Source organism: Protopterus annectens, chromosome 7.part0 (assembly GCF_019279795.1).
Source record: "Protopterus annectens isolate FY-2018-M chromosome 7.part0, PAN1.0, whole genome shotgun sequence".
Lineage (NCBI taxonomy): Eukaryota > Metazoa > Chordata > Ceratodontiformes > Protopteridae > Protopterus > Protopterus annectens.
Genome location: NC_056739.1, coordinates 1,456,204,168 through 1,456,276,256, shown reverse-complemented (window position 1 = coordinate 1,456,276,256; position 72,089 = coordinate 1,456,204,168).

Below are 72,089 nucleotides of genomic sequence, written 5' to 3'. Positions count from 1 at the left end.
TCACTGTTGATCAATGCAGTGTGGGTTTTGCTTTTACTATGGTATGACATAGTATGATTACAACAGTAAGTGCATTGCACCCATCAGGTATCTGCGTGGCAAATATATATGTGTACATGTCCCCTCAATCAATACATAGGTGTGAAGCCTGCATACTACATGAATACATTTGTTTCCATTGACAGGTTGTGCTGCTGCTTCTCAGATCGTAGGTCACATATGTATGTATGTGACAAGGCCATCCACTGTTGTGTTCTGTGGCCAAGGTCATCTGTGGCACACACACCCATGACAGTTACTTAAGAGTAGTGTGATTGAGGGTGTATGCCTGGGGTATATGTCAGACATGGTCATACACAACAAAGACTGCCAAGAATGGACAGTCTTTATAGGTGTACGACTGCCTTGTGGATATGCATTCAGGCCTCTAATGTCTTATGTGATACACCTTGGGACTCCACAATACCTATGGATATGTGGATACCAAGGGACACATGACATAACATGAGGCTGTATGTACACATTGATACCCAACATACATGTTGAGGGCTACCACCTGTGTGGTACTGACGGGATAGTATGTATAGTACATGGGGATGACAATGCCATAGTCGGCTTACTGCTATACAGCATGTATCAGACAACAGGTATCTGTCTGTATGATACCCTTCTGTAGGATATGCATCCCATCCAGGGAACGCATTGTAGGCCAATCCATGCATTTCCAGATTTGGATGGACATATCCCTAGTGTGCCTGCATGTACCTTTTTATGCCAAACAGGTGTGGTCTATTTATGCCAAACAGGTGTGGTCACAGGAATGGGTGACATTCATTACCACTGGTTAGTGTTATAGTGTAGCACCAGAAGGATCCAATTGTTACTGGGTTCCCTACAACTGTGTGTCATTTGTCAGGACATCATCCAGTGATTGCTTATAGTCATGCTGTTGAGGTTGTGTATACTACCAGACTGCAAATCATTGACAGAAATTAACGGTATCACCCACAGCATAGTGTCAACCCATGTCATACACACGTCTACCCATGTTAGTACATAACTGTAGTAGAATGCATACTGGTCATTGAAAGTATGAGATGTTAACAATGTGTACGACAGGGTATGCCACACGTCCCGTGTGTCCACTATGCACGCACATGCAGACAGTGCGCACCCACCATGTTCACAGATGTACACTTGCTAATCTGTACTGCACACATCACACACGTACTGTCCACTCACTAACACATGCTGGCAACACATTACACTTCAGCCAAGTGGCACATAGGCGGACAATACATACTCAGACCTAACAGTGGTATAAACAATGCTACATTGACAATCAGAGCTTTGATGCATAATGCCCACCCAGATATACCTACAAGGATGTCGTTACACTTCCTTGTTGACAAATTGCTATTATTGCTACACTGCTATAGTGCCACCTTGTGCATCAGCACCAGGTTAGCCTGTCCCTCCGTTAACGATGCAGATGACAGGAGGTGACACAGGTATCATCATATGCACAGGCCGTTATGTTGTTTGCCAGAGCCTGACATTGACCCATCCAATCGACATGTGTGTGTGTGTGTGTGTGTGTGTGTGTGTGTGTGTGTGTGTGTGTGTGTGTGTGTGTGTGTGTGTGTGTGTGTGTGTGTGTGTGTGTGTGTGTGTGTGTGTGTGAGGGACTACAGTACAGCATGGGCCAATACTGATGTAATGTGTGTGTGTATGTGTGAGCCCTAGTTGTTTGGTTAATGTGTGTGTGTCTGCATGCACACAGCTCCACTATGTGGCTGCCATATATGGTAGTTTGTGGGACAGCCACAGACTGTACCTGCTAGGCTGTACAGATCACTGTCTCCAGCCATGGACACAGTACCTGTGCCTGGCAGGGGTGCTACGGACAGTATCAGGTACCAACCCTGACTGGGTACTGTCATCAGAGGCAGAGGTATGACGACTGGACCCATGTCCCTACTGGGACTGGACAGAGCCATGTGCACGTGGTCTACTGGGACATTCAATGGACAGGCCAGCCCCAGCATTACTGGGGCTGGTACTGCCACTATGGGAGCGGCTGTGAACTGTGGGGTGTTCACAACCACTGCCAGCTGTTGCTGTTGCTGGCATGCGTCCACATTGACGTCGCAACTGTCCCGCACGGTCCTGGTTCATGGAAGACATGTTGTGGAGGGCATCTAATGTCTCCCCCCAACATCTATCAACGACCTTGGTGTAAGTCCAGATGGCACCGGCAAGGTCACGGATGCTGTCATTGATAGCAGTGCAATGTGCCCTCTGTGCCCTAAGTCCCTGCCTGGTGTACCATTCCATACGTGCCTGAGCCTGCATTACAGCCGGGAACATACTGGTTGTCGTAAGACCTGTGAGGGCATGCCTGCCAGGGACAATACAACCAGTGGTGCTCCCCTGAGAACCCCTGGTCCTCCGCCTATGTGGTACCATTCCAGGTCTACGGCTATGGCTGCTGTGAGGGGATGCAAGTGCCATGGATACCACACTCTCCTGGTCAATGCCAACTGTATGCTGTCCCTCGACTATGGCCATTGGTGGTGAGGGATGTATTGACAGTATGATTGTGCGCATAGATGGGGTTGAACGCTGTGTACTGTCAATTGGCGGACCAACGACAGACCCTGTCAAATCTTCCTGTGCCAATATACATGTGTCATCATCATCACTATTCATGGCAGTGGCTTCAGGTTGCCTGCTGCTTTCGCCAACCCCTAACTCAGTACCTGTGAGAGGAAGACAGGAAACATACGTTACGGTCTGCACATGCACGCATGCACACATGCACACATGAACACATGCACACATGCACACATGCACACATAACCACATGACCACATGCACACATGAACACATGCACACATGCATGCATGCACACATGCACACATGAACACATGCACACATGCACACATACACACATGAACACATGAACACATGCACACATGCACACATGAACACTAATACACACCTCACTACACCACATACACACACATACCAGCAATCCAACACATACTCTATAGTGGGTGAAGGTGGGTGTCAATATCACAAGGTAGAAAGTCACCACACACATGTCAGCATGCAGAATATGTGTTGCACAAGACCATGCAGTGCAAGTGTAGACTCCCCTATTAAATGGCAGTATACATTTATTTATTTATATTTATTTAAATTTGTTGACCGGGAGTGGCCCGGGGAGAAAAGCTCCACAGTAAGATAAACAGACAGTAGTTACATTGGATTACATAGCGATTAACAATTTAACATAGCAATTACTTACAATATATTTACAGATAAAGAACATAGTACATCAGTAGACAACTAGAATCATTATCTGTGAAGTACATAACAGACATTAACAAATGCTACAATGAGAAGTTCCTGCTGTATAATAAGTACTAGGCTTATGAGCATCTGAGCTTGCTATAATCAAGGTAGTTAGTGGAGTGGAAAGAAAGGTAGTGGTTGGATAGGGTGGATGATATTAGAGTGGGAGTTGCAAGGGCATAGCCAGCATGTTTTTAGGTGCGCTTTTAGTAAAGTTACATGGCTTTGATGCAACTGTGTAGTTGTTCAGTGATTGGCTACACCCTGGAACACAATGTGTACATGGACACAACATTGCTGTGCAGGTATTATCAGCTTTGCAATGCCCTGTGCACCATCACTCACAAGTATACATGCCATGGCTGCATGTGTTATCTGTGTGATACATAGATATCCATGTCTGAGTGCAGTGTCTGTGTCCATAGCAGAAAATAGTGGGCACAGGTGTATTACATGCATGCTATGTACGCACACGGATGTGTGGTGCATGTTGACGTGAAGGAATCCCAGTGCTTGACATGGCCAGTGTACAGTGGTTATGGTGAGTGTGGGACATATTGCAGATATGTGGGTGCCAGACATGGCATGGCATGCTACACGACTGCAACATTAAACACCACACATGCCCAATGTGTGTCAAGTGACCTGTACACCCAATAGCATTCCAGAACATATATGTGGCACTTTGTGTGGATGGTGACTGCTGTGCATATTGTGTATACTGGCATATGTAATCACACAGACAACATGCTATGCATATTGTGTATAGGTGCATATGTTTGCACACACACAACACTGAGGTGCAAAGCAATGACTGCTATGAGTAGTACTGTGATCACTGTAACTGGATGGGGTGTAGTACCCTGTGCCATCATCAACATGCATCTTGTGGTCATTCACAGCTACTAATGTGTGCAAGACTACCACCTAGCATGCTGTACCTGAACTGCAGTGCCATGGCTATGTTCACAATTACACAGCCACCTTATACATGGGTGCGTGAGGTGCCCAATAGGGAGCATTGCCTAACATGACTGTGTTATGTGCTGCAGAGTGTTGCACAGCCCCATGATAGGCCTCTACCCCTGAGGTACATCATGTGTGTGTGCATGACATGTGGGATACTGAAGTGTGACCTTACAGCGGGTGTGTGGTAATTCCAAATGTAGCATGTTTTCATGTACTGCGTATGATAAATGTGTTCTGTTGTGTACAGCTATAGCAACTATGCATATCCAGTGTGCAGTACAGTGTTGCCACAATTGTGTCTGCTGCACTAAGCATTGCATGTGATTGAGGCAGCCACTGACTTTACTGAGATGATTGATGTCTCACAGCAAACATGCACAGTATGCATTATGCGTAGGTGTGTTACGTGTACATGGCATACACCTCACCTATGACATGCACATTTCATTACCAATATTAAAGTGTTAACACACTCACCAGCATGTATTGTCTGCCCTGCTTTCACACCAGAGGGACCTAGAAGAATATGACACAGTTTGTCAGAGGCCACAACTGTGGCATTGCTACTGTAAGTGTGCTAAACAACAGTGGAACAACAGTCAACAGTCACAGGTGTACGGATACTATTCCAAATATCAGTATTGCACACATTAGGCAGCACAACTGCTAAACACACAGTACACATCTCACATATGCATATTCTAACAATACAGGTAACGGTAGTCTACAGCTAGGGCGTATTACCTGCATGCTCCATGTCATCCTGCTGGGTGGCTCCAGCCTCCATGATGACACATGTATGATGCTGTTCCTGCTGTAGGCCAGGAGCCACCATGCTTAGGAGCAGCTCCTCCACTCTGGTGAGGGGGGGGTGTATGGCCGACCCACCACCTGTGGCAAGCTGTTGCCTATGGATATCAGACGCACACCGCCGGACATGTCTAATTAAATCACTGCAGTGATGGTGTACCTGCTCATATGTCCAGTTATGCATGCCTATGTCATTTACCCAGTGAACAAGGTCTTGCCACAGTGCAGTACGGTCATGCTGGTGCTGGCTGGCCCTGGAAAAAAGCAGGTTATAGTGCTGCACCAGGCTGTTCAGAATTTCCTGCTCCTCCGCAGCTGAATACGATGGATTATGTTGATGAGCCATAACCTTGGAAGACAATTAAATGATATGTGTGAGCATGTCATGTGGCACACTTAACATTATGAAATACAGATATCACTTAACTGCCATATATAGAATATATCTGTCTATCAGAGGATACACACATTCAATACCACATATCAGTGCTCAGCCCACAACTGGCTGACAGTGCCTGCAACACTCCATATAACACACCAGTATACACCAGTAGTCGTCACACTGTTTGGGATACAATGCACAACCTCACCCCAGGGGTATATATTAAGCCAATGCATGAAGAAATATGTCATCCAATGCAATGAATGTCATGTACATTTACAGTATTACCTGTAAACCACCCTAGTCTTTGATGCCATACCCCTACCTAACATATGTGCACGGTTGTTAATATTGCTGGCATACTGCTGTAATAGAGTATACATGTTGCTAAGTACACACACATACACTGTAACACACATGTCATTGCGGGCATGGTACAGGCATCATTAAACACACATCAGACATACATACAACACACAGATGTATGCCGGCACAGATGAGCATTACCTGTGTACCTTATAGTACTGTGTGCCCCTACTTACAGATACCTATGCCTGTGGTATGTAATCTGTGCAGACTACAGGAAACACACAAGACAGTGTTACCAGGGACTGTGAACATATACAATACTGTGATGTTTAGGCCTACAGCTTCAGGTAGTACAACAGTTCATATGTGAGCTGGAGTCACCAGCAGTACCACTTACTGAACATACATGTATTGCTTCAGCCTGCATTGGGACACCACAGTCGTACACAAGGAACTACGTCACAACATATGCCATCCTACTATGTCTGCATCCTAATAACTGACACATCTTTCTCCGGCCTCACACCTAGGACACAAACTACCATGACAGACACAACCTCACACTAAGCTATCACACCTTTACAAACCTTGCACACAGTCACTGTCACACTCATTCTGCCTCACATAGCAGGTATTGCACTGAGTACATGTGTGTGTGCATTGTGTCATAGGTAGGTAATACGCAATTCACCCTAGGGCCTAGAGCAGCCTAGCCATATGCTACCCTGGCCTTTGACACACATGTAATGTGATTTCACTTGCTCCTGTCAACCGGATACACAGAGGTGACTCCCAGGGCATATTACCTATCTCCAAAACAATCATCAGGGGTATGTATGACATCTGCTAATGAGGAGCCTTGTTTGTTCATGCTGGGTGGTTTAGTCCAGAGGATGGCATATTTGTGGATAGGAGCCTGTACCTCCAGCATGTGCTGTTTAGTGAGGTGACAAGGATTAGGGCCCTAAGTCATGTAGCCCGGAGGGATTGTGAGGTGTTGTCATGGTGGTTGGCCGACTGCTATGGGTGAGACATACCTCTGTATGTCCGGCAGTGGTAACCTCTGGGTGGGCGGTATGCAACGCACTCTAGCTGTGGTTTGTTAGTCAGTCTGCATAGGGCATGTGTTTGAGGGCAGTATTACTCTTTATTAGGTATGTCTGTGGCCTTTCCACTTGCTGTAGTTGTCATGTGAGGTACACACCATATGGGGCATTGTGATGAGTAGAGGGGAACACCGACCTATATTTTCCTAGATGACACACCTTTTGTGATAACACATACCACGTAGACAGATTACATTACTACTGTGGCACTGTGATTATCAAAGGGGAGCCTACTGTCCACCTGTGTCCCGTGTACCCTTCTGACACCATCAGTGTTAGGCAGGCTACCACCTATGTGGCAGTTACTACGTAAGGTGTTTTGGAATGGGGTATGGCACTACAGTATCAACACTGGTGTTCAGTCCATGCCTTGGACAACAGGCACCTGTTGCAGTACATATGACCCCGTGTCTCCCTCACTCTCTCTCTCTTATTTATATATATATATATATATATATATATATATATATATATATATATATATACACACATACATACATATATACATATCTATCCATAGCTATCCGTATCTATCCATATCTATCCATATCTATACACATCTATACATATCTATACATATCTATACATATCTATACATATCCATACATATCCATACATATCTATATATATCTATATAAATCTACATATATCCATATATATCCATATACATCTATATTTATCTATATATATATATATATATATATATATATATATATATATATATATATATATATATATCTATATATATCCATATATATCCATATATATCTAAATATATTCATATATATATATATATATATATATATATATATATATATATATATATATATATATACACACACACACATATATATATACATGTATATATACACATACATGTAAACATCCATTGCTGTACATATAGCTGCACATATAGGCACATATACTACCCACCTTTCATGGTGGGGATGTCAATTATGCAACAGTTGTGAGACATACGGTTATGTAATACTATTGCACAATGTTGTGCAGAATGCATTCTGCTGTCCTCAGGCCGTATAGCTGTTGCAGGCCTCACTGCCTGTAGCTCAGTCCCACAGAGTTTAACACCACAAGACATATACCGGCACTGCTTGCTTTCTGCAATGCCACACACTACAACCTACATACATATGTGCACATAGCAGCCTTCAACAACATACTTATGTCCAGCCTTCACTAACAGTTGCAGTATGTCTTTTGCCCTATGCAAATGTGCATGTACATATAGATACGGACTGCTGCCACATATGGATGAGTCACAGTATGTAGAGTACTCTTCAGACACATTTTTCGGATGTCAGCAAATATATATCTGTTACATACCTTACCTTTGCATTCCTCACTTCCATCTGTTGTAGGTGTTGTTTTTTTATTTTTTATTTATTTATTTATTTATTTTTTTGGTTTTGTTTCCTCTGTGTGTTGCTGTTTGTTTTCAGCATCTGTCTCCTTCTGCCTATTTGTGTCTATCTGCCTCTGTATGTCTCTCTCTCTCTCTCTCTCTCTCTCTCTCCCAGTTGTTGCAATGATATTATTCCATGTGTGGACAGCAGATATAGGCTGCTTTTCTAGGTATCTGCACATGTGCATGTGATGGCCTCTGCACCAATTGGTGCCCACCATTTAGTAATTGCAGTTCTCACTGTGATTTCAGGACACTGCTATAAAATGATAGGTTAAGTAGGCGTAGCCCTTTCAGTTTTGCAAGGTGGGGACCATGCTTGTTTGCTGTGGGCACTGTTGTCTCAGTCAGAAGGTTGGTATATGTCTCATATCTGAAGCTGGGTTGTAGCCAGTGAAATTCATGTTGTACTGAAACCTGACTGTTGCTTCTTCCAGTACACTCTTCTCAGTGTGTAGGTTTACTCACACCTCCTAATGCTAACACTGGATACATGGGAGTATGTACTTTCTTTTCGAATTAGAGATATAAATGGCATACAACAGTAGTTATTGCAATGTATTCCTATGGCTTTCCTATTTTACCTTTACATTCACTCATTGTAATGCATGTTATATTTCTTTCAGCACCAAGTTATTGTATATCTGCTGTGGTGTAGTGGTATTTCATGCAGACTAGAGAGTCCAAGGTCCCGGGTTTGAGACTGACAAGATTTTGTATTTTGCTGCTGAGCAGTACAAGGGCCTTGTCATACAGAGTGACTAAAGGCACTTTTAAGCAGTTGTAAGCGGGTTTGTGTGGGTTTGCATGACGCTTAGCGATGCTAAGCTAAGCTTTGCTTAGCTTATTTTATTTTAGCAATACTAAGCCAAGCTTGGCTTAGCTTATCATATCTTAGCAATGCTAAGCTAAGCGCACACATGTGCACACTGGTGCAAACCCGCTTACTACTGTTTACAAGTGCTCACTCCTGCTAACCCCTGCGCTCATTTCTTTGACAGAAAAGTAAATGGGGAGATAGGAATGTGGTGATAAAGGGTGCACAAAGAGGGGAAGACAGTAGGGAAACCAGCTCAGGATGTACAGGATGGGTGTGGAGAGGGTCCATAGCTGCCCATTTCTTTACCAGCAACAGCTGTGCATATGCAATACATTAGGGGGGATATTTGAAACCTTCCACCCCTGAGAGAGCAGTGAGGACAACTAAGTATGTTGTACTACCAATTATGAATATCAGGCACATACACTGTTTGTAAACTGCTACACTGTCATTATTACGTTACTCACTTCTGAACAGTTTGTGGTTTGTTTGTGTTGACATTAGCACAGTCTGCTCAGGACAACTGGACATATTTCACTACTGTGTATGCCTACCTACACCCTTGGTTGTGCCTGACTTCACGGGTATATAGTACCTTTGGGTAGGGGTGCAGAAGTGCAGAGTGCATTATTTATTATCGTGTGATGTTTATCTTACTGAACATGCAGAGTTGCTGTGTACCTGTAAGTCTATAAAGGCTAGTAGTCTGTCTGAGTAGCTCCCACCTGTGGACATATCCAGATGGTAGACAGAGGTCAGCCTAGTATTCTTTGACTGTGCACCACAGCAGTCTTTTCAGCACCTGAACAATGGCATTGTCACAGGTGGTTGCTAGCAGTACATGGCTACATCCTTTGATATTTCTGTGTTGTACTTCTACACAAGGGCATGCTTGTGGGATTCATTCTACAGCTATTTGCAGAGTGTGTAACAGCAGACAAGTTGATATGCCTGTGTGTTTCTGACTCTTCCAGGCCTCAGATACTCTCAGGTATATATTTGAACAGCCTCAGGGAAAGGTACATATAACTGGGATACACCTGTGATATATTTCAGACATTTTTCAGTTCAGACTTTGGGGGATTCAGAGCATATGTATTACTACACCTTTTCTGATGTGCACACAGTGTCTACTCTCACTTATTGGCATTTGTCATTAAGTGAGATTCCCCACCTTTCTGCCTACTGTTAGTACATTTCACAGGGAGTAAGAGAGGCACAGCTAACATTTGTTTACAAATCAGGGTCACCGCTGTAGATCAGTCACTGTTGGGAGGTCTGGCCTGTGACCTATGCAAATATGCCAGTGTTTATCCTGCTCTGATACTGTGTGGGGTTTGTAAGGTGCTACTGTAACATTATTCCCTACTAGCATGGCTGATTCTCGTTTCACAGTCATGTCATGCAATTCCACAACACCTGCTGGTTAAGGCCCACAGAACAAGATTTGTGTTATGCCATTCCTATTTTCCCTTTACATTCACTCATGGTAATGCATGATATATTGCTTTCAGCACTAAGCTATTGTATATCTGCTATGGTGTAGTGGTACTTCATGCAGACTGATGAGTCCAAAGTCCTGGGTTTGAGACTGACAAGGTTTTTTATTTTGCTGCTGAGCAGTACAAGGGCCTTGTCATACAGAGTGACTAAGGCACTTTTAAGTAGTTGTAAGCAGGTTTGCACGGGTTTGCACGACGCTTAGCGATGCTTACGTAAGCGCACAGAAGCTCACACTCACGCACCCCCGCTAACTACTGCTTAAAAGTGCTTACTCCCACTAACCACCGCTCTGTCTTTTAAAGAAAAGAAAATGGGGAGATAGGAAAGTGGTGAAAAAGGGGGCACAAAGAGGGGAAAGACAGTAGGGAAACTGGCTCGGGATGTGCAGGATGGGTGTAGGGAAGGTCCATAGCTGCCCATTTCTTTACCAGCAACAGCTGTGCATATGTTTGAAATTTGGTGTGAAATTTGAAACCTTTCACCCCTAAGAGAGGGGTGAGGACAACAAAATATGTTGTACTGCCAATTAGAATTATCAGTTTACATGTCCAGTGGACATGTGTGCGAATTGGGAAGCTATGTATGGGGCGTAATTTTTTTGTGGGAACAGATTGCCCTTTTTTTTAAATTTTTTTTCAGGTGAGAGTGGAATGTGAGGTAGAGGAAGTAGGTATATTTGGGGAGGTAGGTTGGGGAGGTAAACAGACAAGACAAACAAGCAAGATGCATACAGAGGCGGAGTTTGACACATGGGGTGGGTGAACACAATTGACGGGGAAGGATGTTTGGAAATCGCAAGCCCATGAGCCCACAGATGGTACCAGTGGAACTGAGATCCCCACCCATGGGCAGTCACCACTGCACCTTCACAGCCCCGAGGGTGGCTGTGCTGAGGGCTGTGTAGGATGGGCAGGCTCACCCGAGAGATGTGCCACTCTCGCCTCGAGTTGGCATAGGGAATCAGCGACTGAACACTGGATCTCCCTACGCAACACAGCCCGGACCCTAGCAAGGGTGACAGGTGGCCCTCCTCTGCCCACGCTTGTACGGGGGGATGAGCCCCATCCCCTGCAGCGTTTCCACCCGAAGGTGGCGCAGGACCAACGGAGGAGGGGAGCCCGAGCTGGGCACCAGAGCCGCTGATGCCAGGTGCACTCGCCAACTGAGGAGGGACAGGTGGGTCCGCTGGGACCGGCCTTCCCGTACATTCTGTGATTAGGTGTGTTTAATTACAACATAAACCACAGCATTCCAGATTAGTTGTAACAGCATGCAGTAATATTCCCATTAACCCAACACACCAAGGTTCCAACAGTTGAACAGCAAGCATAACACATGCATAAATTGAACGACAGTGGATATTCCAACAGCATGCAGGGATGTTTGGTAGCAACAGGCCACCATGAACGTGGTGTTTGAACAGGGCACATGCATCAACATCAATGCAAATATTTATAAAACAATAGGACATATGTCCCAACAAATATTTAAGTTTACACATACCCATTGAGGTGTGGAATTGCATGGTTTATGCACATACGGTAGGGTGTAGAAAAAACCTCGGTTAACATCTTATAATGACCTTTTAGTCTACACTACATTCCCAGTGACTGCAAGTGTATATCCCCTACCTGTATTATTACACTTGCCACCATACATTACATTGTGTCATGGGTTTGGCTAGTTCAATATATGCCTGACCTATATCTGACATACTAACTGTCCAGGATGCAGATGTTACTGCTACATATTTCTTGTTTGCATTTATATTTCTTTATCTACATATCTGGGATGTTTTCACATGACATTTTCACTTCGATTTGTACAGAACCCTGCATTATTTGACACACACTCACATTTCTGGTGAATAATTACATGCTACACTTGTGCCAGGTTTACTTATTCATGCCAGCCAGTAACTGACTATTGTGGACTGTATATATGTTTCACCGCTACTAGCACTTCCATCACCCACTTTATATGGGACTGCATAACTCTGGGTTGCCAGCACATTTTCAAACAGTACTGTTTGTATAATGCAAGGGTACAACAACATTTCAGACTCTGTGACACAGACACACTCTGGGTTTTAGACCTTTATTAATGACATTGCACACTTTTCCACAGGCTCACTCCTTTATTTGTTTTAACGGTGTTTATGGCAAACATGTTCAAGACATATTATACCTTTATTAATAGGTTAGAACAATCTTTTTTCAGGCTCACTCACTTATGTTATATGACAGTGCCTGCAGAGATATTATTCCAGACATATGTTACCTTTCTTAATGGGTTACTACACTCTTTTTCTGCCTCTCTGACGTTTTTATCTGACAGTACATACAGAGGACTTATTCAGGCAATTCTATGGCTGTTTTATTGGACTACAACACTTTCTTTCATGCTCTCTCCCATATTTTATATAACAATATATGCAGAATAATCACTAACCTGCCTGGTGGCACAGCCTTAGCAGCCTATCAGCATAGGCTTGCTGATTCGTAGCATGGTCACCTGCAGCTGTAAAGTAAATGAAGGGATATTGAGACATACCTATCCGTTATACATACTCCATTATCAATTCTTACATACTGCATTCCATGACTACATACTCAGTTGTGGGGCATTCTGCATCCCACGGGCCTCCTGTATCCACTGGTTCAAGTGGTCCTGCTTTCGTCTCTTCAGGTCTGCATGGTGGTGACGGACCTGCTCACCAGTCCAAGGAATGCCTGTGGCACTGGTGAGGTCACGAGCTAACTGGTTCCAAGCCTCTGCCTTGTATTCCATCCCTTGGAACTGGCCCTGCAGGAGTCTTGACTCATGATGGTGGACAAGGAGCCAAACCATGTATTTGGACTCCTCGATGCCCCAACATTGCACTCGGAAGCGTGAACCCTCTCCTGCACCTGCCATTCTGACTTCAAATGTGAGCTACAATCAGTTATGGTGAGTATTCCCGCCTATGGGGCTTAAATATGCCGCATTTCCCGCACTTTTATGTGATTGTACATTTTGTAAAATTCTCGGCTGACTGCAGACCTGCTTAGTAATGGTTAAACTACCATTCGTATGTTTATGAATGTTAATAGTGGCTGCTTCCCTTATGTCGTCATGGCTTAGTGGTTCTGTACTTTGATTACGATGCACAGGGTCCTGGGTTTGAACCTTGTCATTCTTTTATTTTAATACTGTCTAGACATGCTAGGGGGTGTGGCTGCGTTTAAGCAACTTAGCTCTACGTTGCTCCACGGTGCCCTACGGTGCCCTGGTTGGCGCGGCGCACACGTCCACGAAAACACATTGCACTGGGTAAAGTGCTTTTAAACTTTGGGCAACTGTATTGCGCTGAGTAAAGCACTATTAAACTATGGGCAACTCTGTTTAGCTGGGTAAAGTGCTATTAAACTATGGGCAACTCTGTTTAGCTGGGTAAAGCACTATTAAACTATGGGCACCTCTGTTTAGCTGGGTAAAGCACTATTAAACTAATGGCACCTGTGTTTAGCTGTGTAAAGTGTTGCTTATCACCAGGCTATTATATATCTGGGTCCTTTAAAAATATATATTTTGTTCACTGATACATTGGCCATGTCACTGTTTTTAATAAAATTTTAATCATATATGTCTGGTATTATTTCAAATACTGATTTAAAACATAAATAAGAAGGGGAGTGATCGGACTAGAACCGTGAATGCCTTCTCTTTGTGCATACGCTCTACCATTACGCTATTGCAATTTGGTGCGATTTGCATAAACATTCTTTCTTATGCTTCCATGTCAGAATTGCTAACTCTAGCTAAGCAATGGGCACACCCACGCACACACGCGCAAATATGGGCAGCTATATCATGGATTTAAAAAATATATATAATTATTTACTTTATATAAGTGAGATGTGTCAGGGAGTGTGGTGTTGGGTGCAAGTACATTTGAGTGAACTCGCTCTTGTGTGTTGACATTATGCTTTTTAAAACCTTGCAGGGGCGTGCACATTTAGACTGCTCGGCAGTCGGACACGCCCCCTGCTTTCCTACTCAGTCCGTGTAAGAGTTATGGTTGAGTCAGCGTGCCCTCATGAATATTCATGGCACGCTGACATCAAACCATTCAACTGCAGCCTCCGAGTAAAACTTATTAAGTCTTACATGGAGGATTAGAGAATCCGGGGGTTTATGTTTTTGACTTCTCTTTCTTGTTAATTGGTTTACACTTTTCCCCTGACTGGTTATATTGTCCCATTGCCTTCTTAGTTTTTTTTTTTTACTTCTGTTTCTCAATAATTGTTTTACACTTTTCCATGACTGTCCATGTTATATTGTCCCATTACTTTCTTCTTATTATTATTTTTTTTGGTAATGAGTCCTACAGATCTCATTTTATGTCTGTGGTTGTATGCAGTTAAAATCCTGATGTGCACTGCTGCCTAGAATTTTTCCACAGTGGTGCAACACTTTGCACTTCTGCTTGATTAATTAAATAAACATCCCTACCATACCTCTCAACCTCTTAAAGAAAGAAATCTAAACAAAGTCACAAATAATGGGGGTCAAAGGCCCAAAAATATGGACACTTTTTAAATATTGCTCTTACAAACTTAGAAAGTTGATAGAATAACAGTTTTTGCATTACCATGAATTTTCTGAAGGATATGAAGTCTGAAGCTTAGATATATGCCATTATTTTCTGACTTCATTCCTCAATGATTTGCCAGTGATTTGCCAGAAAACTGTAATTTTATGACAAGCATACAAAAAAACATGAGACAAAAATCTGGACATTCTGCGAAAATCTTGACAGTTGAGAGGTATGATCACTACTTTTTGAAGAGTCATTGCACTTTTTTCACATCATCATGTACATTGGCTTGCACTTTTTTCACATCATCATGTACAATGGCTTGCACTTTTTTCACATCATCATGTACATTGGCTTCAATGATATCAAGGTATATAGACCTTTACAAAAGCACAAAGAAAGTATTCGATGGTGCATCAATGCAAGTCTTCAGAAAACAGTTAATCCCAACTGATACTGATTATTTCAGCAAGGTTATTACTGTTCTGCAGCTACTGCTGAAGTGGTCAGCAGGTGGTCAGCAGCACAGAATGAATGAAGAGCTCACCTAATGTCTGCACTGTGTTGTCACCTCATCAGCAAATCATAGTATCCCAAATAACAGATGAACACAAAAGATCACACACTTTGCTGCTCAGATTAATCAAATAGTTAAATACAGTGCTTCCAAGCATCGACTAAAAATGCTAGCAGTGTCCTGGGTCAGGATATCTTCAGTTTCTGGCAATATAAATGGGCTTCTAAAGTCTGAGGAGAAGGCAAAGTGTATATAATAAGAATGACCATTTTCACAATTATTGTTCCATTTATTCTACTCATATAATTCTGTTGCCTCCATTATGTTATATATCTGTCTAAGACAGAGATGTGTGCTTGGGGTAGAATAAAGTAATACATAATGTACTCCTACTCATGATAGCAAACAGATTTAAAATCAAAAGAACACCCTCAGTGTTTCCCTTGGTATTTACTTTCATTACTCTGACTGTCCCATGCCATAATACACACCCACAGTATGTGTTATTCTTATAATAATCAGTCATCATGATGTCATAGGTAGTTTATTTTAATGCATTAATTAGTCTCTGCCAGCAGAGAACAGATATTTTAAAGAAAGAAGCTCTTCTGAGATTTGCAGCTGTGCAGAATTTAGGAAATAAGTATTTTATACACATTTTAACTGAGAAAACTAACATGACACAATTGTCCACTTTCAGAGGCAACCCGGCAGGATTTCTGATTAAATGACTAGCTTAGTATCACACAGTTGGCAAATGAATGTGTAAAGAATCAAACCCTGTATCCTTGGCTTACAGGAATACTTTGTTTGTTCAAAGCCTTATTCCTCTGCACTAACTGTCACAGGCCTAAGAAGATGAGAAGTGAAAAAATGTTGAAAAGCTGCTAAACAGGGCACATAGGTGCTAAGACACCTGCCTGAGGCAATGCCTCCACAAAGTGTTTCTTAGAGCAAAACAGCGAAAACTATTGCAGCTTCAGTCTGACAGCACTTCTGAACTGGAGCTATGCTGTCTGCCATAGGGTAGATATCACATTTTAAAGGCCTTAGAGCCTGATTTCTAGGAGATGCCCCTGTGTACTCTGGCTTACTGTGGATTGTTCAGCCATCGGCAGACAATCACTTGCATTTGGCCTAGATGTAAACTCTACAGTCATCAGAGATTTGAAAGTGTCAGGCTTTCTAATTTTACTAACATATGTAAGGTTTACTTTATTGTTTCTTCATATTAATATGGCGGCATCGGATTGACAGTATTTCTTGGACTGCAGCAATGCAGTCTGTGCATCCATCTGTTTTCCTAGTGTATGACATATATTCAATAAGTGTTTTTACCCTATTTTAACTCTAAGCATGCTGTCACAAAATATGACATTTAATTTTATTCTCTGAATAAATGTGACACTATTTTTTTATGTAGCACACATTAATGATTTAAATTGAACAAATCCATTTGATACATTAAGAATAGAATTTATTTTGTACGTTACCCATGTATGAACATTTATGAACATGTCAGCTATTGCCAGATTGAAAACAGCTGAAATATTCCTATAGTAAATGCACATTAAAATATATGAAGGCTGCACAGAAAATGGTTCAGTACAGCTAAGATATAATATGTATGAGCTGGAGTGCATACTGAGCATAAGAGATGAAGAATCTAGTTTGAAAAAAGTAATTTACAAAGAATGGATGCCCATATTGTCAAGGGCTATAGAGAAAAATTGAGTACTTAGCATATATAAACTGCAGTAGACATAACTACATTTTGAATCCAGATATTACTGTTTTGAATCCAGATATTACAGTGGTGAAATTGTAGAGTAACTTGAAGAAATGAAATGCTGCAGATCTGTTTTCTCCTGTCTATGGAAAAATGCTTTATAGTTTTATAAGTTATTATTAGGCATGCTGTCTAGGAGACCACTGGGATTCTCACCTTCCCTAATAGCCCCACAATCTGGTTGAGTGACTTCCTTAAGGTCACACATAGACAAATTGAGGTTGAGGGAATCAAGCCCTGGACTGCATGAAATAGCTTTTATTAGGGAACAGAGGTTTATGGAAACTAAAAAAACATAAAACATAGCTATAACAACAGTGATTAACACTGAAAATGAAAATGGTGGTTGTCAGGTATTCGTTGATTACATAAGCATAAGTATAAGATTTCTTTACCCAAACCGTATAATGAAAATACAAGGCTTAAAATGGGCAAGAAAAACGTTGGCATAAATGAAAGTAAATAAAGGATGATAATCTAAAAATTGTCCATAAGTTTGTTGGTAAAATGCATAACAAGAGCAAATTGTTTGGTGAGCAACACATTGTACACACTAATGAATACATAGAAATCCCTACATATATAAAAAAATTGTTGATCACAAAAATGCAATAATTTATAATGTATGCAAAATGATCATCACTGCAAGAAGGGAGACATTAAATAACTTTAGACAATAACTTGAAGATATCTGAAATAGATATGTCAAATAAATAGTGCAGATGACTTGATGGATGAAAAGATTCTTAGAAAAAAATGTGGAAATGGGGCTTAAATGTCTGTAGGGATAATTTATTTATTTATTTTATTTATTTTATTTATTTTACATTTGTTGACCGGGCTAGTCCAACTGGATATATATCCGTTTACAGTAGAGGCCCGGGGAGAAAAGCTCCAGTACATGCAAAAAATAACACTGGTATATCACAAAAAGTTATTTTAAAACAATATAAAAGTTTAAAAGTTTAAAAAGTTTAAAAAAAGAGAATTACAAAAAAAATCTAAAAACATATAAGATAAGTTCAACAAGTTGAAAAATAGGCATACTTTTAAGAAGTAACTCTCAACAATAGAAAGTGTAAGTTTGGAGCTCAGAAAGGGGGAAGGGTAACAAAAATTAATGTGGGGAGACATAATTTCAGTCGGGATTAGTACAAGGACATAGCCATTGAGTTTTAAGATGTTCCTTGATATGTTTTTTGAACAGTGAGGTAGAGTCTTGATTAGTTATATCTTGAGGGAGTAGATTCCAATGTTTACCTATGGAGTTTGAAATTAATGCATCTCCAGCTTTATTGTAAGATTTAGTTGAGGATACTAGGAGTTTATTAGCAGAGCGAAGTGTGGCTAGATTTTTATAAGGAGAAATCAGTCTTGTCAGGCTAGGAGTATTGTCCGGGAAGTGAAGGGTCTTGTGAATGACAAGTAATTGTTGGTAGAGTAGGTGGTTGTTAAGCTCTAGCCAGTTTAGTTGTTTGAGGTTGTGACAGTGGTGAGTTCTGAGGGGAGTAGCAGTAATGAATCTGGCTATACTATTATAACAGGTAGAGAGTTTGGTAATGTTATTTTTAGATAAGGTAGTATATATAGCTGAGGCATAGAAAAGGGTGGAAATCAGGTGGGTCTGTGCAATGTTTTTTCTGGCTGCTGGGGTAAGGAAATGTTTAATTCTGTAAAGTGTCCCAATTTTTTTATTAACAGCTTTAATAGTAGTGTTAATATGGTCATCAAAGTTGAGATGGTTGTCAATGGTTACACCTAATAGTCATGTGGTTTTATCAGGGTTAATAGATGTAGCATTATATGAGGAGATAGTGAAGAAAGGTATAGGAGATTTATTAGTAGGAGTAAAGAGAAGAAGCTTAGTTTTTTTGGGGTTAAGGAGGAGGCAGTGTTGCATAAACCATTTTTCAACGTTTTGGAAAGTTTTTTGGGTGATAGACTGTAGGGAGGAAACATTTTTAGCAGTGCAGATCAAAGTCGAGTCATCTGCTTATTGGATGCAGGTAGCTTGTGGCACATTCAAATAGAGGTCATTGATAAATAATGAGAAAATAAGGGGTCCTAGGATTGATCCTTGTGGAACACCAATATTTACTGGAAGTAAGCATGATAGATTGTTCCCCCAAAGCACTGATTGTTGCCTATTTACTAGATAACTTCTAAACCATTGTAAAGAATGTGAGTTGAGAGAGAAAAGGTTGAGTTTTTCAAGAAGTATATTATGGTTAACCATATCAAAAGCTTTTGATAGATCTATGAATAGTGCTGAGGAGAAACAATTATTATTGCGATTATTATTTATGGAGTCAGAGAAGGAAAGGAGAGCAGTGGTAGTGCTGTGGAAGGGTCTAAATCCATGTTGACAGTCAGCTAGAAGTTTGTTTTGAAGAAGGTAGTTAAGAAATTGTTTGCGTACGCATCTTTCCATTATCTTAGCTAATGGGGATAGTAAGGCAATAGGGCAAAAGTTAGAGAGCTCAGTAGATCTAATAGGTATAATGACAATTGCATATTTTATAATAAAGGGTAACAGGGAAGATACCTTACAGAGCTTTTGTCTGAGTTTCTTACTTTTTTTTTAAAAAAATGTATTTTATTTTAATAACAAACAACAATCAGAGTAAAATAAAACAAACAAATAACTATTTAAATATGGCCACAGCTATGTAATATATCAATGTAATACAAATTAACAACAGTTAATATTTTTCAAGCAATTCTTTAAGTTTTAGATGGGCATTGGCTAACCATGTTTCAACAGAAGTGAAAGATTCCTGTGTTTGAGAATGAAGAGTTGATAGAGAAGTGGCATGTTTTAGCAGTGCTTAGGTGGTTTGTGCACCACTAAGCGTTGCCAGTTTAAGCACTGCTTAGCTGAGCTTAGCAGGTTTGCATGGTGTTAAGTGATGTGTCACATATTTAAAAATAGCTCAATGGCAGTAAAGGGCAGAAAAACAGGCTTAAGTGCAACAGGCAGGAATACAGCAGAACCAGTTTGAGTTTGAACCTGGCAGGAGCTATGGCAGGTGTTGGAGAGAGTGCACATTTCTGGGCACAATGGTGGGGTATTCTGGAGTCCAGGGTCATGGTTCGACTCCTTGTAAAATATTTGTGGTAAAGATTTCTTATCCAAGTTAAATATATTATTTATCTTTGAGTTTACAAAATCCCTATATATTTGTAGTGTTAACTACTTATTAGAACCATGATTGTATCTAGACATTAAGTTTTCAACAGAATGTATTTCAGTTCCATTGAAAAATTAATGCCAATAAATTTAGATCTTCATTTTAGTGAAATTGCGAGTTTCTAAGCATTCATTTGTATATGCTATTGGAAAAGTGAAAAGATCAGTATGGGGATTTAATAAAATCTGTGTAGTCATAGTGTAAAGCCTATATGGAAGGAACCGTGGCTGTGTATGCGGAACACCCTCAGTAGTGCGACATGCATATTAATGAAGGCATGTTACTGAGGGACATTCAGGTAATACAGTTATTGAATCAGTGTAGGGAGTATGTTACTGTGTCCAGAGATGAGTAACACATCCCCTGAACTGTGAAAGTGCTGGATATCAATGTAGGCAACTGTAATAATTTGTGTGTGTGTGTGTGTGTGTGTGTGTGTGTGTGTGTGTGTGTGTGTGTGTGTGTGTGTGTCTATGTGTGTGTGTGTGTGTGTGTGTGTGTGTGTGTGCATGCGTGCTTGATTGGTCAGGAGCAGCACACAGCAATGGACACATGCCAGACATCTAAAAATAGAAACCGGATACATTTGTTTATGAATGGAAAGGTCAAGTTTAAGCATAGCTGAGCGAGCTTGAGTGGAGAGTCACAGTGCTTAAACTTAGTGGAGCGGTATATGTGAAAGTATAGCAGCAATCCATGCATCCACATAGCCAAATGGTTAGAGTGAGAGCCTTATGTGCAGTAGGTGCAGGGTTTGAATACACAGACAGGTTATTTTGCAAATATACATTTATGAGAATTATTTTAAATCCCGAGTCAATATTGTTTTATTACACAGACAGGTTATTAAATTTAATTTTCAAATACACATTTATGACAAGTACTATTAATTCCTTGATTGAATTTTGTATGAATACACAGACAAGTTATTTAGCATTTATCTTGCAAATAGACATTATGAGAAGTATTTGTAAACCCTTGACTGAATATTGTATGTATGCACAGACATGTTATTAAGCATTTATGTTGCAAATAGACATACATGATTAGTATTTTCAAATCCCGCTTTGCTGCGCTCTGCTAAGCACGGCTAAGTCTTGCAATGCACTGCTTAAACAATTAATTTATTTTTATTTTATTTATTTATTTAACATTTGTTTACTGGGAAAGTCCAACTGGACACAGGTCCTTTTTTAGCAGAGGCCCGGGGAGAAAAGCTCCATGAGTAACAGTAAAATTTCATGCACACATTACAATAATCAAAAAGTATAAAGTAAACAAAATATAGTATACATAAGAACATACAAATGTATTACATCTTGACAACAAAACCTAGGCTATGAACATAGCTAGTACTATTTGTAGGTATTACTTATGTCAAGATATAAGATTAAAAGAGGTTGGTAGGAACAAAGGATTAAACACCAGGGGAGAAGTTGGATATGTTTTGGGTATACTGTGATGTATCAGAGCACTCATGAGGGGTTAGTACAGGAACATAGCCACTTATTTTTTAGATAAGATTTAAGTGATGGCTTAAAGTGGTTAGTGGATGAGACTGAGCGAATGGAGTTACGAATGGAGTTCCATATACGAGATATATAGTTGGAAAATAAAGATGCTCCTGCAGTTTTGTTGGTCTTGGAGAAGGTGAGTAAGTTCTTGTTGTTAGAGTGAAGTGGTCTGCTGGAAATATAAGAAAGGATGAGATTTTGTAGTGCAAGGGTTCTAGTTGTTTGTGTTACAATTTTGTGAGTTAGAGAGAGTTGGTTGTAAAGGATAATGTTGGGAAGCTCAAGCCAGTCTAGTATCCTTAAAGCTGTACAATGATGTGTTCTATATGGGCAGTCAGATGCAAACTTAGCAATTTGTATTATAATATGCTTCTAGCTTAGATAAATCAGTTTCCTTAGATTAGTTAAAATTGGAGAGGCATATAGTAGAGTGGAGAGCAGATGGATTTGTGCTAATGTAATTTTGGCCATTGTGGTCAGGAACCTTTTGTGCCTATGTAGACTTCCAAGTTTTTATGGACTTTTTTATAGGTAGGGAGACATGCAAGTCAAATTTTAGGGTATTGTCCATTTCCACTCCAAGAAGCTTTGTATGGGTTGTCAGGGAGATCACAGTATTGTCATTGGCTATTATGTTAAATGATGGACATGAGATAGATGTCTTGTTAGGTTGGAAGAGTAATAATTTAGTTTTGTTTAGGTTCAGGATTAGCTGGGCATTGGCTAACTGTGTTTCAACAGAAGTGAAATATTCCTGTGTTTGAGAATGAAGAGTTGATAGAGAAGTGGCATGTTTTAGCAGTGCTTAGGTGGTTTGTGCATTGCTAAGCTGTGCAAAGCACTGCTAAGCAATGCCTGTTTAAGCATTGCCCAGCTCAGATAAGCTGGTTTATGCACCACTAAGTGGTGCCAGTTTAAGCACTGCTCAGCTGAGTTTAGCAGGTTTGCGCAGTGTTAAGTGATGTGTCACATTTTTAAAAATAGCTCAATGGCAGTAAAGGGCAGGAAAACAGGCTTAAGTGCAACAGGCAGGAATACAGCAGAACCAGTTTGAGTTTGAACCTGACAGGAGCTATGGCAGGTGTTGGAGAGAGTGCACATTTCTGGGCGCAATGATGGGGCATTCTGGAGTCCAGGGTCATGGTTCGACTCCTTGTAAAATACCATTATGTCCAGCTGCTGTAGGGCCAGTGTCAGTGATTGGAGTACAAGTCAGAAGTCTAGGACTGGCTGTCACATGATCTCTTCAGTCCTACAGGTATCTCCTGCACAGATGAGCAAGTCCGTCATCATTTTGATGATCTGAAGTGATTGAAGAGAGGACTTCTGGACACTTGGGTCCAGAATTCTCAAGATGGGAATGCCCCACAAGTTTGTAAGCACTGTTTGCATTGTTTTACCAATGCCTAATCTGAATGCGTGACAGACAGGTACTTATAATGGTGTGCTTCTCTCCCTATAGCGGGAGAGGAGAGAGCTCACAACCTAGAGGCCCATGCAGGGTGCCTGATGAGGTTGTAGCATGAGTGTGGTGTATCTTGATGTACCTTGCAATCCATAGTCATATAAGCAAGAAAGAGTAATGTATTAACTGCTATTAAGTATATACAGTTTTGATCGTACTAGAATGAATGCGGTCATACACCTGGACTGAAATAAGTTAGTAATGCCAGGTATAGTTCAATAAAGATGAAAGCATGAAACTTGATTATGTTAAGGAAATAAAGTTTCTACTTCCTTAATTGTGGAAGTACAGCTGTATTGCAACACCTAGATTATATGAACTGTTCTGTAATAAAGACTGGAAAAATATACCAGTCACTGTATGAAGTCTCCCCTAATAAAGCTTTGTTGTTCAATATGTGTATTTTGGGCTGTTGTTCATGAAATTGAGTATTACATCTGCTGTGAACTAAAAACAAAAAGAATACCACTAAGTGACTGAATGTTAGCTAATAAAGAGTGTTCTTCTAAACTGTAGATATGGAGCTGTACTACAAGATATAATTCATTATGATATTTGTTCTGCAGTATGATCTGAAGCAATGATAGGAACAGCCAAGGTATATTGTGTATATCATGATTTTCTTGTATTAACCATTGCATTTCAGCTATATGCATTCCTGCTATGAGGTACGCTGCTGCAGGCAAGTATGAAATTGTAATAGCTGTAGACTGAAAATATAGCATCTGCAACTGTATATGGGTCAGGTAGCCAACCCAGCACTCCGATATGGTTTGTGCACATCACAGATATTTCCACCCACTAGGGGTATATTGTCTACACCTAGTCTATGTATTAATGTACAGTTCACCTACTATCTCTGCCATGCATGACTCTCATGCATGCCTGCTCAGGTGTCACTGCAGTCTTGTATAACACTCTACATCTACTACCAAGTCATATTTTGTTACCAGGTGAGCTAAATATCAGTCAATCAATATACAGCAGTGGCTCAGTAGCTCAGTTTGATAAATTCTATGTTTGATGTACATTTTGTCATACACAGACCAGGGGTCAAATCCAATGACAAGTACTACTAAATATTATTGAATCAGTTATGTATTGTTAACAGATGTTCTCCATACAGGAATTACAGGTAAATAAATGGCTGCAGTAGCCATTAGAATGGGTTAATAATTTGTGTGTTCAGATGTAACAGAGTGTTAACAGCAGTGCTCAGCAATGTGATCAAGAAATAAAAGCAGCAAATGCAATACTAATAAAAGTTGATACAATAAATAAAATGTGTAATCTTGATATGGCTGTATGCCTGGTGTGTCTGTGAATGTCTGCAGATAGTCTAACCCCATGCCTGCCAAGGACGGCATGATAGTCGTAAACTCTCTGTACTGTGCACAATATATGTCTCTCAAGTGTCATGCTGTCATGGACTGTGATCACTCTTGCCTAATTCCTCTGTCACAGATCTATCATTGACATGATTTATGTCAATAGCACAGTCATACTGCATCAGTTCATATGACATGAATATTCCTCTGTAGTTGTGTACCTGTAGGTCTTACAGTTTGGCCCATACTGTCCCATGCGGATAGCTTGAGAGGTATATATATATACTACAGAAGCTATAGGGCACTTGTATACATAAAGGAAGGGCAGACCTGTAGAGTATATAAGAGTATTGTTACAATATAGCCTATACTGGTATTAATGGACTGTATTTCTCTCTCCTCCCACCCCTTACCTGCATCAGAATTTATTATTGTTATACATCAGCTGTGATTTAGTATTAACATATGTTCTTCTCAAAACGTTATGCTGGGCCTTGTGTTTTATTATTGTTAAGTATTGCAATGGTTGCATACTAACATACCTTGTTGAATTATCTATGTTGTTGGCCTTATGCCGTAAGTGTTATTGGCATGCTGTTACTATACTGACTGTTACCTCACTTATTGTTGTGTTCCATATACTATGCAATGTTATGTTACTGGGTTATTTGCAATGTTCTGGTATGCTGTTATAACTAACTAAATGTTATGTTCATTAGTATTGTACATACTTTGAAATACCTGAACACCATAGCTCGACTGGGTAGGCTGGTTCTTGGCAATCCACCTTCCCTACCTCAGCCAGCCATGGCACTGGGTCCCAGCACATCTGGAACCCAAGCCATTAGTGTTCCCTCTGCTGGCCCTGCACCACCTATGGGTGGAACCACCGGAGGAGAAAGGGCCTGCCCACCTGGGAGTGGGGGTGGAGGGGGTTGTTACCCAGGATCAGCTACTACTGATAGTACCCAGGATCATGCATTGTGACTACAAGAATCACCTGTGCTGGATTGAGGGCAGATTCATCAACCTGGAGGGGCAAGGTGGCCCTGGCATACAGCCTCCAGCACAGTCACCTTTGGGGCAGTGGAAGAGCAATATTGACTACCCATGAGTTGGCAGATCAGACTCACTACTGCCGTCTGCAGGCACATGGCTATCTGATTCCACAACACCTTCCTCGTTCAGGGTGTTCCCTTCCTCATGTGTCACACACCACCCCTGTATGCTGCTTTGTTTGTCTTGTCTGTCTGCAAATGTAACCTATCCTACCCAACTTACCACCCCAAATGTACCTATATCCTTTCCCCAACATTCCATTCTTACCTTAAAAAAAAAGGGCACCTGTCCCACAAAAAAAAATCACACCATACATAGCTCTCCACTTTGCACCCATGTCCACTGGACACACTTAATCATTACATGAATTAATCAACAATAATTATGTTGCCCTCACCCCTCTGTCTGGGTGGGGTTAGGTTCCAAATTCCCAATTCTCTACAACCTACACAGTTGTTGCTGTAGAAGAAATTGAGAGCTATGGTCCTTTCCTGCACCCATCCTGCACATCTCTAACTGCCTTTAAGTATGTTTTTCCCCTGCTTGCCCCCATTTCACCACTCTCCTATCACCCATTTTTTTCTTTTCTTTTTTTAAAATTAGTGTGGGTTTAAGCAGAGCTAAACAGCATGGCGCACCACACAAATCTGCGTAAAACTGCTTTAATCATATTTTGTGTTTCTGACACTGTAAGCCACATATGCAAAATAATCACCCCTGTCAAGTTTCAAACCCAGGCCCCTGCCAATTACAGCATAGTGCATTAGCCCACTAGGCCAGTCAGCTCTGAAGTAAAAATGTGTTTCCAATACACATATTCTGATTACCAATGACACACTGCTTGTACGTATAATGGGAAAATTGGCAGTGTACTTGAGACTGTGATGCAGACACCAAAACAGTACACAGCCAAATAGATAATGATGGATGTACGTGAGGCCTGGGATATAAGGTATACAAGTCAACTGCACAGATTGTTGCAGAATGTCCACAGTTGTGCTGCCAAATTTTGGCACTGTTTTTACAAAACATTTTCTGTGTGCTGAAGTACTGGCAAGTCGGTACAGATTGAGGTTAGAAAATAATGACAGACAGTTCAGTGTCACACACAGTGTTGTGCTAGTTACTTATAAAAGTAATAAGTTAGTATTACTAGTTACTTTTAAGTGATAGTAATACATCATTACTTATTACTTTTTCTAAAAAAGTAATATATTACTATTCTAGTTACTAACTAAAGTAACTAGTTACGTTTGAGTTACTTTTACATAAGTATAGTTTATCAGTTGTCATATTCTGATTTATTCACACTTTACTTGTGTTTAAGGAATACATGCTTCTGCACATGAATATGAGTGTATTATTAAAGCTATAAACACTATATTACAAAAAAGATTACAGTTTACAAAATCCCACAGGCCAGTCTTTATAGTCAGAGTCACAATTCAATACTTAAACCAAAGTACACACAGCCAGCAACACAAGATCTATAACAAGTTACAACCCATCAATTTTTCAACAGCATACATTAGGCTAATCCTGCTAATCTGATAAAAGTGATGCCAAGGACACAAAAATACTTACAGAATATGTTATAAATGTCTAAAAAAACTACTATCATAACAAAGTCAACCAAAATATCACTGTATATAACTATTCACATCACAATGACTAAACAATCACTACACATTTTTGTTGGCTCAAAGGAGGAGCAACTTTTCAAAGTGTTCGTCATTGAGTCTATTTCGTCTTGCAGTCAGCACCCGGAATCAACTGCTTTCCTTTTCAAACTATTTAGCTTTCCAAGTGCGATAGGATGTGATGTCTGAAGATGCTTTTTTAAATTCGACATACTGTTTGCTGAAGTTCTGTAGGTCTTCTTTGTCACTGGACATAGCTTACATTTCACATCAATTTTTTTCCATCGTTTGTAATTAGGTCAAAGAATTCTGTGTAGACAGATTGTTCAAATGAATTTTGACTTTCCATCTCTGAGTGAAAGCACTAATCAGAAAAATAAATGGATGTGCGTGGAATATATATATATTACAAATGTTTTATTTCATAACCTCTGTCAAAATGTGGCTCTGATCATTTGAAGCTTAAAATAAAGGGACTGCCAGAAATACAAAAAAAAAGTTAACTATATAGAAGTTTTTTTTAAAACATGAACCTACAGTGAATGAATTTTCTAAGTTTTCTTTAATAGCTGAATAAAACACTGATTTTGTATCTGAAACACCTCAATAGTATATAGAGCAGCATAAACAACTGAAATGCTGAAAGAAGAAGCTGTTATGTTAGAAAAAAAGTGAAGCCCTATCCTTTGCACTGGCTATGGGTATGGTTTCTCCTGCAAAAACTTTTTCTACAAACGAGTCCCTCTTTGAGTATTTGAAAAGGTGGCAAACCCATTACTTACTTAATCTGCCTGTAGCCTCAGTTTCAAAAATATGTCTACATATAACCAAATATCCAAATTAGTTTGCCCTAAGGAATGTATAATGTTTAATTAACACAATATACATTACAACAACTATATTACCAGTAAAGCAGATCAAAGATGGCCATACATAGTAAAAACCACCTTTATTGTACCATTTCAAATAATCAGTGGCCATTTCCTTCCATCAAGAATTCAACTGCCTGTCACCAGGGGGGAGTAAAAAGACAAGGCAATCACTCTTTAAATAGCTTTTCTGCTGGACTTTGTTGTTTTAAATAACTAAGTATTCCACACACAATAGAGTTTGTGCCGCCCCGCTGCAGTCTTAGAGTTTGCCGTCCCTCCCCTTCACAAAATAAAATATACCTTTTGTGGGAATTTTTCCAATCATAGTATCTGCCTGTTAATCAACAAACATTTAAAACACAAAAGAGAAAACAAGTGCTACAGATTATGCGGAATGCATTCAACCATAAATGAACCCACTGTTCTGCATTGAACAGCTTTGGCTCCGCTACACACCTTTGATTGGTTCATATACCACAATTACTGCCAATCGGTGTCAGAGTCCCCCTAGAGCAGCCCTTCCTGTGGCAACCCCCTAAACCCCCATAGCAGCTTCAGTCCCAGCCATTCCAGTGTTCCATTACTTGGCTATTTCTCCCCAGTTACCATAAACACTGTTCATACCTGTCAGTGTGCATACTGCTTTCTTACTACAATGATTATTACAGATGTTGAACTAAAATAGCACAAACACTGATAGCCATTTGCTAAACAAACAATGCAGTCTCACAATGAAAATAGACTTAGGATGACCAGTAAACTTCTCTGCCCTTGAAAGTCACATTATTTGAAACGGCATTAAAACTCACATTCAAAAAAAAATTAATCTAGCCAGTGGAGGATTACATTTACCTTTGGGCTGTTTTCAAACTATAGGCCCCTTGCATACATTTTAGGGATGTGCATACATGTATGTGTTCTTTGATTCACCTTCCTGATTGTATTAAATGATATTCCTTGTATAATACAGCACCACTTATTAGAATGTGTTTCAAATTTGTAGTTTTGAACATTCTTTCAGTAAGCAATGTATGAACCAATAATGACAAAATTACCCATTTCAGAAAATTTCAATCCTAAAAGGCCACTCAAACATCTGTCATTACAATCCACCAAATATCAGTCAACAATAAGCAGAAGTAAACATTGTCTGAATATTTCCACATTAAAGAGAACTGTAACTAATGAAGAGATTGCTACTGGCAAAGAACTTTACATCTACAAATTCAGTTCCCACTGCCCTTGAAGAATTAAATTGCTAATGTTACATTAAAAGAACTTTTTAGCAGTTGTTTTCGCATGTTCCAAGTTCAATGACTACATTTATGGTAGACCTGTTCAAACAGACACAGATCAGCAATCTTTAGTATAGTCACTATCTGGCTTACTGAGCATGTCCAATGTGTCACTTTCTATTCTTAACAAGACTGTCTGATGGCAAACTTTATCCAGTACTACAGTCTTGCAACATAAGTTGTACTATCCATTCCTTATTAATGTTGCTTACTACTTAATTTTACTTCATTCTACATTTATATATCCACAATTCTTATCTTTGCAGTGCCTCACCATGTGACTCACTTATTGTCATAAATGTTTTATTCAAAATAATTGCATCTTGCTGCCTCTAGAAGCAGTATCCACAAGTTACTGCCTACAACATACAAACACAATGCTTTATTATGACTGGGTATTGCAGTGAAGGAAATGGAAATGATAGAAATGTTATGGTTAAGGAAAAGGAAAGTCTCATTTGACCCTTATAAAGTAGATTGTGGCTGGTATTTGGAGTGAAAACAATATTGGATTTGGATTGCAAGGGATTAGTTGGAAAGTAGGTGTGAAGTAGGATGGAGAGTCTAGACACCTTTAAATGGAACTGAGATGGGGAAGTGGGGTAAATGTGTTTTCCAATAAAGCAGTGTTCTCCATTTTCTGGAAACATGTACTTCAGCACACCCAGAATCGAGAACTAACAAACCCTCCTATTTTTCTTGTATTGCCATAATCTTTGATCAACCATTAGGCATTAGTGGCAGTTGTCAATATCATAAAGAATTTCTGCTTTCCCTCAGAAAGACTTTTAGGACAATAGTCATGACAGTATAGTTAACAGGCACTGACAATATCAATGCATAATGACAGCATAGCTACACAAAAGAAGATAAGAAATCTTGACTAGGATTGTGTTATCAAGATTTTCTTTTGTGGCTGTGCTTAACTTGATAACAGGGATATGCTGGACAAGGACTAATATGGCCACAGTATCATAAACAGTTGTTATTGTAGTCTTGCATGACACCAAAACAAAAGCACAATGAAGCTGGGAGACTACTAATCACATGATAACAGTGATCTTGTCTAATTCACAATAGTTATGCAATGGAACATGAGGATACTTCTGCTGATGTCAGGAGGCCATGTCTTTGGTGTCCAGTCAGATGACTTCACTGATTCTGTGTAATCACACAACAGTTATTCAAATGAACAAGACAAGGGTATGGCAAACACCGCAAGTGGGAATTACTGCTTTTTCACATGTCATAATGGGGAGACCATTCATATGATGCAGTGCGTTTACTCATTTAACTGCAGCTATACTAAAGCATTGTAGTCAACCTACCGTTTCATCGGCTGACAACAGTGTGTTTGTGCAAGAAAGCAGAACAGTGGGCATACGGATATTTCTTCTTTTTCCCCCATTGTGTAATCTCATAGGTAGTGTGCATATATATCATATAGATGTAGAAGTTTGAGGGTTGGGGGGTCTTCCGCAAAAACACTGCATTTCTGTGTTTTTAAGGAAAGTGAACAGTGTGGTGTCAAATGAATGGGTAATCTGGGGAACAGAACTCACTGATAGTTATACTGATCATTAAACATATATCCAGCACATTAATCAAGTGATGGTAAGTAACCCTAGGCATTACACAGGTGATTCAGCAATCTTTTCTAATCGCACACAGTTATACACTGAAAGAGGGGACCTTGTCTATAATGCTTTAATCAAGGGAATTATGCAGGACTGCCTATAAATCAAATGTTATATAGTGTTGCAAAGCCTTTGGTATGGTACAGTAATCAAGAGAAAGCAATCTGCCTGTGGCATATTAGTCATATGACTTTTATGGCTGCAAACTGATGCAGCACCTTTAATGTGAAACAAGAAAGAACTGACTGTGCACTATGTCTCAGCACAAAAAAATATATACAATGAATTGAGGGAAAGCCTGCCTTCATTGTGGTAATCAGGTGATAGCAGCAAGCCTAAAAACGCAAGAAATATCTACACCATGCCAAAGCTATGCCACTAACAGTACTATACACTCAAATAATCTGATCAAAATAGGACACTGCACTCTTTCTGTAATGCTCAGCATTTTTAAGAGAAGAAATGAACAATGCACATCATAAAGTGTGACTGGGCAAAGTGATATGCAGTTAATAACCTATAAAACTTTCCACAAATTCGTACTAGACAAGTGCATTGATGTTTTTCTTAAATGTTTCCTCAAACAATAGACTTAAAACTCCTGCAATAACAGAATTACCCATCCATACTATGTCCAAGCAGCTAACCAGTGTATATGTATATATATATATATATATATATATATATATATATATATATATATATATATATATGTATACATACATATACATACACTCAACCTCTGCACACAACAAATCCGGACAAAGCCAAAAATAATGGTGGGGCAAAGGCCAAAACTAGGGATGATTTTTAAATATCGCTCTTTTAAACTTAGTAAGCTACCAAAATAAAATGTGATGTGTTAGCGTGCATTTTTTGAAAGACATGAAACAAAACGTCTGTTATTACTCAGGGACTTCCATACTCAATAATTTGCAATAAAATATTTAGAAAAAAATAAACAGAACTAACAGACAAAATTATTGACATATATACACGTACCACAAATTTCCTCATAAGAGATTACTTTTTCATTCTGTTTTTCTAGCCACATAATGTAAATGGTGAAAAATGCTGCGAACTTGCGAAGCACGAGGAAGGAGTTTGCACCCTTACCCAGTTGGTAAGAGGGGCGTGGATCATGTTATATAATTAATTAGGCTGTGTGACCAGTTTTAGTATGGAGCAGAATGGTTTAGGCTGCCCCCCAAAGGGGTTGAGGGACGTGCTTCATGCATAATTAATCAGATGGGTGACAAATTTCATCTAGAGCCATCCGTAGACTGCTGGCTGGTGGGGCGTATTTATACATAATAAATAAGGACGGTGTGATATTTAAAAAAACACAGTGTAACATGCAATCAATTAACTTGGCTCGTGGCACACGCGGGCAAAGTAACAGTTTCACATTAGCTAAATGGGAGGATGTCAACAGTCTATGTGACAAGGCTGCCTTGACATGATGTGAACTGACGGGAAAAGTAACGCAAAAAGTAATGCACATTTGCATTACTAGTTACTAAAAAAGGTAACTAATTACTATTACTGCATTACTATATTGAAAAGTAATGCTGAATATTAGTAGTTAGTGAAAAATGTAATATGTTACAGTAATGCGTTACTTTTGTAAAGCGTTACTCCCATCACTGGTCACACATCATGCCCATCCGAACACACATGCTAATGCAAATCCTGTGTAACAGGCTGTATGCATGCACATATATCTTGCAAATACACCTGCTGCTGCATTGACCCAGTAGTTCAGTTTGTTAAATTCCTGCCTGGGTTCAAATCCAGTGTGTTGCACTTCAATGATATGCTTGTGAATACAACAAATAATGACTGAGTCCTGCAATTTTAAGCAAAATATGTTGCTGCTAATGCATTCACTGCTACCCATGTTAACACATGAAAGGCCTGTAGGTAGGGACACACTGCACAAATATATATTGGCTAACTATATGTCACATATCACTTTCTAACTGGCACTGTTACATAACATCTGCACGTTAAGCACATGTCTCAACTGGACTGTCATGGGTACCTTCACCCTGGCTCTGCTGTAACAACAGAGCTGACACTGCTCCCTCATTGACACATACAGGTCGCTGTCCACCAGTGTGTTCACACTCCCCAGTATGACTCCAGAGCAAAAAGCAGCAGCTGCAGCCTGCAACATATGTACCAGTATGTTCAGCTACCTGCTACAGACCTGTCATACCTCATAACCCCCTAGAACAAGGGATCCACAGAACACCCATACATAAAGGGGTGGAGGGGGAAGGTTAAGCAACAGAGACATGTGTCACAGTCTGTTCCTACAAACATACACAGCTGATAGACCAGCAGCTACTGCAGCAGCATGCATATTCTGATGTGTATGATGTATGACACTCATGTGTCTTTCTCCTTACAGACCTCAACCCACAGTGTTTAACACTGAACTGCCAGATAATCAGAAAGTCATTTGACAATGGCCGAACATAGCATGCAAAACTGTGGCTGTACCACATAAATCCCAACAGTGGACAGTAGTTTTACCTACCCTCTGTGATGCTGTAGTCTCCACACCTCAGTAATGTCCATCTCAAAGACTAGGAAAGGGGCCAAGGCCAATATGAAGGCCTTAAATATAGTACTGTTGTGCCATGTTATTGGCTAATGAAAGTGCACCCCAGCTGTTCTGGATGCAATTAGCAAGTCTGAGCCATGAATTGGTGCACAGGCAATCACCTGTTATTGAGCATTACCTAAACAAGGCATGCAGCTGCCTATGGTAAACAGATCTGTAACTTGCTTTACCAAGACAGACTGTGATTTTGGAAGCATTTTCCTGCAGGATTTCTGCACAAAAAGGATTAGAGCACTCTACCAGGTATGTAATACAAGTCCCATTTAATGGGATGTAGATGGGAGGATGCAGTTATGGGGAACAGGGATTACAACAGTAGGCCTGTAGTACTTCTCTGGGAATGACATGTTGGTGATATTGTGCTGCCCAACAGCTACAGGCATGCCTTTCAACTTTGCCTGCTGTGACTTATATCATAGCTCTGGCCCTCTCACTCCCTTCTACAATGGTCAGCTTCTGTACGAATGCTACTAGATTGTGTGTTAGACAATAGTGACAGTAAGTAATTGTGGACACAGCTGGCATATCATGAGATGTACTGTCATTCAGCTTCTCTCAGTCTGTGATTGTCACACAGGAAAACTTCAGACATTGTACAGGTGTCCCTGACTGTCCCTGATGTACTCTGGCTAAGACACTGTTTTGTCGACATTCATATCTCATCACTTGAGAGCTATGGCTAGCATACCTGACAACTCCATACAGCAAAAATTCAGGGTATAGTCATTAGTAGGGGGCGACATAGGCCCAACCTCAGTGAGAGAGTGTACATATTGATCATACATGGTAAGGGTATGAATACAGTAACAAATATTACTGTAGCATAACTGCTTTCTCAGGGTGCTGGCATGTGACAGTCAGATTATCCACAGTCTAAGAACAACCATCAATTATTGTCCAACCATTTGCCAGACATCCACATGTGTCTGACAAAGGAACCACATATATAAGGCACATGTACGCATTCTGCAAACATCTGTGTACTGGAAAAGTAGGACACCTACATGGAAGATACACTACAGCATGTTTGCACTGCTGTCTGTCACTGTGGCACCACGGATGTTGCTGGACTGTCCCCATATACTTGTTTTTTTTTCTCAATTTTTTTTTTATTTTCAATTAAAATAACATTTATATAATATTTTTAAATATCATTTTAAACAACTATATACAATATTTATATTAGCCTGACTTTCAGTTATATACACTGTATGTTATTAAATATAGAGTTAACAGGTCAGTTATCAGAGATACAATACTGATTATTGCAGAGTGTCCAACAAAGATATAACTTTCTTCCAAGGATTATTTAACAATGGCCTGGGATAGATTCGTAGTTCTTTGATTTTTATTTCCATCAATACAGATGTCTTCAGTAAAGTGTAGAATTCTTCCAAGGTCGGGGATGTATTTGAATTCCATCTTCTGGTTACGCATTTCCTAGATATAACAAGTATTGTCCATAACAAATACATATTTGTCTTATTCAGGTAGGGACCTTCATTTACATTTAGTATTATCAATACTTTAGTATAGAATGGGTGTGCCTTCGCTGAAGGTTGGACGTCGGGCTGGCAACTCGGCACCATAAAAAAAAAATCGACTGCCAATCATTAGCAGACTGGAGTTCTGCTGTGGTGACCCCTAACCGGGAAAAGCCGAAAAGGCAAACAACAACAATATTATCAATACTTTAGTTAAGGTAAATGATTCATTAAATAAAGCTTGTAAAATATGATTTAATTTTATTACATTCATAAAAAATATGAATCCAGTCTGCTTTATTTGACTTTTCACACCTCCAACAAAAAGCATTTTTAGTAGTACTGATCTTTTTAATTCTATCTGGTGTTAAAACTGCTCTATATAAGTATTTCCAGTTAAATATTTTCCAGTGCTGTGTGTTAGAGGTGTAATTAACTGATAGTAAGATGTTACTTTTAATTTCTTCTGTTAACTGCAATGACTGACCTTTTGTTAAGAACTGCCAGTATGATGGTTTGGGAATTGTTTTCTATGTTATTAACTCTTTATATAGATTTGAAATGGAATTTTTATTTTCACAACTATTATATATAAATTCATACAGAAAACTTATTAGATTTGGAATATCTTTAAATGAGGAATTATTAATTAATCTGCATAAATCTTGAGTGTACTTTAGAATGCTTTGTAAGGTTAACCAGTACTGTGTTGGAATATTGTAAGCAGTTTTTATCATATGTATATCTAAAACATTTAATTTATTTACACAGTGAAAACAGCATAAGAATCCATTTTGTTCCCAGGAGGTTATTGTTTCTCTATATATTTTGTGAAGAAAGTTCTTAGTGATGGTAAATGGGGTTAAAAGGTCAAACCAAAGTTTTAGATCTATGTTTGCATTGGTAAGTTTCCTAAAGGAATTGATGTAATGATTAATCAGTGTTGTTTTAGAAGGTTTTGTTATATTATATTGTATACTTATGCATAGTATGTATCAGGGTTTGTTTGGTTTGTCTAACATTAAACATTTTTAACATATTAAATTCATTTGTTAATATAGCCATTGTTAATTCTTTCCAGTTAACAAAATAATTTGGGTTTATCCAGTCTATTGTAGTTTTAAGCACAGATGCTTTTATATATGTTTCTATTTCTAGGAAGTTCAATCCTCCTTGTTTCCAGGGTCTAATGTGATGAGTTAGAGCTAATCTATTCTTTTTGGGATACCATAAAAATTTTATTAAACATGAGTTTATTTCTTTAAGAATGCATCTTTCAGGAATTAACGGTATTGCTAATGCTACATATAGTATTTTTGGCAATAAGACCATTTTTATTAATTGCAATCTGTCTTTAAAAGTTAATATAATTTTGTTCCACTTTTCTATATATATTTTTATTGTTTCAATAATGGTTTTATAATTTATTAATATTGTTTCGTTTATATTTTTACAAACACTATTCCTAAATAATTTAGCATAAGTTCTTGTTTTCCTATGATGGATTTATCTGTAACTTTCAGGTCTTTTTTCTTATTTAAAAATAGAAATTTTGATTTTGATCTATTAAAGTGTAGACCTGAAATCTTATAAAATTTCTCCATTACTTCCTCTAGCTCTCCTAATGACTCTCTGGAGTTTGATAGGGTTAATAAAATATCATCAGCAAAAAACATTATTTTAGATATGTACTGGTCATAGACTTCTATTCCTTTTATTCTTGGATTATTGCGTATTATTTCTGCAAGTATTTCTATAGCCAAAGCAAATAAAATAGGAGAAAGGGGGCATCCTTGTTTAGTACCTTTCGTTATATGGATAGATTCTGAGGTGAAAGGATTAATTAAATGTAGACTAAGTTATTAATATATATGTTTTTTAGTAATAAGATGAAGGGAGGAGGAAATTCAAATAATGCTAAAGTTTTAAATAGATATGCCCAGTTGAGGGAATCAAAGACTTTTTCTATGTCTAATCTGACTACAAGTGTTTCTCTATCTTCTTTATTCACATAATCTGTAAGAGTAAGTATCCTTTTAATATTATCATGTATGTGCCTGCTATATAAAAATCCAGTTTGATCATTATTAATTGTTTTTGAAAGTTGGATTTTCATTCTGTTAGCTAAGATTGACATGAATATTTTGTAATCATTATTCAGTAATGATATAGGTCTGTATGAAGTGCAAAGGTCTGATGGTTTATTATCTTTTAGAATTGGTGTTATGATAGAATATTTCCATGAGGGTGGTATTTTTGCTTCTGACTGGACTTCTAGCAAAATTTTATGAAAATGGGAGATTACTGTTGAAGGAAAGAGTTTGTAAATTTCCGAAACTATACCATCTATCCCTGGAGCTTTGTTAGATTTACTTTCTTTTATCTTGTAAACAATTTCTTTGTAGGATATGGGTTTTTGTAGGTCTAGTTTTAAGTTTTCGGGATTTTTTTATATTGATAAGGTTTGTATCTAAGTTTATTTGGTTGGTATCTAAATCTTCTTTTTTGAAGTGTTTCATATAATGGAACCAAAATGCTTCAAGGATGTCTCCTATATCTGATACTTTTTTTCCCTTTCTTTTCATGATATATACTACTAATGTTATTTGCTTTAGATTGTATTTTAATTCTTATAGATAATTTATGTAGATATCTGGGGGAGGTGGCTAATGAGTTTATTTTTAATTTTTCCAAGGCTAGACAAGTTTTGTGTGTTACAATTTCATTATATTTTTTAGTTAATTCCTCTGTTTCTTTTTGGATTTCTGGACAATTCTGATTTTTTTTTAGATTTTGCTGTCAAGAGTCTGGTTTGCAAGTCTAATAATTCAGATTCCCACTCTCTAACTTTGTTTTTGTACAAGCTAAGGATCTTACCAAATAAATACTCTTTTAATGAGTCCCAAACCATGACTCTACTGATTTCTGTTGTATTATTAATTTCAAGAAATAATTGTAGTTCTGACAACATCCAGAGTCTGAATTTTTTAATTTTCATGATATATGATGGAATTCTAGTTGAGGGGATTAAAGGTTTAAACTCTATTTGGAACTTCATTATCAGAGAGTCATGATCTGAGAAGGGGCATGGAACTATTGAGAAGTTGAGGATTTTTGTTTGTAAATCTTGAACTACGAATAATTTGTCTATTCTGGTTTGTGTTCCAAATCTATGGTCTTTATGGGAAAATAATAAGGATTTATCATCTTTTACTTTAAAAGTGTCTAGTAAATGAAATTAATCAATCCATTTTTTAAGGATTTTGAAATAGTTGCTATGCGAAAATACTTTGTGGTTTTTTTAGAAGCTTCTAAAGTACAATTAAAGTCTCCTCCCAGTATATTTCCTTTATAATTGTTGGAAATAAAATCTAGCTGTTTTTTAACCGTTCCTGCTCCAATTCCTGGGAACCAATATAGATTAGCTAAGGTCCATATTCTGTTATTAAATTTAATTATAACAAATGCTAGTAGACCTTCTTTGTCTTCATATTTATAAATAACTTTTGGAGTGATTATGTTTTTCTTCCAGAGAATTTATACTCCTTTTGTCTTTGTTCTATAGGAGGATTGAGCTAAGACTGTATAGTCCTTAGGGTTCCAAAAAAAGCTATCATTAGTCTTAAAATATGTTTCCTGGAGAAATATTACTTGTGCCTTATTTAGATTTAAATATTTTAGTAAGTTTGATCTTTTATTTGCATTATTTAAGCCATTAGTATTTAATGATAAGAATGTTAAATCCATTTCAAGTTATTGCTGGAAGAAACTTTTTGCTTTTTTTTTTTATTTTGATTATAGTAGTTATACCATATTCTCTGATAACATTGGATGTTATTTTTATGTGTGTAAACTTGGGAGTGTAATTTAATGTTCTTTCTTCTTTAAATATAAGTAGGGTAAAATTCTGGGCAGGCTTTAAAAAAGTACTTCTATAAAACATGAATTCTAAAGTATCAAATACAAGTAAATATGAATTTTCCATTAAACATTGAATGAAAGTCATTCCTAATCCAATAGATAAAGATAGATCTATTGGATTATCAATCATACCTTTAACCAACAATATCAACTGAGCTCCATGTGTTAAATTATTATATGGAGAATTTTCTTAAAAGAGATATGAAATTATATATTATTCTGTTATTGTTCTATAGTATTTTATATATCAGGATGGAATGTTAGTAGTGTAAACAATTATTATGTTGACTTAGAAAATATCCAATATTTTGTTACCCTTAAGAGATCCCAAACATGTCAGATATGTCATTTTGGATAAATTAAATGCAACAGAGGAGTATACACTAAGTAAGCCAACAACAAATAGATTATTACTAAAATAATTTGATTAAAAGGACTCTACATGAGACAATGAGTGATTACCAATGAAATATGAAATTACTGTAGAAGTACTGTCTTCCTTTACTTTCCCACTCTTCAGCTCACCAACTTCAACTTACACTTTTGAAAAGACATGGCTTATCAGTGGTATCCTGACACTGACTAGAGGCACACTACATTCTAGTGTGCAGTGCTTTTACATATTTATAGATTTACAAAGCAGAGTCTAAGAATGAACTATGATCACCCTGACAATTCCCATCCTGTATAGGACACCTCCTGCTTCCAGAATGGGTAATCACATCAGGTCTAAAATGAATGTGAAGCTACCTATATGGTAATCAAGACTTACCTTGGGTAAGTATTAATCAAATAGTATTTAGAGCATCTTAGAGAGTTCTCAGGGCAGTTAGAATACTCTTAAGCCTCTCCCTTGACCAAAAACAGAGATTTCCCTTCCCTTTCATTCCCTTGTTTTAAATCAGTACTAATAAAAGAAATTCAGCAAACATAGGTAAACAGAAATAACATTCAGAAGTCCCTCCTGGACATGACTCGCAATCCATTAAACAAGTCAGTCACTAATATCACTTTAGTAAACATTATAAAGACAAATTAGAAATAATTTCCTAACTCTTTAAATTTTCTGATAAAGCAAAAAGTTAACAATAAGCTATTTTAACTAAAAGTATAAAGCATTTCAATTTTTCCTTGCATGTATACATTTCTACTTATATTGTAGTGTCAGTAGCTGTCTTTGAAATCTGTACAATACTTCACTTCTTCAAATCATTCCTTTTTCAATTCAGGTTTTGTTTTGTCAAAACGGCAACAATATTTCAAGGGCACAATTAATATTTAGACTGATGTTTCAAATAAATAACTTGTCAGTTGCCAATTGAGTTAGTTTAGAATGTATGGTTAGTGCAAATATAGCATGTTGCAAAAATAATATGTATTTTTTCGTGTGCTCTAGACACTGTCATATGCAAGTGACATATATAATGCAGCATATATAGAGCAGACAGCTTATGGATTCAGGTTGTCAAAGTAAATTATGCTTATTAATCAGGCAGTTTCATTTAAACTCACAAGTAATTTAGGAACATTTCAGTTGAGTTTCCAGGAATGTGTAGTCCAAATGTGAGTTATTGAGTCCACTTTTCCTCATAAACATATGTCACAATTCATTAAACTAAGCAGAGTCTAACATCTGTCTAATAATCATTATAAAGACAAATAATAGTAATTTCCTAGCTTTTCAAACTTTCTGATATCGCAAAATGTTGACAGTAAGCTATTTTAACTGGAAGACTAAAACATTTCAATACTTCCTTGTGAATATACATTTTTACTTTTACTGTAGTGTCAAGAACTGTCTTTGAAATCTATGCATTACTTCACTTCTTTCAAGTCATTCATTTTACAGTTCACATTATATTTTGTCAAAATCTCAATAGCATTTCAAGGGCACATTTAATATTTAAACTGATATTTTAAATGAATAGCTATCAGTTGCCAAGTGAGTTTGTGCAGAGTGTGAGGTAACTGCAAAAATAACATGTTACAAAAAGTAATATGTATCTTTTCATGTGCTTTAGAGACTGTCAATTTCAAGTAACATATAAAATGTAACTTTTACAGTGCAGACAGCTTGTGGAATCAGCATGTTAAAATGAGTATTATACCATGACCCCCCCAAAACGTGCACACTGATTGGCCAGCGTGCCCGTTGTAAATCGAGATATACTAATGGAAAAAGGTCCGGTTGCCCGGACTTTTTTCCATTAGTATAACTCTGTTTTTTAAAACACTGTCTCGCTATGTTAAAAGGGTTTAACATAGCGAGACAGCTTTAAAATAAGCAACGGACATCTCCGTTGCTTATTTTAAAGCTGTCTCGCTATGTTAAACCCATTTAACATAGCGAGACAGTGTTTAAAAAACGGAGAAAGCAAGATCTCCGTTGCTTTTTATGTCGCTATGTTAAATGAGTTTAACATAGCGAGACAGTTTTAAAATAAGCAACGGAGATGTCCGTTGCTTATTTTAAATCTGTCTCGCTATGTTAAACTCATTTAACATAGCGAGACACTAAGACAAAGCAACGGTGATCTTGCTTTCTCCGCTTTTGCTCAACTCTGATGTACTGCGCAGGCGCGCAGTACATCAGAACTGCCACGGATGCCAGACATCTGCGGAAGGGCAGTAAACAGGCATTATACTATGCCATTATTTAAGAAAAGTAACAGTTTCTTTTCTTAAATAATGTCATATAATAGCAATCACGCCTGGGTGTGGGTAATGCTAAATTTACCCACGGTTGGCTTTGTTTGGTCCCTCGGGCTTCGCCCTCGGGACCAAACCACGCCAACCGTGGGTAAATTTAGCATTACCCACACCCAGGCGTGGGTTATTGCTATAATACTTTTTAATCAAGCAGCTACATTTCGGTGCACATGTTGTTTGGAAACAGGTATTCCAGAGAGCTTTGATAATCCACAACTTATTCCAATAATAAAAGAAATACTAAGCTCTCTTCTGACTAATAAAGATTTCCTGGATGAGATAGCGATTGAAAGAGCCCACAGAGCTATTAAGCATACACAAACAAATGATCTTCCAAGACAAATCTACATCAGACTGCTTAATTCAGCACATGTTCAACAGATACTGTCAGCTTATAAAGTTAAAAAGAATGTTACATGGAGAGCACATAAAATTATGATTACTCAAGATCTTCCTTTAGAAATTAAAACAAATCAACAGAAACTCAGTAAATACTGCACTTACCTCATTGAAAATAAGATTTGTTTCCAAATGAAATATCCTGCAACTTTAATATTGTATTACAAAGAAGAAAATATATCTCTGGAAACACCTGACCAGGCAAAATCCACTTTTCTGCGTCTCTTCAAAGTAAATCCTGTCTGAGACAACTCTTTTCATATCTTTTGATCCAAAAACACCATTTGGAAGGCTAAACAAGTGCTACAGCTCCAAAGGACTACAGGACAGAAGAATATTGGGAGGGTGGCCTAATGGTTAAGGTATTTGCCTTACAAACACGAGGTGCTGGGTTTGAGTCTCCACAAGGGATAATTGGCTAGGCTTAAAATGGCTCACAAGGGTAGTTAGCCTAGTACTAATTTATGAACCTATATACAACTCTTATGGGAAACTTCAAGCAAATGGATGTGGAATGTGTTCTAAATAACTCTGCTTACCTTCCTGTAAAGAAAACATTTTTGCTACACTATAATACTTACAGTACTGTCTTTTAATAACTGCCTTCTACATTTAAAAGCTGGAAAGCTACCTAACACTGACTGCATAGAGAAATTACTTTAAAGTGCATTTACAGCTTACAATAAAGGAGTGTTAAACTACATTTAAATAATGGGATATAACCTTTGATATAATAGTTTAAGTAGTGTAAATACTAAACATTAGTAGTTTCAGTTAAAATGTATAATCATTATTCTACTGGCATAATCATTGAGTTGCTTTTAAGTGTATCTATGAGCAAGGTACAAAAACATTTCTCTCTTTTTTTTCTCCCTGTTTGTCTAGTAGATGGCACTGGTTAATTAATAATATATGAGTTCACAATGATGTGCTTGTATGGCTTTTACCAGTGCAGTGTTAAATTAAGTTTCCAATACATTTTAAAGAACCACAGTTAGTTGTTGTTAGCAAAAATAATGCAAATCTTGTTGAATTTTAAAGAGCTGCCTTCTTTAAATGTTTAAAATGTATAATCATTATTCTACTGGCATAACCATTGAGTTACTTTTAAATGTGTCTATGAGCAAGGTACAAAACATTTCTCTTTTTTTTCTCTCTGTTTGTCAAATAGATGGCACTGGTTAATTATTAATATATGAGTTCACAATGATGTGCTTATATGGCTTTTGCCAATGCAGTGTTAAATGAAGTTTCCAATACATTTTAAAGAACCACAGTTAGTTGCTGCTAGCAAGAATAAGGCAAATGTTGTTGAATTTTAAAGTGCTGCCTTCTCTAAATGATTAAAATGTATAATCATTATTCTACTGGCATAACCATTAATTTTAAATGTGTCTATGAGCAAGGTACAAAAACAGTTTTCTCTTTTTTTTCCACTGTTTGTCCAGTAGATGGCACTGGCTAATTAATAATATTTGAGTTCACAATGATGTGCTTGTATGGCTTTTGCCAGTGCAGTGTTAAATGAAGTTTCCAATACATTTTAAACAACCACAGTTAGTTGTTGTTAGCAAAAATAATGCAAATGTTGTTGAATTTTAAAGAGCTGCCTTCTTTAAATCTTTAAAATGTATAATCGAGTATCAACTAATGAGAAACTTCAACAATATTAATAAAAAATGATAACCATAGACTCTTGGAATGTTAAAGGGATGGTAGATAAAAAGAAAAGAAATGTAGTCATGCACCTCACATACCAAACTAAGGCTGATATAACCTTCTTGCAAGAAACTCACTTAGATGACCAACTTTGAGTTAGGGAAAGGAAAAGAAAATGGGTTAAAGCAATAGTTGCTGCAAATTATACTTCTTTGTCCAGGGGTGTGGCCATTATAGTAAATAAATCCTTCCAAGGAGAGGTTGCTTCCTATGAAGCTGACTCAAAGGGAAGATGGGTATTATTTACTACTGAATATCATACTTTGAACAAACCATTACTCTTTCTTAATATATATAGCCCCTGCTCAAATCAACAACTCTTCATTTATGAAATCTTTAATATATTAGCCAAATACCCAAATCATCTGTTTATTGTAGGTGGGGACTAGAATGCTTTACTAAATCTAGATAAGGACAGATCGCATAATAAAAACAGACAGTCACAATCTACCACTACTGCACTTGAAGAATTACAAAATACATTTGAACTAGTTGACCCTTATGTTAAATTTCAATATGATAAAACAATATCAAAATTCACTTTCTTTTCAGCCACTCATAAAACTTGATCCAGGATAGATGCTTTTCTAATTTCCCTTGCTTTCCTTTCTAACAAATTAAATTATGCTGCATCACCTAGAACTCTTCAAGATCATTCCAAAATTAGATTTTTAATAAACTTTCAAGCCCATAAACAAAATATTTCCTATCTCAGTACCTGGACGTTAAATCCTAAAATTATACAAAACCAAGAAACAACACAAGACATTCAGAATGTCCTAGCCCAACTCCAAAATGATCTTATATCCACTCAAATTCCATATGACATGCAATGGGCGGCTACCAAGGTGGTCATCAGGGGTATTATTATTCAAAAATCTGTATGGCTCAAAAAATATATATAACAATCTTAAGAATGAACTAGAGTATCAAATAAATACTGATGAACTAGAACATCAGGAAAAATATTCTAAAGAACTTGAGGAAAAATAATTGATTGGCAAAAACAATTACACAAACACTATTTAGAAAGTATCTCCTTCTTAGAATTAAGGTCAATATATCAATATTCAGATTGGGCTCAAACACCATCAAAATTCCTAGCTAGACTAATTAACATAAAAAGTGGACCTCCTAGGATGAAAGAAATAAAATATGAAGGACAGGTGAAATATAAAGACCAAGATATAGTGGACGCTTTTGAAGATATTTATAAGAAATTATACAATATACCCTTATCACCATCTATAGACAGATTTGAGGATTTTATACATAATATACACTTTCCACAAATTACAGAAGATCAAAGGAAACTCTTAAAATCACCATTACAATTAAAAGAGATAAAAGCTGCAATAAACAAACTAAAACTAGATAAATCCTCTGGGCCTGATGGATACACATCTGATTTTTATAAGTTATTCATGGAACCTATCTCCAAAGTGTTATTAAAAGTTTTCAACTATATAATACAATATGGTATTAACAGACAAATACTTAAATAACTCCAAGACAGTGTTGATTCCTAAACCGCATTCTGACCCAACAGATCCAGCAAATTATAGACCCATAGCCCTTATAAACACTGATCTTAAGATATTAGCCCATGTTATAGCAAATAGACTTAAGAATATACTTCTCTCTATTATTTCCCAACAACAAATGGGCTTTATGACAAACAGACAAACAAGTGACAACACCCTCCTCTTAGATACCATTGTAAGACTACTTAATAGTGATAAATGCCCAGATATGCCCTTACAGTAGATGCAACCAAAGCTTTTGCTAGAGTAAACTTAACACTTTTTCTTTAATATACTGACTTTATATGGCTTTCCTCAAGAATTCATTAAAATGATCCAGGTTCTGTATCAGAAAGCTTCTACCACTATACAGGTAAACAAACTTACCCTATACTCTTATCCAATGGTACAAGACAAGGATGTCCTCTTTCACCATACCTATTTAATCTTTATTTAGAACCACTCCTTCTGTTTATTTCACAAAAAAAATCTTTCATCATATTCCCAGAATCCACAATCCAAATCTTATATACTAGGCCTTTGCCGATGACTTAAATATATACTTCCAACTCCCCACTACTGACCTCCCAAAAATACTTAAAGCTATTAATGAGTTCTCAGTAGTTTCAAACTATAACTTAAATTTAAACAAGTCACACATATTTCCCCTCAATCCTATAGGTCATAAAGAATTGTACTTTTCCATGAGTGAGATCAAAATAAACTATCAGATAAAATATCTAGGAATACTATTTACTTCGTTCTTCAAAGATATTATAAACAATAACCTACTAAGTACTTGGACTAGTATTCAAAATGATATTGATAGATGGAAGAATATCAATATGTCTCTACTGTCAAAAGCTAGTGTTGTCAAGATGAATTTTCTACCAAGAATACTCTTTCAATTAAATGCTACTTTTTCAAATATTCCCCAAAACTTCTTGCCATGGAAAAGGCTATATCAAGATTCTTATGGTATCCCAAATCTACCAGTACTCGCCAAAGATAAGGGAGGATTGAGGTTGCCTGATTTTAAGCTTTACTATAGTATAATTACTGTCTACAGAGTAATACAAATAATAAACTATGACTCATACATAAACACTTGGACACCCTCAGTGGACCAAAATCTGGTGTGAACAGTTGAAATCCCTTGGCTATAATATCAGATCCCTACCATTCTTAAATTTAAACCAGACTAGCATATACACGAAGAATCTACACCCATTAATTAAAATCATGATTCTTACAACACAGAAACTATTTAAATCATTGCAATTAGCTGATGATTTTGCCCTTATACAACCGTTGCACCTAAATCCTAATCTACTAATAAATAATAAACCCGTAAATCTAACAATCTACCCCTTGATAAAAGACTACACAATATGGGATATATACCAATGGAAAGACTCTAACACAAGGCAAATGAGACTTGAACTCAAACTTCGTAAGAAATATAGTATTATCCTTAACCAAATTCACCATCTTATGAATGCTAAATTCTCACAAATACACATTGACTTACAGAACATAAATTTAGTTAAATTAATACTTGAAAATCTTGCGATTAAAGGGAAAACAATTTATAGGACTTATAAAATTGTAATGAGCGCAAAACATCAGAATTCTTTATTATTTTCAAACTACTGGCAAACGAAAAATCAATCCCTAAATGAAGAAAATAAGAAACTAGCCATTGAAAATACAATCAGATTCATTCCTTTCAAGAAGCTGTTATATCTATAGTATACCTTATCTAAATTAAATAAATTCAATCCTAACTTTTCACTTATATGTCCCCATTGTCCGGATCATACAGCTGATATTTTACATGTTATGTGGAACTGTATTAAGATACACAACTTATGGTGTTCCTTGAGAGTAAGATTAGAAAAGATGGGATATGAAAAATCAACCCTTAAATGGGAGACAGCTATATTGCACATTAACATCAATCAACTTCCAAAAATATTAAAACGTGTCTTTATTACGATGTGTGCCCTTATTAAATTTTTTATTACAAAGAATTGGAATGTCATGTCACCAATTACATAGGAAAATTTTAGCAATCTTGCTATCAAATATATCTCATCTCACGAATTAGTTTATTCAAAAACAAAAAACAAATGCTAATACCAGAAATATTGGGGTTACTTACTACATATAATTCTTGACAAATAAAATTTGCCCTCAGATTGACATGAAAAGCTAACCTTTTAATAACAAATGAATGTAGTATAACCAGTTTTCTTGCATCTTCCCCCTTTTCTTAATATATATGTATCTAGATATTTTCCCTAACCATACAATAAATGGTTGAATTTCTATCTTTACTTTCTATATAGACTATCTCCATTCCACTATCCCTTATGAGACCTAATGAACATAAGAATTCTCATACTCTACTTGACGATGTAGTGACTTCTAGTGTATATATTGTATATATATATATATATATATATATATATATATATATATATATATATATATATATTTATATGTATAATTTTCTCGAAATAAGATTGTTGTCTGTTTTCTTTAGATATGTATTTGTATTGTTTTTGAGTTATTGTATTGTTATTATTTGGAAAAAAAAACTGAAATAAAGAGATTTTGGAAAAAAAATGCATTTCAGTGCACATGTAGTTTGGGAACATTTCAGTTGTGTTTCCAGGAATATGTAATCCTATGAGGATAAATCATAGAATATATACAAATAGTCCTATTATGTATTTATTTTACCTTGTTTAGGTTGTTTTTCATTTTAATAACTAAACAACATTACTTTTTCTTATTATTTGTTATCTGTGAGGCTAAATGCACTTCGCAGATTCATAGTGTCTTTAGAAACTGCAGCAATTGTTTACTGTTGCTATGGCAATGCAAATAGAATGTGAAGAAAGCTTCACTTCTCTTAACCAACAGTACATTTTCCCTCCTTTTTTTATGTATTTGTTAATACTAAAAGGAAATAATTCAAAGGACATATGTACATGAATGGAACATTTCAGAGTTAATCACGAACATGTCCCCAATCCCAATAAGCATAACAGTGACTATCATTAATCTAATAAATATTGTAATAACAATTAATTTCACTATTCCAATTAGTCTACCTTAAAACTAGATTATTTTAGACTATTATTCATCTATGTATAGATAGTGAGTTATTAAATATATACAGACTATATTAGTATAGTAAATAGGAGAGAATTTAGAAAGGGAGACAATATGCTGTTAAAATACATAATGAGAAAAGAGAGAAGAGAGAAAGAAAAGAGAAAATTAAGAGAAAATACACATATACTATGTATGTTGATTTACAGTATAAATATTTTATGTGCTATATAACCCTCCTTCTGTGAAAGAAAATTACCCTGTTTTACATACCTGAGGTAATGTGAAAACTCACATGTGTCATCTATTTTTAAAAAAATATAGATAAAGATTCCAGTAGTTAGTTACCTTTGTTTTAAAATTCCAAGCAGTAAAATTGGTCCTTTAAAGTAATGTTAAAACAATTCATATCATAGTAGATGCTTTGAGAGATCTGGCTATAACAGTATCAGTCTTTTGCTTCTTCTTCTTTTTGACATCTGTCCAGAAATTTGTTTCTTTTGTTCTTTTGAGAGAAGGTGGCATCCAGTCCATATCTTCTGGTAAATTAATCACATTATTAGTTTTAATAAATGAAGAGGCTTCCTCTAAGTCAATAAAAGTCCTCATCTCCTTGACATACAGTATTCTTATCTTAGATGGATATGCAAGTTGTGTCTTAATGTTATTTTGTTTCAGAAACTTTATCATTGGCCACACTTTTTTCCTTTGTTTCTTTATTCTAGATGAATAGTCATTATCAAATCATATCAGGCTCTGTTTATATTTTAGAGGTGCCTTCCTCCACACAGATCTTAAAATCAGTTCCTTGTCCAAGTATGAAAGAAATTTGATAATTATTGACCTAGGAGGAGAGTTTGAGTTAGTGGCAGGTTTCCCAAGAGCTCCGTGTGCCCTTTCAATGCCAAAGGAAAGTCCTTGTTTTAAATTTAAAAAGTCAGGGATCCAGCTTGATAAAAAGGAAATAATATCCTCACCTTCTGTGTTTTCAGGTAATCCAAAAATCCTGATGTTATTTCTCCTCTCCCTATTTTCTAAGTCATCTACTTTATTAACCAACCAAGTGTTTTGTTTGGTTTAAGAAGCAGTTCTTTCTGTGTTTACTCTTCCTTAAGTCTGCTTTCTAAGTCATTTAGAGAAACCTCCATTCCTGTTATCCTTGTCTGGTGTTGTTGTAGCATTTCCTTGAGGGTGTCAGCCTGTTTTTGACTGCTTGTTTTAAGATTTTTTCCATGTTCTCTTTAAAATTGTCCATCTTCAAAGACAACTCCTGCAGGGTAGATGTCATCTGTTGTAGTTCCTTCTTTAAGGAAGCATCCTGGTGAGAATTCTTTGAGTTGCTCATTTTAACAAGTGAATATATCTCCAAGCTTTTTGACAGGAAATTATTTGTAAAACTTCACCAAAGTTTCTAATTATGTAAATTAGTCATTTATCTATAAGGGGCAGCCACGGTGGTGCAGTGGTTAGCATTGCTGCCTCACAGCAAGAGGTTCTCTGGTTCAATTCATGGCTGGGGTGCCTTCTGTGCAGAGTCTGCATGTCCTCCCTGTGGTGGCGTGGGTTTCCTCCAGGTGCTCTGGTTTCCTCCCACATCCCAAAGACATGCAGTAGGTGGACTGGACACTCTAAATTGGCCCTAGGTGTGTGTGTGTGTGTGTGTGTGTGTGTGTGTGTGTGTGTGTGTGTGTGTGTGTGTGTGTGTGTGTGTGTGTGTGTGTGTGCCTTCTGTGGAAAGTTGGGCACCGGGCTATCAACTCGACACCATAAAACTCCACTGCCAATCATGAGCAGACAGATGATCCACTGTGGCGACCCCTAACTGAGAAAAGCTGAAAGAAGAAGTCCTTTATCTATAAGATTTTATACTTTGAAGAAAAAAATATTTAACGAGTTATATGGAGCTCTAAAATACTGCTGCTTTCAGTCAGCCATTCAGGCTCCACACCCCCATATACTTGTAATAACACAGACCTATTTGTTGAACAGTGGCTGTCTGACATGATACTGGGACACTGCCCATAGGGGACACACCAGAGTAGATGGCATTGATGGGAGTGGAGACATAGAACACACTCCATCACGGCACACAGGGACATAACCGGTATTGCTACTATGTTGCTGATAGCCACATACATACTGTGTTGATAGAAGGCAGGGTATAACATGTGAGGTAGCAGTAGACAGTGCAGACCAATTTGGATGTGCAGGGTCTGTACATAGTGGATAGCAATGTATGTGGTCCTGTGATGTGTTAACCTATTCTTGTCTTTCAGAAAGGATTTATACACAGAGGCACCTGCCATTTACAACTGTGAAAAATTATGTTATCCTGGATGGCCTCAGACTGCATCACAACATGTGCAGCACTGTGGGCTGACCTTGTCACAGCAGTCAACTGTGTAGGGCTACAGGGCAGAAGCTATGAGCAGGTCTGACACCAGGTGACAGATATGGTAAATGCTGCATGACAAAGGGCTGCTGCTGTGGCCAGGGAGCCTGCTGTCACCTGTGGAGGGCCTGCAGCAGTAGAACTACTCTCATCCACAGAGGAATTCCTGGTGAACCTGGGATCAACCACCAGCTCCCAAACATCCATCACCCCATACATTATAGAGGTGGGTGCCAGAGCATTCACAGCACAGAAGCATCCAGGTAAACCTCTTGTGTTCATCACCATAATACTGTATCAGTAATTGTGGCAGCCTCTGCATACCAGTACATGGATGTCAGGTCAATCTGCATTGGGAGGGGGGGGGGGGTTGTTAATAATGCATACTTGTGCACACATACTCAAAATGCCAGCAATGTAGGTAGTATCACAGTACCTACTGTACATGTTGATATGCACACATATTATCTTGTAACAAAGTCACAACTGGTATTGCTGACAATACCTCTCCCTCACATTTCCATAGGTATGCCAGGTGTTGCTGGAGTCCAACGCCCTGTACCTGATGAGTGTGATAATGTTTTTGTATGGATCATATATACCCTAAGAATGTTAAGGGCATCCATTTTGCTGTACAGACAACTGATATGCTTAGCCAGTGTACATAATTTGTATGGTAATTTGTCAGAGGGCATAATTGAAGTGTGTGTGTGTGTGTGTGTGTGTGTGTGTGTGTGTGTGTGTGTGTGTGTGTGTGTGTGTGTGTGTGTGTGTGTGTGTGTGTGTGAGTGTGTATGTGTATATGACCATATATAATAGTGCAGGTAGTAATGTACTTATTTTGTCTTCCTCCTCACAGGTGACCATAGAGATTACAGTCTGTCCCCATTACAGCCTGTTGTCATTGTCTCATCGTACTCTGATGATGATGGTGGCCATATTGAGGCACAGGTGGGGTTGTTGGAGGCTAAATCTGTCCCATGGGTTGACATCCCACTTCCTGCCCTATTGTCTCCGCACACAGTCAGTATGCCCACAGATACCCAGTCCCCTGCAGCCACAGATATCGGACACTCAGAGTGTGGCAGCATCAAGTAGGAGAGTGTGGCAATAATGGCATCAGTGAGTGTAGACACTAGCCATAGGCAGGGAGCTGGTGAGGTCCCACACAGGCAGATTGACAAGGGTGCTCGAAGGATGACTACTGTCTATCCACCTGTCACAGGCATCATATCATGAGTCACTCAATGCATGTTTCAGTCCATCATGGAGGCACAGGTATGTTTCACATGCAACACCAGATGGATGCTCAGGATCATGGCTGCATCACTGTCTGATATCCATAACTCCCTCCACCACATTGATGATGTCATGCATCACTTCACTGATGTAGTGGACAGATGATGGGATGACACATTGTCAGTCATTGGCTGCACATTGTGCTGGAACATGTGGTGGGAGTAGGGCGTCAGACACATGGCTGTAGGTCAGCAACAACATCCGCTGAGAGTCCACGTGGCTATGCACACTCACACTCCCATAGTGGCAGTACCTCCAGCACTACAGAAGGGAGTTTGCTGTCCACACCATGATGTGGTAGGCCATGGGCACTTGGTCCTGGGCAGTCCCATTAGGGACATAGGCCCAGCAAACACCAGTCACTGTCAGTGACTAGTACCACATCTGACCCTGGGTATGTTGGTGCCAGTGGCACTCCTGGCAGAGTAAGTTCCCGTGTTCATGGCAGGAGATGGTGAACTGTCCATTCTGCCATATATGGTCCACAGCTGTCCGACATACCCACATGTAGGGCTAGCACATGGCTTTGACTGCATATGCTTACAGACTCATACATCACTATCACATGCAAGTCACTAAAAGACACACACTGCATCTCTCTTTGCCCCAGCTGACCATCACCCCTTTATGACTCCCACACACAATGTCACCTGTTTGGCACAGCCTAGGCCTCTGGCACCCCCATACCACACTCTGTGCATGTGATGATACCTGTGCACCATCCCTGCCATCCATACCATCGATGCAGAGACATGCAAATATGTGCCTGATGCACAGGGTTACTATAGTACATTACAAGACATGTTGTAGTGCAGTTGTGTTATGCCATGACAGGTGCTGCATGCTGGGATGTGTCATGAGTACACATCACAGTGTTTGTACCTTTGTTGCATGATGTTAGATTGGTGGTGGTGTTGCAGACTGACAGGTGTCTCTCAGAACTTTGTATGTTTCTGTTGCAGGGGTCTCAGTGGCTACACTGTGGAGACTTGGTGGCAGTACTGTGGCTCAGGATGGCATGGTTGAAAAGCAGAAATATGACATCAGCAAGGTATGGTTGTATATCTGCATGGTTACCTAGGTGCATATGTGTAGAACAGTTTGTCAGGGGAAATGGGGACAGACAGTGTAATCCTGCATGCATACCCCATGACAATGCATCCTACCCTTGATATGTGTCACCTGGGTGTTCTATACCTACAAATGTAGGTGGTGGCAAATAGCATTTATGCTTAGGTAGATGTGGGCTATTTAGGGCCAGCAGCAACTCACAGGGTCTGAAAATGTATAACCATTGCATACACATAGGCAAGACAGACACACTGCTGCAAGGGGATCATACCTCTCAACCTTGAAACATCAAAAGTCTGGACAAGGCCCATGAAAAATAGGTACAAATCTGTACACTGTTTAACATAAAATTTGCATACATAATTATATAACCCCACCCACTCCTGTGGAATTGTGGGATACCACATTCCGTGTAAACTGAAGAACAGACAACCAAAATATGGCACCAGTGTCCCCCTGCAGCCATTCCAATGTCCCATTACCTGGCTATTTTGACCCATTTACCATAAACACTAATGTGTGCATACTGCTTTACTTCTACAATGATTATTTGGATTTTATTTTACACTTTACAGCACAATGCACAAACACCAATAGACATCTGTTAAACAAAGGAATAATGTCTCACAATGAAAATAGACTTGGCATTAAAACTTCTCTGCCCTTGAAACTCACATTCATTAAAATAGCAATGAAACCTACACCACATCCAAAGAAAATGCATCTGGCCAATGGTGGATAAAGATTACATTTGAGTTGTTTTCAAATCACTGGCCCCTTGCACACAAAACAAGAAACATACATGTGTTCTTTGATATACCTTCCTGACTTTAGTAAATTATATTTCTTGTATAATACAGCACACTTGATAGACAGAGCACATTTTAAATTTATTGTTTGAACATTTTTTCAGTAGGCAATGAAACGAAATGCATGAAACAGTAATGACAAAAATGCCCAATTCAGAATAGTTCCATCATAAAAGTCTATTTCCACACACACACAATATACATATAAACATAGAATGACAGTGTATGGCATAGGCATCTTGCACAGCTTCTTACACTTATTTTTAATTTGTTATTTTTTTTTTTGGGGGGGGAGACAAAAGGCCAAAAATCAAGGACACATTTTAAAAATTGCTTGTATAATTTTGTAAAGTTTCTAGAATAAAATGTGTTATCACCATGCATTTCACTGGCAAGACTTGAACAGAGGGCTCTGTGCACTACAGTCAGAGCAACATACCACTATGCCAAATCAGCAGCTTGTTTCACAAAAGATAGGAAGACTGAAACTGAAATGGCTATATCATTTAGTGAATCCAGTTATCTTCTCACCATAGTTCTCAACCTCTTAGCACAAAAAACCTGGACAAGCCAATAATGGGGGAATACAGCCCCAAAATAGGGACACATTTCAAATACTGATCTTATAAACTTAGAAAATTGCTAAACTAAAAGGTTTTTGTTACCATTTATTTTCTGAAGAATATGAAGTCTGAAATTCAAATTCCAGTCATTATTCAATAAATTCAACCTTCAGTGATTTGCCACAAACTTCCTGAAACCACAGAGTTTATGAGGAACAGAACAAAACAAAATTGATGCGTGGTGGTGGCTAGGGACATTAGGCTCTTTTTACCCTATACCCAGGGTACAGGGTTTGAGCCTAAGTACCTCTAGCTACCAGGTACTAACATAAAAATGTTTTATGTCACTCAGGAATTGTGGTACTCCATCATTTGGACCCCAAAACTCAGTAAAAAACAAGTAATTCGGGGTGATTGGGAGGTCTGAAGGGGATATATTTACACACACAGACACACAGAGTTGGCATTTTTGAGATTAGAACCCCCCACACATCTAGTTGTATATTCTATAGTACTATGTACTTATTGCATGCACCACAGAGCTTATGTGTTCTGAAAGTGTCTGCCAGTGCTGTTAAGGTGGATGACATCAGCAGGCCCTGTAAAGGAGGCCAATGGAGGGGGGAGCTGACAGGGCCTGAAAATGTATAGCCATTCCACACAGATAGGTGAGACAGAAACACTACTGCAAGGGGGTATATTTACACACACCCACTTATAGAGTTGACCTTTTTTTAGTTTAGAACCCATACCTATCCAGTAGCATACACTATAATACTACATACTTATCACATGCACTATGGAGCTTATATGTTCTGAAAGTATCTCCCAAGGCTGTTAAGGTGGATGACATCAGCAGCTGTTGACAGGGAAGCCACTGTTGTGGAGGACACTAGTCGCAGGGCCATAAAACGATTGACCATCGCACAGAAATAGGCCTGATAGCCATGTATGTATTGCTGTATAGGAAATATGTACATATACGCACACACACACACACACACACACACACACACACACACACACACACACACACACACACACACACACACACACACACACACACACACACACACACACACACACACACACACGGTGGCTGATGTGAGATTAGAACTATCCTACCTACCTACCACTACACACTACAGCTTACAGCACTAGTTGCACATGCTGCCAGTTACATTTGGTGTTCAACTAGCTGCAGTACTACATCACTCTACACCTTTATGTGGCTAGCTACATATATATATATATATATATATATATATATATATATATATATATATTCCACGGTGGTGCAGCGATAGCATTGTTGACTTACAGCAAGAGGTTCTCCCATTCATTTCTCGGCTGTAGTGCGGGGAGTGCCTTCTGTGTGGAGTCTGCATGTCCTCTCTGCGGTTGGGTGGGCATTCAAAAGACATGCGTAAATGGGTGTGCCTTCGTTAAAGGTTGAACGTCAAGCTGGCACCTCGGCGTTCGTGAAAATCTACTGCCAATCATTAGCAGACCGGAGTTCCGCTGTGGCAACCCCTAACCGGGAAAAGCCAAAAGACAACAACAATAACATATATATATGTTATCTCCATATCTCTCTCTCCATATATATATATATATATATATATATATATATATATATATATATATATATGGGATCAGTTCTGATCCCCGAACGACAACATCACCGAATCACTATCGGCCAGACATACTTACCCGAAAGTGCTTTTCGCCAAAAACACTTTCGCGTAAGTATGCCTGTTGCAGAGATCATACTATGGTGTGGAAAAGGGAATATTCCTCACTGTAGTGCGATCTTGGAGTGGGAATATTAAACTAGGAGGGGTGTGGAGGTGCAGAGGGGCTTGCCCCCCTGCATTAAAGTAGATTTATTGTTTTTTTTGTTTTTTTGACACACTTTAATGAAAGCACTTTCGTTAAAGTGTGTTCCTTGATTGTGGATTCGGACTATTGAACTTTCGTTCAATAGTCCTAGATCTATATATATATATATATATATATATATATATATATATATATATATATATATATACACACACACATATATATATATATATATATATATATATATATATATATATACACACATATATATATATACATATATCTATGTGTGTGTGTGCCACATACTGTTAGATAAGAGTAATCATGTCTGAGGGGGATAGAGAGAGAGACAAATACATGTACATACCTATCTGTATGCACAGAGATATATTCACATCTCAGTTATTTAGGTAGATGAGGCATCAGACATGAGCCGATATTACCTAAGTGTAGCAGCATGCCCAGTATGACTGTCAGTACTTACAAGGGACTTTGTGTGCTACAGCCAATTGGCTGAAGCACCTGATTCAAAAGTCCAGCACATCCCTGATATTATGTCCAAGGGATTCCCTGGCTGTGTACTGCACATAATATCTGAGTGATATTATGTGCAGTGCAGTAAATAGTGTGGGAAGAAATAGCCAGGGAATTGTTATGGCTAGGCTTGTATAGGCCCTAGGGCTGATAGCCTAGTACCAACCTATGAACCTATGAACCTATGATACCTAGGGTGTGTACAGACTCTAATAGACTATACATGGTTTTGAATCATATGTCTGGTATGTTTTACATAGCATTGTGATTTTCTGGTACATCAGTGTCAAATCATTACACATTGACGTTAGAAAATTATGACAGGCATTTGATTTACTGACTCCATACACAGCAGGGAACCCATTCTACTGGATGACCTGCTATTCTCTGTACTTTCTACATTTGTGTGACCACTAGTTAATCCTTCTCCTTATATGTGGGCCTTTGTCCCACTCCTATTCATGGCTTTGTCCATATTTGCTATTCTAAGTAGTTGTTGGTATGCTGGGCCTGGGGTACATGATGTAACACTACACACAGGGTTACAGACTTCACACCTCTGACTGTACATGTTTTGCAGTACAGCAGTGCCCAGCATTCCACCACATATGTCTGCACTGCTCCTCAGACAGTTGTGTTTTTTTGGTAATATACTACTGCATGTTTCCCACTGACTTGTTGTAGGTACTGACACAGTTACATGAAGGCCTTTACATCCTGCTGCTACCCTGACTTGCTACAACCTGCTGTTATACTAGCCACCTTCTAGGTTACTCAGAGCATGTATAATGTCCATAGCTGTGGCCCCTTGTCCCTCCATTGTCTCTGGCATTGTCCAGCTTTCTTGCAGTAACAAATAGTGACATATTGACAGTCTGTGGGACTCCTACCATAGGAGTACCTCACATGCAAAATTGTAGGTGCAGACAGCTTTGAACCATGAACACCATGAATCATGCTAATGTACTTAGCCCACTAAGCCACACCAGCCACCAGAAAGTGAAGTTTAATTCCTGACACTATCAACAACAGACAGACATACACTTTGACCCCTGCATATTGAAGAAACAGAACATGTTGCCAGCTTGTTTGGGACAGCCCTGGGATTGTGTGGCCTGCTGCTATAACCTTGCAAACATACTGTTACTGCAGTTGTATGGGAACACAGCTGTGTTGGGGATAGAGGACAATAGCACTGACAGTCATGCATCTGTCCTATGAGCCCACTGTTTGGCATTTCCCTTGTATACTGCAGTGGATTTTGCTGCCATGTGGCCTACTGCATATTATGGGGTGGTCAGTATTGGACAGAGTGTTCCTGTTGTCCCACATAGCTGTTAGTTCTCTGCAAGTAGCCCAGTAGCTCACTCTATTCCCTTGCATACATGCAGCAGGTCCATACATATGTTACCATAGTCTAGTGCCCCATACATTTGTTGTACAGAAAAGTGACTTACCTTGTGAATGCAACAGTTGAGATAACAGTGCTTCAAAGCTGACTCTGTCTGGCGCATGCAGTACACAGCCAATGCATAGTAAGGTACAGGTTGTGTGGTGTGGCTGGCATCCTTTTTACTATGTATATGAGTTGGAGTGAGGTGTCAGTCCCTAGAACCCTAGGTTGTCATTGCATGTGCTATGTGTTGTCTCTTGGCCAAGGCCAGAGAATACTGGTAACACCTATGTCTGCTTACAGGGACAGGCCCAGGGGGTTCCTGCATTGAGTCCCCCTGTGGGTGTGGCTGTGGGGACCTTGGCACTGGTGGGGGGCTGTGTGTCCCTTCCCTGTAATGATCCTGTCACAATAGTTTCCACATGATTATACTGTGTAGCATGGTACATGCTGCAAACATCTGTGCACATGTGGCTACAGAGTACTGCAGGGTTCCACCAGATATATCGAAGCAGTGGAACCATGACTTGAGCAGCCCAAACACATGCTATAACAATGTTCCTATTTTGTGGGTGTGCCTCATTATGGTGTTCTTTGTTAGGTGCATGTGCATTTCTGATGGGTGCCATCATCCATGGTCCCAGTGCATAGCCAGCATCCCCCAGTAGATGGCCTATATGATGCCCCCCTGGCAAACATCTGGTATAGCTGTAGTGCATGCCAGATATGGGAGTCATGATAACTGCCAGGGATGCTGGCAAACACACTCATGATAATGACCTGGGTATTGCACATGACCTGCCAGTTGATGGAGTGATACCCCTTGAGGTTGACATAGACTCTACCCTCCTCATCGGGTGGTGCCTTGATGTGTATGTGAGTGCAGTCTATGGCACCCAGTACCTCAGGGTAGTGTGCTACAGTGCTATATAGTGGAAGAGACACATACTGCTGGCCCTCTCCTCAGGGGTGCAGGGTAAATAAATGTGCTCACTAGCATGTATTTTATGGCATCCAGGAGCTTGTGGAGTACCCTGGATACAGATACCTGTGAGACCCCCATCATGTTCCCAGTTGGTCTTTGAAAAATACCTGTAGCTAGTATTCTAAGGGCTACAAATACCGTTGTTTCCACTGGGATGAGTTCCCCTCTGTTGGGTCTGGGTCTAGGTTGAGGGCAGCAAAGCTCAATGAGTTCTTGTAGTATGTCTCTGTCCACCCTGTAGTGCTCATGTAGCTCCTGGAAGGCCATACTGGGTCTGGACACTCTTTTCCTTCTCAGTCTAGGCCTATTGTCAGCAGCAGCAGCAGCAGCAGCAGCAGCAGTGCCCTCAGCCTCTAGCACATATAGATGTAGCAGAGCATCAGCAGACCCTACCATTCTCTCAGTTAAAATTATCAAGTCTGTACTCCAATGGTGCAGAATATGGGTGAAAAATCAGATTGTAGGATGTATGCATACTTTATAATGCTGTGCTGCAGATACAGCCTGTCTGATTGGCCAAGTATGATGCATTCCACCTGCAGGATATATCATTGAGGGATTTGAATGGCCCAGTTCAAGTGGAACAGAGCTTATCAGTAATTTAGACATGATTGGCTTTCCCAGACTATTTCATTTTTTTTTTAATTCCTTCCCTGCTAAGCACTGGGGCGAGCAAACCCACGGCGCTGTTGTAAACACTGCTCAGCATTCTGGACACATCCCCATGCATGGGCATACTCAGCATAGCTAAAACCAGCTAAAACAGGCAACTTGCAGCTAAACAAAGCTTAGCAGCACTGGAAACACCCCCTTGCTTAGCTGAGCGGTGCACTGTGCAAATGGGCACCATTGAGCTCCAATCCATTTAAATATATAGTGACACACCCTCTTTTCATGTCAGCTATCTGTTCTGCAGACACCAACATGGTTCTGGGGCTACACGGGTTTTATCCACGATCACAGTGGCCCATTTTTGCTATTCAGTAACCCCAGCTCATTTGCATACAGTTCCTTGCACATAACCGGGATACTCCACTATTCCAGGGCCTGCCTCCTTAGCAACAACAAATATCTACCATTGTACATACTGCATGAAAGGCCCTGTAATGCATTATTCTCACTTATTTCATCTTTTTACTCATTGAGATTTCTAATATTTTATTTTGTATAACTGCATGTTTCTGCGCCGCTGCGTGCCATGCAAACCTAATATGGGTATTAAAAATGGGTCTATATAATATGAGTAAATCGCACAAATTGCAAATGCTCATAATATCAAATGTACCGGACCTCGAACTTCCTACCCCTACCCCCGCTAAATATATATTCTAACTCCGAGATCACACTACAGTGAGGAAAGGGCAAATATCCCATTCTTCACTGTACCGCAATCTCAGAAAAAGCACTTTGAGGTCCAGTGCATTTGATATTATGAGCGTTCGCAATTTGTGCAGTTCGCTCATATGATATAGACCCATTAAAATAATCCATTATTTTATATTATTTTGCATTCGTTTTTCATTCAACTGGCATAGCTTTGCACATATCTGTGCCTGCTATGACATTTCTGACTTTCTAATTGGGCTGTTACAGCTCCTGTTCAATTTTTACATGGCTGTACATGGAAATTTTCCCTCTACACTTCCAACATCAACACAGGTTCTGCATGAATACCTATCTGCTTCTTGGATTGCAAAACAACCTCATTTGCATGCAATTCACTTGCTTATGAGGTAACTTGCATGCCACTGACACGTCTGTATCTGCATGCTCATGCACAGCTGCTTAATTCCATGTTAGCTCCATGCCACTCTGCTTATATGGAAAATATCTCTGTGTAGGCTTTATTGAATTCCCCCCTAGGTCTTTAATACAATAACTAAAATATATGAATTTCTGGAAGGAAGAAAGAATATCATTTATGTAGGGAATTTGATTAGAAGAAATGTTTCAGTTTAAAAAATAATCTTTTACTAGCCAGACAAAACTGCTAGGAACTATTTGCTTATGACAATTAGTAATATGTTTGTTATTTTCAGATAATAATACCTGACATATTTGAATTTATCCACAATGCAATATTTTTTACAATAGATGAAGGCGCATACAATTGAATATAAAGGAAACCTATTCCTCCTTTATCCCAACCTTTTGTATGCCAATTAAAAGAAACTATTGGTTTATTTGGATGCCAAAGAAACTTAAGTAGGATGTTATTAATCTTTTTCATTATTTTTTTTGGGGTGGAGACAATGTTATTGACTGCATAACAAATGATATTTTAGGCAGAATTACCATCTTAATTAACATTAAATATTCTTCCATAGTAAACACAAATTTATTCCAGCTTTTGACTAGACATACCCAGGGATTCATGAAGCTTGCACCAGGTGCCACAGTAGCATCGGTGATCTAATGCCAAATATGGCCGCCTAGCGATTCAGGTATGAGCTGTTTCCACGTGCACTACCAGCGTATGCCAGAGCTGCGCAGCTCTCGGCGCATGTATGCTATTTACCACATGCACAGCAGTGTAGCATGCAAATGAAGGTATATAGCGATTCATGAAATGGTGCAGGCATAGCGTAAGCATGAAGAAATGTAAACCAAAAAAAGGTTTACATTTTTTCAAACATAACATTGGAGCCATGAAAGCAGATCAAATTTATGTATTATAATGTTAATATATGCCAATGGCTAAATATATAGCCAATGGCATAAAAAAATGCACAACACATAAAAAATAGCATTTAATGTTATGGCCACACTAATGCAAAATCGCAGTGCATCGGTGCTCATACGGGATCACAATGAAAATATATTTAGATGCCATAAAACTGCAATGTAACACAATTCATGAATTCCCCATAATAGTCAATGGCACGCATGCCACACCACAACCATGGTGCAAGGGTTGCTAAGGGTCTGTGACAGTGCTCTGTGTAGTAACTAGGAATTAGTAGTCAATGCCATGCAAATGAGTCAAGTAATACTCCCCGTCAGCGTAAGGATGTACCACACAGTGTAGCGGTACAATACCGAGGTGTGGCCTGGAGGTAATCATGACATCAAGAGAGGGGTGCGCCACCATAGCTGTAAGTACATTGGAGCATTGCTAATTCGGGTTGCCTGTTGGATAGCGGTGTGGAAGTAGCCATAGCTTTGCTTAGTTGAGAGCACACAAGGTAACCGAAAGTGCATGTGAACGTGGATGAAAACAAGCTTGAAACCTGGTAAACGGCTGTGTGCAGCACGCACCATAACTGAAACAGGAAGGATACAGAAAGACAATAAGGAAATGCTGCAGCATGGTAATTGGAGTACAGATAAGTAATTAACACCTTGGAACTCACAGTGGGCCATTGACAACAGCTAATAAGGTTGCTAGCAGCTACCTGCAGAACAGGAAAGGGGAGGTGCCATACTGCAAAGAAAAGAGAACTGTCACAGCAGAGCATAGCAAGCCTGCAGTAGATCAGCTACATAACACATTTTGCAACACAATCCTGGGTTGTGAAAGTACAAAAGAAGAAAGCAGGCAGCTGGCTGCATGCCTGACAATGGGAGGGGAATCAGGTTGAAAAGAGAAGTAAAGGGCAATAGATGAATTACAGCAGCCGAGCGTAAGTCAATACCAAAGGCCCCCAATAGCAGTACCTGCTGTAAAACCCATAATTAAGATACCCTGCAGCTGGAATTGTACATACACACCCAATTACACCAGCATCATCCATTGCACAATAGTATAAGGTGTGAAAGCCCCACACACACACTTGTGTATTCCCAGACACTCTGCACCATTGGTGTATACAGACGGGGAACTTTTAATATGTGCATGTTAGGGGCTGCCAAAGCTTTGATTCACCAGCATGTGTTGGAAACTGACAGTGGTGTGAAGGATGATGCTGACAACCATCTCAGGCACTGGAGGAGGAGAACAAGGAGTGGCGTACGGCAACTGTGGTCCCACTCCACAAAGGTGGCGCCTCTACGGACCCTGGTAATTACCACCCCATAAGCTTAACAAGTCTAGTCTGCAAAGCTATGGAGAGGATCATAATGGAGCTCATAAACAAAGATATAGGGGACTTGCAGACATTGGACCCGACCCAGTTTGGCTTTGTCAAGGGAAGATCATGCCTTTTGAACTTGGTCGACTTCTTCGAAATAGTCACCAAGGCCATTGATGAGGGAAAGGCAGTCCATACAGCCTACCTTGACCTTGCAAAGGCTTTCGACACAATACCCCACTCGGGTATTGTAGAAAAACTGCCAGCTTAAATGTAAACCCATATGTCACAAGATGGGTTGCAAACTGGCTTAAGGACAGAACCCACAGGGTTAGAGTTGCTGGCGCTGTGTCAGACTCCAAGCCGGTCACAAGTGGTGTCCCACAGAGCTCGGTCCTTGGCCCCTATTGTTTGGCATCTACTTCTCAGAAGTACAGGCCAACATGGGAGGACTTTGGCTGACAAAGTTTGCAGATGACTGCAAACTGGGCGCCATAGTGGAAAGTGCATCGGACACGGATATCCTTCAGAAGGGACTCACTGAAACAGATAGCTGGTGCCAGAGCCATGGCCTGAAGTTAAACGCCAAAAATGTATAGTCATACCCTTCGGGAAAAACAAGGTAACCCCAAGCTACCATATAGGTGGCAATCCACTAAGCACAGAAGAGGTTATCAGGGACCTGGGGACCCAGGTTGACAGTGGCCTTTCTTTGACACTCACATTGCTAAAGTGGTTAGAAAGACCTTCTACATTGCCCACCTGATCATGAAGGGATTCACATCCAGATCTAGTGAGGTCATTGTTCCCTGTACTCTTCACTTATCAGACCAATGATCGAGTACAATGCCCCATTCGGGATGTATCTCACCCGACATCTGCAGCAATTGGAGAGACCCCAAAAGTTCCTCACCAAAAGGATAAAGGGACTCCAAAATCTGTCATATGCTGCCAGATTGAAGAAACTCCAGCTCTATTCAGTCGCATACCGCCTGCTCAGAGGTGACATGTGCCTGACATACAAGGCCATGTCCAACCCGAATTAATGGACATGCTCCACCTCAAAAAATCCAAATCCACCAAAACCACTAGAGCAAGCGACTTAAACCTTAGCACGGATATAAATAGGACGTGCTGGAGGGATAGATTTATCACTCAGAGACTCCCTATGCTGTGGAATAAAATCCCGGTCCATGTGAGGCAGAGCACCTCGCTGACTCTGTTCAAGAGAAATCTAGACCTGTGGATGGGAGATCGTAGGTTTACCCCGGGAATCATCTCTGGGTCACTGCTGGACAGAGGCACATCAAACTAATGGGCACAGTATTTTTTCATATAAGGGGTGGCGTAAGCCACAATAATTTGGGCTAGGCTTATAAATGCCTTAGGGCAGATAGCCTAGTATAAACCTATGAACCTATGAACCTATGAACCTATGAGTGTTCAGACCCAGGGTAACCTACCAGGGGCTACATGATCTGGAGATAGTAGAGCATTACAGGATGGACAGGGACACCATACAGCAACTTGTTGAGCTATGCCAGCTACGCCTCAGAGCCAGAAGTAACAGAGAGGAACCCATCTCAGTGGACACAAAGGTATGTGTAAGCTTGAGAATACTAGCCACAGGTACCTTTCAAAGGCCAACTGGGGATATCATGGGGATCTTACAGGTATCAGCATCCAGGATACTCAACCAGTTCCTGGATGCCATGTTACCACATGCCAATGAGCACATATACTTCCCCCGAACGCAGGAGGAGTTGGCCAGCAATATACATCTCTTCCACCATGTGGCAGACTACCCGGAGGTACTGGGTGCAATAGACTGCACACACATACACATCAAGACACCACCCGGTGAGCAGGGTAGGCACTACATAAACTGCAAAGGATACCTCTCCATCAACTGTCAGGTCATGTGCAATGCCCAGGGCATTATTATGGATGTGTGTGCTGGCAGCCCTGGAAGCTATCATGACTCCCACATCTGGCATGCCTCACAGCTGTATCAGGTATTTTCCAGGGGGGACATCCCATATGGCCACCTGGTGGGGGATGCTGGCTATGCACTGGAACCGTGGATGATACCTCCCATCAGAAATGCACACACAGCCATGCAATAATGCTATAATGAGGCACACTCAGAAACCAGAATCATCATAGAGCACATGTTTGGGATGCTGAAATCACAGTTCCATTGCTTGGGCATATCTGGTGGAGCCTTGCAGTACTCTCCAGGCACGTGTGCCCACATCTTCATAGTATGTGCCATGCTACACAATATGATCCTGCGGAAACAGCTGCAGCAGGGACAGAATGGTGAAGGCCCTCACAGCCCACCACCATTGCCAAGGGCCCCGCAGGCACAGTGGGACTCAGACCACAAACACCCTGTGCCAGCCCCAGTAGGCAGACGGAGGCATGCCCAGTATGCCCATGCCTTGGCAAAGAGGGAACGTATAGCACACACAATGACAGTGTAGGCACTTATGGACTGACACCCTTCTCCACCTGCACACACAGCAAACATGGATGGCACACACACACGACCACCTGTAAATTGTCATGTATAGGTGGTCTACTGTGTGCATCCTTCATAGGTAGCCCTCAACTATTGTACACACAACTGCCATTGGCACAAGGTAAGTCAATACCTGAACAGTAAATTAAGCTATCAGCATGTGTCCATACTGTATGTATAGGTTCATAGAGACATAGGTAGGTACATGCCTAACTGCCTGAGGCCACTCATAAGCATAGCCAGAAAGTGTCTGCTGTCGCCACCCCATTGATTAACTAACTGTCCCTCTGTGGAGCAGAGCCAATTGTGGGATCCCTGGGGTGTATCCACTGTTCCCCACCCACTCTGCAAGGATTCCCTGGAGAGTTAGTGAGGGGTTTCGTATAATGTAATCAGGGATGTAGTTCCAAATAATGGGGAGTATCCATGACAGGAATCTTCTCAGATGATTTACATGTTACATAGTATACCTTAACCACAGCTTGCATATATAGGTAGTATTCCACAGAATAATCAACATTTGGAACACACAACCGCTGAAATGTGTGTTAATCACCCTTGCACTACCAGTGCCTGCTCTGACAGGTAAAATTACCACTGCCAGGGTTAGAACACGTAACCATGTACACAATCTTCACAATAACCTCCCACTAAGCTACCTGAGATGTACCAATGGCAGTTGTGTATACTGACAGGTTAAAACACAAAAGGTAGGAATGTGTGGAAATAGGACAAACCGGCATGTACCCAATTAAAGGTGTACACTATATATATATTTATATATATATATATATATATATATATATATATATATATATAGAGAGAGAGAGAGAGAGAGATGTCGATATATGGGAATATACATATATATGTAGATATATAGATAGGTTAACAACATCCACATAACCATGGAGGTACATATAAATGGGACACCTACCACATACCGACTGCTTGACATACTGATGCGTGTAATCACAAGGCTTAAAATCCGAAAGACCACAGTACCGAAAAAACAGAAGCGCAAGGTTTAAACTCCCGATGTTAAGGGACATTTAGTCAGTGCTTCTGGTGTTGCGGTTCAGGTAGGTTACTGTGTGTAAGTGTGTTTCTGAGGGCTGTAGTGTGTGTAAGTATGTGTTCTGGGTGTGGTGTGTGTTCCTGGGGGACTGTAATGTGTGGGTGTGGGTTTGCTTTGTGTGTCTGTTTGTGTGATCTAGGAGGTAGAATATTAAAGTAAAAAGGGTGTGGGGGGTGCAGACACCCACATGGGGGGTGTAGGGAGGCTTGCCCACCTGCTCATACGTAGTGTAGGATGGTTTGTTTGGATGTGGTGGGTAGCAGTGTGTCTGTGTGTGCGTGTGTGTGTTCCATGTTTGTGTTACTTTTGCGAGTCACTGTCACTGTTGGTAATGTGGGTTATGGGAGTCTAGGCCCGGTACTGTGGGCGTCGGAATTGTGTGGTTTTGGGATTCCATAGGTATCCCGTATACAGCGGTTGAAGTGTTCATATATGAGTATAACATGGACCATAGCAATCACACATTCCGCCATGACCAAACTTTATGAACAAAGGATATGGAAAGTATATGCCTATACACTATTACAAATATGTGCTATGGACATGAGCCAATGATAGGGTTACCACCTATCCCACTTTGCGATGGACAGTCCCTCTTTGGGCGGTTGTGTCCTGACCAAAAATATTAAACGTGGCAAATGTCCTGAGATTGTAGGACATAATTATGTCCCATATGTAATGTAATAGTTGCATACAATAGTTCTTTCTGTATCTAAAATACCTACATGTTACAAGAAATAGGATAAGCAACTAAACTGATACAAGAATAAGCTTATATTTAGGCAAAAAAGGAAAGTTCTATCCCTTGTACTGACCATGGGTTTGTGTTGGCCTGTAAAATCTGATGTGTGTCCCGAAAATATCCCACTATGGCCATTTGAAAAGGTGGCAACCCTAGCCAAAGAGGGTCAGTCACCAACACAACTTCAATGACTACAGATACCTATGACAGAAATACACAGCTTTCATGTAGCAACACTTTATTACATTCAGATGTATTGCTGAAAGGATTCAAGGCCTAACATCACCTGCATGCTATAAAGGAACCAATTAACAGTGCCTTAATGAATCAGCCTGCAATTACCATAGTATTAGTCCACTTAAGGATAGGTGTTCAAATAAGGAAGGAACCCTCACGCACATATCGATAATGTATAAAAGCAGTTCTTACACACCTGCATCTGCTATGTACACCAACCAACATCACCCCCACACCCAAACAAATTACAATACAAACTGTAATAACATCACAAATCATTCACTCACTGTACGACATCTGCAGAAGCCTTAACATACCTTGTCAGAGACACACTAACATGGCCCTATGTGAAATAGTTGCTGTTATACAATGGAACAGCTGCTGATGTTACAGGGTTTGTTTGCACTAATCCCATTTCAGAGGGTTGTGTGTACACCGGGAGGTGTTACCAATTACTGATTAACAGTACAGTATGATACACATGTACACCAAACCAAGGATGTCTGGTGAGCACACTGTAAACCACCTAACAGTTCATGCATAGCCATACAGCCTTGAGCTGCCCAAACATCCTTGCCAGACTGAAACATCTGCAGAAGTATCAGGTACAAACAAACCCTGCATAAGTAGCAATGTTCTGAAATATAACAGTTGTACTCACATGTAGAACAATATCTTCTAGCCATTACACACAATCCACGGGGGTTATGAAGCTAATATATCTCTGTCTGTCTCCATATAGCTGTTGAAATAAATCACAAACAACACATCCAGGCTGTCTTCCTCGAAAGTAAGGCAAACAGACAACGCCCAAGTGGAGTACTCAGTTATACACCACTGTTGCTATGGCATTGGCTAATGGAGTAGCTGCACAGCTGATGTGCATCTAATTAACTACTTTGGAACACCAATTGGTGGTCAGGATAGCACATGTTACCGATATTTAACTATAAAAGGATGGCTTGTCACACATTCAAACCATCTGTATATACCAGCAGAACGTTACAAAGAAGATTGAAACACAAACTGAAAAGGATTGAATTAACAGTCAACAACACCTCGGGTTACTAATAAGGTATGTAGAACACTCAGTATGTCTGTGTATGTAGTACCTGTTCTGTAATATCTAAAGTACCTGCAATCCATATAGTGCAAACAGTTATCTTGTAGTGATGTATTGTTGAGCATATTAACGCTTGTAGTATTTATGCGTGTACTGCTGTAGGTCACAAGGCAAACATTGCATACACCACAAGGGATGCTATATAAGGGCTTTGAACCTAAATATTCCTCACCAGCCAGGGTCAGTGGCAGGGCTGGTCCAACAAGTATGTGCTATAACAGGGGATAGTATGTGTTGATATATTGTAACAGCAGGCATATGTATGGGTGTATTACTGAGAATAACATGTTGAAGGTTGGCCCACTGTGCAATTATGATTTGCATTGTGGGATATTGTGCCAATAGCTGTGTAATGTACAGTATTGTAGGCAGATATGTATTACAGGCTACACAGCATTACTGTTATGTTAGGCAAACATTAGTTATGTCTATTGGCATTTACAATACACAATAACAGGATACATATGACTTGTAGTCACCCAACAGTTTATCAGCATGATAGCAAAGTAAAATGGAAGAGATAGTTAACTATCCATGCACATAAGACATATAATAAGTGCAAAAGTAGGTACTAGGCTGTCTGCCCAAGGGTATTTATAAGCCTAGCTAGAGTGTGTTGGCTTTCACCACCCCCTTAGGTTAGTTCCCTGTACCTCTGAATGGCAGAGCCATTAGTTCCCTGTGCCTCTGTCCAGCAGAGCCACTGCACTGATCCCCGGGGTACATGTCTGTCTCCCATCCAACCGTCAAGGTTTCCCTTGAAGAGTGCTAGTGAGGGGCCCTGCCTGATGTACATTGGAATCATGTTCCAAAGCATGGGGAGTCACCGGGTCAGAAATCTATCCGTCCAGCACATCCTAGTCATTGTTGTGGTTAGGTGTATATCCCCAGAGCATGTGGCTCTCAGGGGCTTCTGTTTAGGTGGAGCATATCCAGCAATACTGGTTTGGACATGGGCCTTGTATGTCAAGCAGAGATGACCCGTGAGTATGTGGTATGCAACCGAGTATAGCTGAAGTTTCTTAGGTTGGGCTGCATAGGTCATATGTTTGAGGTCAGTAATCCTCTTAGTGTGGTACTGTTGTGGTCTTCCAAGCTGTTGCAGTTGTCTTGTAAGGTACATCCCAAATGGGGTGTTGTATCCTTTAATGGGTCTAATAAGTCATGAGTAGAGAGGCACAATGGCCTCCTTTGTTCTGGATGCGAACCCATTAGAGATTAGGGGGGCCACATAGAAGGATATTCTAACCACCTTGTCATTATGGGTATCAAAGGAGAGATTGCTATCTACTGGGGTTACCAGATCCCTTATTACCTTTTCTGCATGTAGGGGACTAGCACCTATGTGGTAGTCCGTGGGTAATTAGTTATATCCACAGGGGATGACTGTGCATTTTTTGGCATTCAGCTTGAGGCCATGATATAGACACCAGGTATCTGTCTCAGTGCGACCCTTCTGGAGGGTGTCTATCAATTATGGCCCCTAGTTTGCAGTCGTCTGCAAACCTTTTCAGCCAAAGCCCTCGTGTGCTTGCCTGTACGTCAGAGAATTATATACCGAACATGAGGGGTTCTAGGACTAAGCCCTGGGGGACGCCATTTGTAACTGGTATACAGTCGGACCTAGGGTATGCAACTCCCACTGTGTGAGTTCTGTCTGTGAGCCACTTTGCAAAGCATCACATGATGTAGGGGCTAATGTTCAGGTGGATGGGTATGTCGATAATACCAGAATGGGGAATGGTGTTGAAAGCCTTTGAGAGATCAAGGTAGGCTGTGTGGACCTCCTTACCCTCATCTAATGCCTTGGTAACTGTCTCTAAGAAGTCCACCAGGTTTAGGAGACGTGGTCTGCCCTTAACAAAGCCAAACTGGGAGGGGTCAAAGGTTTGGAGGTACCCAATATCTCTGTGAATGAGATCCATGATGGTGTGCTCCATAACCTTGCAGACCAGGCTAGTCAGGCCTATAGGGCAATAGGTCCCGTGGTCCATTGTGGTGCCACCTTTGTGGAGTGGGATAACTGTTGCTGTGTGCCATTCAGTGGGCACAAAGCCTGATGCGAGGCTATTATTGAACATGGTGCGTAGGTGGGGAGCCATTACGTTCTGAAGTTCGTGTAAAACGCAGCCTGGGATGTTGTCTGGTCCCATAGATGCTGTGATATTGGATGTAGAGTGTGCAGCTTTTACCTGTGTAGTTGTGATTACAGGGACTCTACACTCTTCATGTATAGATATGGGCCCTTTAAGGGGTGAGAGGGGGGAAAAGTAGCACTGAACCTATCTGCCAGGATGTTGGCAATATCAGTTGGTTCTGTAATGTTCGTGCCTTTGTGCTGTAACTCAGAGCAGATCTGGGTGTTGACATCAAGATATTTGACATAGCTATAGAATGCTTTGTGGTTGTCAT